Consider the following 53,513-nt stretch of genomic DNA (forward strand, 5'->3'; position numbering starts at 1 on the left):
GAGGTCGTTGACGTAGATCAGAAACAGCACTGGTCCCAGGACGGCGCCTTGAGGAACTCCAATGGAGACCGGCGCTGGAGAAGAGTAGGTCGAGCCTATTCTCACTCGGAATGATCTGTCTGATAGGAACGTCTTGATCCAGGGGAGGATTTTCCTTGAATCCCGTAAGACTGGAGTTTGTGGAGCAGCGGGACGTGTGGGACCCTATCAAATGCTTTTGAGAAGTCAAAAATATGCCATCCGATATGAGTCCTTCGTCCTTGACTTGTGTTAAGCTGTCCATGAACACGATCATGTTTATCAGGAGAGGGGATTGCGAGAGGGGAAATGGAAGAGGGGGTACGGCCGCAACACCCGGTATTCCCAGCCGGTCACCCATGCAAATACTAACGGGACCCAACGTTGCTTAACTTCGGTGATCAGGCGAGAACCGGTTGTTCCAAAATGGTATGGTCGCTTTTTCGACGAAGTTCGGAGTAATTTGTTACCTAGGAATGATAGAAGTTGACGAGCTTTGAGCACTGTCTCTTCAGGTCGCATCGTGGCACTAATGTTACGCAAGGAGAAACGAGGACAATTTTGTTAGCGTTTAGGACATTGCTGACAGGATTCATCATGTGCGCATTTCTTGCTAGCAGACAAGGGATCATAACGATCGGTGCTGACCACTAAAAGTAAAAGGAGCGCTCTTCATGCATTGCTGTTTCGTTCCGAAAGCACTTTCGAAATATTACTCTATAGGTTTGTTTAACGTAATGAACCTTCAGGGTCATTAATTACCACCGATTCGAATGCGAATTCACGGATCGTGTATCGATCCTCTGTGAGTAATAGTTGCTGACTATCTAACCTCATGGCATGCGTATTTTTGCCGAACGCCGGAGATAATTACCAAACGCGTCGTTCTTACGACAACACGCTGCATGGTCAAAAGATAACAACGTTGCTGCAAAAAAGTTTCTATATGTAGTTTTGAATTATTTAATGTATTTTCTGACGGGATCCCTGCTGCAACGAAAGGACTGTTTTGCCTAAGCAATTAGTGAATGGCTGCTCCATTTAGGGTTTCCGCGCCCAGAATGCCGTAATCCTTGTCCATATACTCATTTTCAATATTTGAAATTTCATTGTAGAAAAAACACGTGAGCAAACCAGATTATTAATAAAAGCGACCACGGCTTTCACGGGGCCATCATTCTGGACTAAGTACGACCTAATTCCAAAAGTCAACCGCGCCTAAATAAAGTGTGGATAAACTGTAACGTCTCGGGGAATTAGAAATTCCCGTGTATTAGTCGTCAGATGCTAAAACTTTATGTATACCTTTTCTTTGTTCAAACTGTTTCAAAGAAATTTTGGGTGCGCGTTTTAGGATCGGCACGAATAGTGGCCCACTGTCGGAAGAAGTCGACTCCCTGTGCGCCGTTTGCGAGCAAGCTGTGAGTTATTTATTATGAAGCTCAATCGTTTTAGAGGGTGCTATTTTCGACGTGCGACAACTAAAACCATGGCTGTGGTGCCGGTGATTGTTGCAACATTGAAGCTTAAACAAGAACGGGGATCATCTGTGCAACATTATACACATAACGGTTCCATGCAGTTAAGGAATGCAGTTCAGCATAACTTGGCTCAAGAGAGCCTGTATACATGACACGTCCTTCTTCAGACAGATCATACCCATTGACGAGCTTCTACTAGGCTCCCCGAGCCTCTTCCACCTTCTCACCTATTCAGTAGAATTCGCTCCTTATGGACAATTCAATGTTTTCAAAAGCCCTGGATTTTTGTCTCTGATGGTAAGGATAAGCATAACAGATCAAGTTCGCCCAAAAGACGTGAAACAAGTCGTATTCAAATACGGTAGTGTTCCACTTGGCTGAAACAGCTATCTGCAATTGCATATTTTAACCATTTCAAAGTTGGTTTACTCTGATGTTTTGTTTCAGAACAGTTTTAAAAAATGGTGCAATTACGCAATGGACCACATGAATAGTTGTCCCTAATTGAGAAGCCTCTTCTGGGGTGTGAAGCATGCTTTTATAGAATTTGCACTGATGCCTTCTGTTTGGATTTGCGCGTTTGTCACCAATATTGGAGGCGCCACCATTTACCCTTACGCGTAAATGCCTTCTTTTACTTCCTTGCATGACCCGGGGAAAAGGAACGGTTGTAAGTGATTGCAAGTACGGCTGTTTATTTGCCTAAAATCATATGTAAAAGCAACTGGGCAAAATACTGGACCAAGCAAGTTCAATTAGTAAGACACCTACGGATGACGCTGCTTCTCTCGGATGTTCCCATTTCACACTGGATATCTGGCACCTGAACCAATGAGCACAGATAAATCCGTTTGTCTTTGGCATTTTGCTTCGTCCAGTGAGTGTCAAATTGCATTTCCTCCCACTGATCTATAGAGGGATATCTATGCTTCAAGTCATTTAAAGCCAATAGCTGTTATAAGTCAAGTTATAACGTCTCGTATTGAGAAAATAGGTACATGGTTAATAGTATATTCGTCCAATCCATCATTTGTTAACGGAGGACTGAAGTTGATGGAATCATTTATGAGATCCATTTGCCAGTAGGACGGCGTTCCAGAAATGCAACATGCTTCTGACGTTGGTCACAGTATACTTTCGAAACTGCTTAGGCCAAAGTTGCGCACATGATAACTGTCCTCAAAAGCTTTTAAGAAAAAACGTCGCGCGTCATGCTCAGCTTGACTGTCATGTTGGAGTGTGGATTGACCCGATTTAGATGAGCTTCCAGATAAGCAGCAAACTTTTCATTAAAAAATCCTTTATTCTGCCATGCGACAGCTTTGTCAGTGAAATCAAGCATTCGAAAGGTTTGCACCACCCATGTATATTTCTGTTTGCCTTATATCACGCGCAAAAATCAGGTCACGCGGCTTGTTTTGAAAAACCCAGCTCTATTCTCTCGAAATTATTGAAAATTGTCTTCGGTATCACATTTAATCACTCCTATTATGAACTCACCCCGGGATCTCTTTGGTTCTATACCGAGGTCCTCCTCGATGTGTTTCATGGACTCTAGGTAACAACGGCAGGTATACCAGCAATTTTTCGGCATCCGGGCGATTCTCCTTTTTAGAGCGCGGGAAATTACGTTTCTAAAATTTATACACGTCTTTGGAAAGTTATTCTTACCGCACAACCAATTTTAGCTTGGGCGTCGGTTTGTTCACTGAGCATGACAGTCTGGTTGCAAACGTTTCACCGCCAAACGAGATAATATCAACAGCGTATTAAGAGTGGAAGCATACTTCCAACCTGACTGAAACCAAGTTTTTCAGCTCAGTGGTCATCACCTGATTGAAACCAAGTTTTTCAGCTCAGTGGTCATCGTTATAATCAGAGCTATCAATATTTTCTTCACTCGCAATTTTTCGCTTACTTTGCGGCCCGTTGGCCATTGAGAAGGATCCTAAGCGCGATTCGTACTATAACGAAGAGTTATTGAAGTGCAATGTCCTGGTTTTCAAGTGCTTTTCGTGCAAGCACAAGCACAGCACAGCACCCGATACTCGATTGGACAGCACCGCTTCCAAATCTGGCGGGCCTTTTGCTTTTTTACTTCCATTTCACGGGAAATATCCCTACCGGTTATCTTGAGGTGGGGCACTTCCGCCCAGTCGTTTCCTATAACAAGGTGGCGCGTATGGAAAAGATACGTCGCACCTACCTTGGAAAATTCATTTAAGCGAGAATACTTCAGAACGTAGTGATGATACCCTCTTATGTGAACCACGAACCATTTAGGAACACTCGGAGTGCGGTAAACTATTACTTGCGAATAAAGACTGCCAGACTACAAATCTGTGTATAGATAAAGTTCCTGATACGTGTAGCCTGTTGAAAAAACTTCTGTACCATTTATCAGCCAGAACATTATTTGTGCACTCTAATCCTAGTTGAAGTAAATGAAAAGAGTCCTGCCAAAAATTGCGCGACAGTGAATAGGAGTTACACGGCAACGTCAAAGAAAACCTGAAAACTCAATACGGATAGGTGACTCTGTGGACTAAACATCGCGACTCCACTTCAAGAGAACAGTGAACAGTTTTGCAAAAATGGTTTCTTGTATTCCTAAAAAACGGAAATAGTCAAATGGCAACGTAGCGCAATGTTCGCAGATCGAGAGCTTTTAGAGAAATACGTGACTTCACGGAAGTGTAGTACTCCAGGGAAAAATAAATTAAGATGTACGTAAGCAGTAAACCCACGGAGGGAAATAATGCCGCGACTATGAAGTGCAAACTGCACAGGACCGAGGGTCCATGCATGAAAGGTATGTGCATATATATATATAAATGCGTTCGCAATGAGCACATCTGTATCTTAGCTATGTCCTATGGGACACTGATAAGGAATGGCCCAGCGGAATGGTCCAATCCTGAGGGTCTTTATATTTGCCACACCAAAACGAGGCATTAGACCTTATGAAGGCAGTCTGGTTGATTACAGACCACTGGTCTGAAGTTGGAAATCACACTCAGCCAACAACACAGCAGTCACCGCGCGGTAATTGTTGAGACTAGGATAGTGTGTATTAGGCGATAGCTAAAATCCTAAGACCTCATTTGTGCATCAGATTCGTAGCCTGAAGTTCTCTCAGGGTATAAGATTGTAGTGGCCATGCATACCGAGTTTCAGACATTTCCTCCGATACGTCTGTAACACCCCTACCCGGGATGAGGGTGTTGTCAGGCTTCTCAGTAGCAACAAGCTGTTGGATAAGATTAATGACAAACAGCCTGGGGACAAGGCCATCTTAGTTCCCTGTAGTATTCCAGCATTGGGTGCGGTAAATACAACGCATCACTAGGTGGCCATGAACGCGTCGGAAAGTGTGAATTCTCAGTACATTGTCCATAATATCAGCACCATATAAACTCCTATTACAGGAGTAAACTGCTATTTCGAATAGTCCGGTTCCACCGAAAGGCAACAGTAACCTCACGTTAAAGAGCCCGAATGCGTCCAATCAATGGCGTGCCGTATTCCAGTCTCGGATGAACTCGAAAAAAATTCCAACACGGATGGAGACTGAGAGCGATGGTGGCACCGGCTAAGGTCGAAACCCGCGAACTGCAGAGTTTCCTGCCAGAAGAGAGGATACCAGACCGCATCAGTATCAGGCAAACTTTTCGAATGCCACATAATTCTGCCCTGAACGACTGTAAATGATGGTCACGAATCGTCCAAAGAACACACACGTAATGGCATACACATTAGATGCATACGTTCGTGCAGAGTACCTTTCTATTGCTTGACCAGCTGGATGAAATGTTGGCTCGTGTAGGGGCATCTTGTCATCGAAACTGTGCACAATAGGGCTACATTCTCGATCACTCTAACCTACTTCAAAGCACACTGGATTGTTCAAAGTTTGTCACACTATCCTCGCCTACGTTCGGCCTGACACCCGCGTTAGTCTTCATGTGACTAGCTACAGCTGTGATGGAAAACGAAAAAAAAATCTGCTGAGTGCGACCAAGACTTCAATGAAAAATTTCACCGATGGGCGCTTCGTTCAAGCCCATCATCTGAAGAGCTTGCATCAGTGCCGTAGTGTTCTGACACTGAAATTCAGCTAAAGTGATTTTCTGTACACGAGCTGCGCATAAGACATGAAGCCAAAGCAGCCCACCTGTGCTGAATTTTTTGAGACGACCCCTCGACCGCATGCATGCCAACTGCAGATACACAATATGAGGTCACGTCCTGCCGCTACCTGAACCTAGTATTACAAATTGATGGCTTCTTTTATAACAACGAGTGTCTAGTTACAAACATTCGTCTACCTTCGCTAGCTGCCAATATGTAATAGAATAACCTTTACACGTAGGGTATGTAGCAGGTACGGTGGTACCGCAAGGCGCAATTGTTCGGATTATAGTACGGGTACACTAAAACTCGGCCAACAATGCTATGGAAACGCAGCTCAAAATCATTAAAAATTGTGTAATAATGGCCAAAACGAAAAGTAACATTTCAAGAAAAAAACAGATTGTAAACGAATTTGGTCTATGGAGTGGCGTATATACCAGTCTCGTGCAATGTTCAACAGGAAATCGAACTAAACGCGTTCTGTCCGGCCCACACATGTACGGTTCCATCTTCACAGCCAACGGCCAAGAGATCATCGTGCACAGCAAGCTAAAACGGAGAGCAAACAGTTGAGTAGGGGGGGGGGGAGTGCAAAGACGTGAAAAGTTGCTAATTAGGATGAAACCGAAGTAAACTAGCCAAAATGATGGATGGCACTCAATTAATGCTGTTATGTCCAAACAAGGAGTCCACCACGGAGCCGACCGAAATGTGATTCGTAATCACAACAGTAAAAGCAACGTGCTTCCTGACATCGCTGCCGCAATTTTACGTGCCACCAGCTATTTTCACATGTCTACCGCTTTTATAAAATTGGGATCATCATAAAATTGCACGACTGCATGCAACCTCAAACGAGCACCGAAAGTATGTACGTTTCGAACTAACAGCTGAAGAAAAAACCATGCCTTGTTGAAAATGTACAGTGCCAGACAAGTTAAGCCTATACATATGTCCGAACGATTTCCGAACCAACAAGCCACTTCACAACAAAGTTATTCGTTCTGGGGAGACAGAAATTCGGATTGTTTCATATTGCTGATAAACTCCTCCGAGATGAGACCACTTTCAGCCCGGCTCTTCAGGTGGCACCAAGTATGGTATCGTTTGCCCTCAATTATTGAACGACTGGGTCTCTGTTGTTTACAGAACCAGACATTTAAAAAAGGCTAATACTGCCTTTAATTCTATTCTCTAACTGCTGTTTCCGTTTGGAGACATTATTCGAGTCCATTCATTTTATCTTTAGGAGGAAGCTTGCTATAAGGCAAAGTAAGCAAATAAGTCTCCCTTATTTTCTTCATTCCTAATAGAGACTTATTCACCTTCTTAGATGAGGCCCGTTAACTTACTCAAGACCACCGATCCCGAACCTACTTAACAACGGTTTATTGCTGTTAGTAATCATGATGTGAACGGCGATGACGAGAAAAGACAAATCGACACTGTTTTGAGGTAGATGGTGTACATGGAGGCAGTATCACTCTGAAAGAGAAATCACGTCCGAACTACACAACACAGGTTTGGCGGCTTCCCTTTAGACAAAGGGCCTCGTCAGAAGCACTGTTATGCATTTTTCACGAGCGGCCACTCGCCCGAAGGACCTTACCGGATATTATGCAAGGGGTCCAATTGTATAAACAAGGCAGTAACTCAGCTGATACCATTTCGATGCCTAGCTGCCATGGAACCTGAGGGAAGCACGAGGACTGAGATACCGCCGGGTTGGTCAAGCCTAGACAGGAGCGGTTGAGTTGACGGGATCGGGTTAACTATTTTGTTGAGCTGCATCTACCTGGCGTGTTCCCGTACATATCGTAACTTGATTTACGGTACGTGGCTTAGACGCCCGTCTGCTTTTGCATGCCCATCGTAGCCCAATTTATATTCATTCCACGTATATTTCTGGATCATGTACCAACGAAATGATCATCCACCAACAGATTAACAAACCACCCGAACACACAATGTTCTCTTCTAACCAGTCCAACCGTTAAACTAGCATCTAATAAACACACTGCGTTCCAAACTCGATTGACTGAGACGCGCCTAGTCTGGTGCTTGGCTTGTCTGGATGGCTTTTTAAGTCGCTTGAGTATTCCGTCTGTACCTACTGCAGGGGTCTATGAGCAAAACGTTGAGATTCAAATAGGGTTTGTGACGCACAATTTGGTTTTGAAGTCCTGCTTACGGAATGTCAAATGCTCAATTAATTGTTGCACTGCAGCGAGCTGTCAACGTTTGGGACGTACATAACCAGATAAGACAAAGAATTATGGATGTGCTTCATTAACGAAATTCTGATAGTCTTTATTAGAGCCGAATGAAAGCCACTCGTTATTTGGTTAAGCGACATATAGTAGATAATAATCGTTCAGCTGTAACAACCTTTCGGTGTCTAGCTGCCATGCCACCCGAACGCAGCACGAGGGCTGGGATACTGCCCGAGCCTAGACAGGAAAAGTCGAGATGCAGAAGTCGGGTTCGAATCACTGACCCTCCGGTCAAGTGGAAATCGAAAACCAGGATGGTCATACGTTTAAGCGAGGAAATTACTAGATTCTCCCTCCGTTCTGCGACTCCCGGAAAACTGTATAAGCTAATCAGGTTCAGTATCTTTTGGCTGAAGTGACGGAAACCACGCCTGTAAAACATGGTGTCAAGATCACTAGCCATGGACTTTATGTGGAAATGTTTATTCACGTCATCAGGATCCCCATCAAAATCAGTAATATTAGTCGTCGTGTTGACGCCTCACTGCCGTACAAGCACAGAGTGTATTCAACTATTTATGAAATGCTTTTTCTGGCACACCACTTTAGTTTTCACGTAAGACTCAACTGAATCCTAGCCGAATCTCTCGATTATGGTACTCTTCAGCCCAGTGTGTTGCACAAAGGCCACTTCATGTTTCAGTTGGTATGTTATTCGATATATCGCATATTTTCATGAAGGAAATACTCACATCATCAAAGACGGGACATCAGTCGACACTGATGATTCACTAACGTACAACCACACTACCATCATCATCGCCATCATCATCTGCAGCTGTGAAAACCGCCCACTTGACGTAGTGGCTATAGATAGCATAGTTTTGTTCACCGATGGTTTAGGGAAGTTGGGTAGATAGGTGCGCATTGTAGGCGGTAGCTGACATAATTGATGCATAAATACAGGGTTTTGATTAGACTTTTCATTGGGAAAATTGTGAGGGGAGATACGCATTGAAGGCAATAGCTTGAGGGCGCGACTGGCCCATATCAGACAACGCCTATAACCAGCGACGTGTCCCCATCCAGAGAGACGTCAATGACCAACGCAGCTGAGTAATTTCTTTAGTACATAGTTACCAAGTCATTGCTTGACCTCCCCTGGCTTGTTTCCGCACTTCACTTGGTTGCACGAAAAGGAAATCTGTCGACTAGCATACAGAGCATGTGACCCAGCCAGTGCAACCTATGGAGGATGATCAGTTCATCTACCGTGAACGAGTTAGTTCTCCCCATAACAATTCGACGTACTACAGCATAAATGATACGGTATTCCCACCAGACTCATGAAGATATCGACAGTGAAACACTGAAAATCTATTGACGTCCTAAGAGCACAGTGGCCAGGTTTCTGACCCGTATAATAAGATGAAGCACGTACAACCACAAATTCTACCAGATTATATTGGATGGAAAGAGAAAGGGTGACAGAGAGAACTTGGTGCTGACCTATTGCCAGCATCCGATGAAGCACGTACAACCACAAATTCTACCAAATTATATGGGATGGGAAGAGGAATGTGACAGAGAGAACTTGGTGCTGACCTATTGCCAGCATCCTGAGGCGCTTACGGTCTCAAGCACTCAGAAAATCTGGAAACTGACAGCAAGAAGGCCACTAACATCGATCAGTTGTCACGTCTTGCAGTGTTTCTAGCCAAGCGATGGGGGTCACCGAGACCCCATCCTGGAAGGCGGATCGCACCAATAATATCCAAACCCTTCATAATCTTTTCACGCCCTTCTGCCACACCCTCGTAATTTGCACCATTCTAAAGGAGGCACAGAAAAGGACACTACTCTCGGGTAACAATGTTTTGGTATGTGCTGCACATAGCTGAGCAGCTGCATTTGATACTACTGGGTGTTTTCTGGGTCTGAAGTAAGTGATGTCACTTTTTCTGATCACCTCGTTACGAATTTGTTGACACCATCGGACAACAGGAACGGCTTGGAGAACACAGTGCTCGAAAACCTGAAGCCGCTTCACATCACCTGTCCATAGAGGCCATGTCTCGCAATCATACAACAATACAACCCTTACTGTAGCCCGTCACAAACTACGCTTGAGACACAGTGATGCGCTTTTTCAACGCCACAATTGATGCAAATTGGAAAACGTGATTTGGGCCTTTGGGAGTCTTGTACAGACTTCATCAGATACACTTTTATCAGAGCTAGATTCTCCACAAACCAGTGCGGTGCTGTAAAAACTGACAGAATGTGAAGATGTTACCGATGCCGGGTCGAAGTCCTCCTTAATATTCACGTGTTAAGGGTTTGCATGCCGCCTTGCGGTGATGGAAAATCGGTCATAAATCTTGTCATAACGGGAGTCAAACAGACAACTCTGAGGTTACTATATTCACTGTAAGTAAATTTTTTGAGACGTAATATTATCAAGCAACCCGTTTAATGGGACGGTCTAATTCTTCTGGACTAACGTAAATAAGTTAGTCAGGCACTGACTGAATAATTCACCGCCATCTTTCAGCAGAAGAGGATGGAGATCATTGGCGCCAGCAGCACAATAAGGTTTTGGTAGAGATATACATTTGGATATTGCTGAAGAGTTTCATATTTACAGTTTGTGTTTCTGTCAAGGGCCGACAGTCTGGATGGAAACTAGAAGGAAATCGTTTGGATTCGCGACAGAACAGAGTTAAAAACCCACGTTATATTCGGAAATGTTCAACCGAAGATACGACGCGAACGTACGGTATTAGGGGCGTTTGATAAAGATTCGGCTAACGGTGCGCCACCCATGCTGGCTGGTGGACAGGTAGGATGCAAAACTTCCACGGTGCCGTGTAGACCCGATACGAAAATACCACCTCGTGTGGCCACAAGAGCACCAAAACCACGAGTCCATCCAGGAAGTTTTTGCGTCTGTTGGTACAGAAAGCAAATTAACGCATGAACGAAAAGGTCAAATAATTTGCGACAGCAATAATCCTGATGAACGTGCGTGTAACGAAGCAAAACATCCAGAAAATGGTTGTTGTACTCGCCACACATGAAAGCACTATTTACGAAGGAGCATAAGAGATAACTACCTAGTTCCCCAGTACCTTTGTACACAGCATCCGGTAGAAATGAATGTGCGATTCGCATTGACACAACAACCTGGAAATATTTCACAGGTTTTTAAATATGGATCACAATACGCTGCCAGAAGGAGTAGGTAGTTTAGTGGACAGAAGCTCCACAATGATAGAAGTCTGTAAATATTTCCATAGCTTCTCATGATGCGAAGATAGTCCATACCGATGGTCTTCGCTGAGAGGTATATTTTCGCAGAAATGCATTGATTGTGGCTCTTTTCTGATCAAAACTCAATGTCACATTGTAGGCAAAAGTCGGACCCGTTGAATTTTTCGAATGAATTTACACCAACAGTGTTGAGGGTGGTCAGCCAGCCCAATAAATAGGCTCCGAAAGAGGCGCTCAGCCTAGCCAAAGGAAACAAATAACTGAGCAGTATTCTAACCGCAGACACCTACAGAATGCTGAATCTGCATCGATTACCATTCCAGAAGTGGATGGGCTTGGGACGTCCGGTTTCCAGAAAGATCGGAGGAAAACCATCGAGAACGAGTTGGATGTCTTGTTCATTTGGTAAAAGAGCAATTTTCTCATCACTGAAATGCGTACTCACTAGCATATGGCTAACACTTGTCCAACAGTATGAGGCATGTGGCCTGAAAGAGATACCACTCTTGGCTAGAGTGTAATGCCGTACACTAAGTACAGTAAGGCAATGTTGAGCCGTCAATAAGAAGCTAGTTATACGTTTAAACCCAAAGTAAAGTGAATGCGACAGTCGACCGATGAACTCATAAGAGCAATATACATATAACTTAACACCACAACGTCCATGCGGTTGGAAATGACCAGCACATTACATTTTTCTAAGCCTCATGTTGTCATTCTATCGGTTTGCAGCCTAGAAGCTCTCCACACTTGTGATAAAAAATAAAGCGAATCAAATACACTGTCCTTACGCAGTATCCTTATGGAAATATGGGCGACCATGCGGCCAATTCTCATCCGGAAATGAATTAGTGGTACTTGCCGAGCTGGTGGTCGTTATCGGCGCTCGCCGAATCGGATCGCACTGTCAAGAGTATATGGGAGCCATGCAATTCTCGTGTCCCTTGGTCGTAACTGGAGCAGCAACGTTTGTACGGTTGGTCACAGGGGTTTCAAACACCCACGTTTCCGTGAAATAGTGTGATTGACACGCGTTTGTGTCAGTCTTTAGCCGATACTACCATTGAATTCGTACGTCACTAGTTAGAACAATGGCGGTCTATGCACCTAGGGTTACAGTAGCACTAATGCAATCTGGGAAGGCCAGTGAAACATTCACTTGATGAAGTGCTCGTTTTTCTGTGAATGACTGATGACAATTGGCTCTTGGTGAGAATAACATGGCCTCCGAGCAAATGTTGACGAGCAGCATATTTACAATCATCTGTCATAAGCCCACAGAGAAGACGGGAGAACCGTGGTAGCCGAAAGACGTCACACAAAGTGTCCTGAGTACCAGTTTACATGGAATGAAGTAAAGATAATCATCAGGCCACAATATATACGTGGATTCAACTGTAATCATTGCTTCGTGGGGTGTTAAGGAGAAGCCAATTGAAGCTCAAAATGAAGATAGATTATGAGAGTTCAAAGGGCAGCTAAGTTTCGATGACAAAGCAATCAGACACGAGGATAGAAGTTGGGACCACCAATCGACCAGGAACGAAGTAAGAGCAATGCAATCGACTGTCAACGACACTGCAAACAAAGGGATCCGGTTGGGAGCGGAGTTTGGCTGGCGGAATATGGGATGAAGAACCTGAAAAGTGCTTCCTACAGGGATATCAACTGCCAAGTAATACAGCCGCCGCGAGTAAGAGAGGTGAACAATCCAGATGAGCACAACTTTGTGTAAGTCTCTGAACTGGATTCAAAAATATGCTTTACCAGTGAGCCGGAAATGTTATGAAACCACGATAACTCTGGATCTGTTCGTTCTTCTCTTAGTGAGAGCACTTCGCCGCCAGTTAATAGCGCACAAACTTTGTTTTCCTGATTTCCGGAGAAAAGTTCACAATGTGATTCCAAGGTCGGGCCAGTAGCCACCAATGGGTGGCGTTAAGTACAGATTAGCCGAACACAGTAAGGTACAGCAGCAACGAAGAAGGATACTCACATGGACACAATTGAATAAGCCTTGTCGGATATCGAACACAAGCAGCAAGTTGGGTGGTTGGGCTACCCAAAGCTCGCTGTCATCCATAAGCGACATTCTCCTGGGATAACCGGACAACTGCGGTGGTATGCGGAGAGAGAATGTGTATGAAGCAGAACTCGCAGTATGAAGAAGGTGAGTTAACGTGAAGCGCATCGGAGACACAATATATCTGGACCTCAAGAATGAAATTTCAGGCTGGCCAAGTTAGGAAATATAGTCACATCCGAGATGTAAACCCTGTCGGGCTACCGATTAGTTGGACAGAAAACCCAACAGTTACCCCACCCTCTGGAGTGACCACTATAAGTACGTCAGGGTTAGTCTGTTGGGGCTTTGAGAAAAACTTAGGGCATAGAGAGAGCACTCTACAGCCCGGGCAGTGGAATTTTGGTTAACCACATTTTTAGAAGAGACAGATAACTCAACGTCTTTGAAATATGGAAGATATTACACGAATTATAGACAAGTGCGGAGTATCCAGCACTTTCCAATCCTAACCAGGAGTACGAAACGCTTTGTCGCATTTGAAATCTATTGGCCGAGGACTCATCAATGTGACCAACTCGCGTGAATCAGTGTAATATGAACACTGATCACAAGTGCTCAAAAGCATGCTTCATGCAGTTCGCGGTATCTGGCAGCATAGCAGGGCCACCCTTTTATCACTTCAGTGCTACAACTACTTGAAGGCTGAATTGTATGAGCACTGAGGTCTCATTCACACTAGAAACTTCTACACCAAGTTATACAATAAGCAGATGAGAGAAAAAAAGTATTTTTAACGATATTACGAAAAAGGTAGTGCATGGTTCAGGTACCACCAAAACGCACACGACAATGGAACACTGACGACCTAGTCATGCCCCCATTTTTTCGGGACTCCCATTGACGAGGGAAAAGCCCGAAACTCTAAGAGGTGGATTTTGTTGTAACGGGATACTGACTAGTCAGAATAACCCAACTATTGATGACTAGGCAGAGTGTTTAGTATGCAAGTCAGGGGTCCTGGAAATTATACAATAGCAGATGAGAGAAAAAAAAGTATTTTTAACGATATTACGAAAAAGGTAGTGCATGGTTCAGGTACCACCAAAACGCACACGACAATGGAACACTGACGACCTAGTCATGCCCCCATTTTTTCGGGACTCCCATTGACGAGGGAAAAGCCCGAAACTCTAAGAGGTGGATTTTGTTGTAACGGGATACTGACTAGTCAGAATAACCCAACTATTGATGACTAGGCAGAGTGTTTAGTATGCAAGTCAGGGGTCCTGGAAAACACCAAGAGATGGGCTTTGAATTTAATTGAGTGGTCACATTAAAAATGCGATGAAACTCTGACAGCTCCGACTGATTCCAACGAAGAGGAAAGGCCTCATCTGGTTGAGCTTTTTAGAGATCCGACCATCTGATTAATATGACGGTATAAAACACAACTAATCCGAAACGTTTGAGAGCTCGAAATACTTAAGTGGTTAAGGCGCGAACTTCCTGACCGGAAGGTCCGCGGTTCGAATCCAACCTATGCATCTTGACTGCTCTTGTCTAGGCTTGGACAACCTGGCAGTATGCCAGCCCCCGTGCTTGCTTGAGGTGGCATGGCAGCTATGCATCAAAAGGTTGTTACAGCAGAATGGTTATTAATCTGAAATGTCTAGTAGGCTGATTTGTTCTGAATAAACTTCATGGTACCCAGAACTGGAGGGAAAACAAGACCAGTTAGGAGGATTGAACGGTTTGATAATTACGGAAAATAACATCTAGAGATGCATTTCACAACAAAGTAAAACAGAAGTTACCTGCATAAACATACAGTCTGAATCTTTCAGCTAACGTACAGTAGACATTTCAAGTCGTTTGCGGGCGAACAGACAGCAGTGATTTTTAGCGAATATACACTCATTTGCAAACTAATTTGGTTTTTCGAGAGACTCACTGGAACCCAGCAGTGAATTTTGCCAAGATTTTCCTACGAAAAGCACTTTGTCTCGCGCAACCACCTACAACTAGTCAAAAAGTGTCCATGGTGTTTCAAGGGTACGTGGCGCTACCTGACTGGGAAGTGATGACAGATAGGTCCATCGATCGACACAACTAAAACAGTTACACCAGGAAGTCGTTCGGCGCATCGGGCAAACCTATTACATAGCTCATGCGTGAACACATTCGCCTAGTCGGACGTGAGAATTCAGGTGCGTGCACCGGTGGAGTAGTAGTACTACGCCCACCTCGCATGTCAGATGTCCGGGGTTAGAACGTTGGCACCGCCAGGGAAAATAAAAGCAAAACTTGAGTCTAGTGCTTCTGCTCGTTGATGTCGATTTACCAGAATAATTGCGCCGGAACAGGAAGAGGTCTGTTCAAACGAGAATGATGTGAACTCGACTTTTGCAAATTCTGCAACCAACTACAACTATTTCAGTTGAATTAATGATGTGCTGATCATCCATTGTCACAACGTTCGAAAGTATAGAAAATTCGTCTTCAACTCAGATGATTAATCACCTGAGTTGAAGTTATGCTTTGCACCCTCACATTCTCGTATGATTGCCAAAACAGATATAACCTTAGTCCGTGAAAAAAACACGGGGCCAATATTACAACTGCCATTCTAAGCGTCTACGTGTGATTGCTGCACATATTCCATATTCTACCATACTCATTCTTACAATGGAAACAGCATTCCTTGGAAAAGTAGGCAGTAAGGACTCGCAAAGTGGAAAATCGATAAATGGACGATAGAGGGTTAAAGGCCGAAAAATTCTAGTCTAAGGCTTAGATTACTTGCACGACAGCAGCTTTGGACAAGACAAAACTGTAAGCTCACAGTATCGACCAAGTGAGTGTGGTAAAGGCAACTGTCGGATACCTGTGCTCAACTGCAGTGAAACGAAACATTCGAGCTGGACTGGATCTCCTGCGATCCCGTGACTGTAGATGAATCATCCTCAGTATGGCACAGTGGAATCGCAGCAGATCTTTCTCATGTAAAAAAGACCACACATATTGCCAGAGTGCTCTTTAGCCCTTATACCTTTACGAGACCGACTCAGACTGTAATATTTCACAAAAGTCGATAGACAAAAAAGCAGAAAAAACATATGGAAGCAGTCTTAAATGTAATAAAGGTGACTTTCTAGAGGGGTTGCAGTAGATTGGATATGAAAAATGAAACGACCCTGTAAACAAAAAGTTCGTAAAAATTTATTACGCACACTGCTAATCAAATCCGTACGATAGAACCGGTTGAATTTTCAAGTAACCCACTTCAAACGTTTTAACAGGTTTGGATGGATATCTCATATCCCATCCATTAAGACTCCGATCATAGCTCCCAGTGACGAGGTTGAATGCATTGGATGACAGGTGACAACCCATTTCGGTCGGTTCGTCAGACGCTATTGAAGGGCCAATTGGCACGGACTGGTCAGTGCAAGCCTCATCCTTTCCTCGTTGTTCCTGTTCTTGCTCGTCGGGAGATAGTTGAGCAAAAGCTAGTAGGAATTCGTTTTCGGAAAATCCATTTATTAACGTCGGCAAATTTTCCTGACTAGCGGTAATGGAGGATAAGTCGGAAACTGACGTGGCAACAGATGAAAGCTGATCCCCTCCAGCCCCCCAGTCCATCCAGGACGGTTTAGCTGAGTCCGTCGATGAATGCCATTTACCAGGAGATTGCAAACACAAAACTGTGCCTTTGTGTTTAAGGCGCGGACCAGATTGATTAACTGAAGGAGCTCGAAGATCAACTGTGTATACAAATGCATTGGATGCTACTGAGACGGTAGAAGGGTCAAAGAAGGCGGTAGAGAAGACCGGACCTGGAAGGCTAAACAAAAGCAACATAAATACCCGCAAGGGTTTAGGTTTCAAAGGAACACGCACAGCAGTCAAAGTTATTCAAATTAAACCAGTAATTAAAAGTGACTACCTCCGTAGCGAAAATCCGGTACCTTACTGTGGCTGTTTTTGAACTTTAACAACCTACTGAACTATACCGAGGATGCCCACGTACTTGTTCGCAAAATCTCTTCTGTCAAGTTGATTGGTGGAAAGAGAACCGACAACCACGGTCTCCTGATCTTCCAGGTGAAGGTTTTCTAGCAACTACTAAGATTTCTTTCTCAAAAGTTGAATCGCATAGATAGACAGCGGGAGGAGACACCAGTGTACGAAGCGGTATACCTAAGCGGTTACTCAAAACCCCACTAGGAACGGCGCAATGAGGGTGGAAAAGTGACTACCATCAAGGTAGACCTCACAATCTGCGATGGTACTGGTAAGACACGTGCCATTAAAATTGAATAGCGGACAAAGATGAGGTTGATTTGGAAAACCTAAACCGACTGTGACTATGATTGATCTTTTAAGCTGAATGCTTCGTTAGGGAGCCTTAATTATCTTATATCGTATATCATATAAGGTGATCTTCAAGCATAAAAAATAACTCACACCACCAATGGCTATCCATTCTGCCAATCGATGCTTAGGAAAAAGTGACGACTACAGTCATTGTAGTAGTCTACAAATGTGAACACCAGGACTACTGAATTCGTCTACGTCCACATCTTCGGCAGATTCAAATACCCGGAAACTCGGGTTTCAGTAGAAGAAACCGCACATGAGCCCCGGTAGTTTATCATAGAAGTTCCCTTGTGTTTAATAGTAAAACGGATGGAGAAAACCGCGAACATGTCTTGCGGAAAATAATCACCTCACTTACTGGTATACGGAATGAGGAACAAGGCCAGTATCAGAAAGATTCCAGAGGCGCAGCGTCTTGTCCCACGACCCAGTGAGCACAGAGTAGCCGAAGGATTCGATAGACCAAATCCAGCCCTAAAGCAGGTTCAAATCCAAGAAAGGGAAACAAAGAGATACAAAGACTGAGTGTTCACCCTTTGATGAACAAATAAAAATAAAGTAAACTGAGAGAGCATACAAATCCCCTCAACAATAAGCCATTATTATCGTACAACATCCCAAAAGCGCGCCCTAAGGAACTAACTAGTCATGTTAGGTTAGATAAAGTCTTACGCAAAATGAGGTGAACTTCCGACACAGTTTGGAATAATATCAGAAAGTGATACAATAATTCCAAAACAGGAAACGTTTAAAATATTTACCAGCATGTGAGACGGGAGGTGATTGCGCAAACTGGTATATTCGACTATTAAAACTAACCAAGCAAAGCATCGCCGAATTACGGCAAGCGAAAGTACTGGTGGGTAACACTTGGTACCTAGAACGTGATGGACGTAGATAGGCGACAGATATCGGAAAGAATCCACTGAGTAAAGTTGGGACGAATGTCAAGGTACTTGTTTGTCAAGGAATTCTTCGACACTTCATTACATCCAGAGAAGTGTTCCAGTGACCAAAATGACAAGGCAGCAGTATGTCTTGGAGTACTAGGAGAGGTCCGTGTGATGACAAGTCAAGTGAGGACAAAAATAAGATTGAGAGGAACGGACAACGTTCTCCGTCGTACCGCACAAAAAACAAAAGAATTCCACCAAAGACAGCTTGGATATGAGAGGCAACTAAGGTTATCTGACAGGGTCACACCTAAGCACTTAACGATGACAGCAAAGGGAAGAAGGCACTAAGAACACTGAGAGATTAAACGTTTTGAGGAGGTCAGTCTAAAGCTAAAAGGTTAGAAAGAGGACAGACTAAGGAAGGAAAAGCACTAATCAGACTAACAGCCTGTAATTGCAGATGGACTCCAGACTCACGACCGTCACAGTCAATCAATGTGTTGACAACGAACCCGATGGAGAAATTACTGATGAACATATCTCTTACACACGAAAAAGAGGACAAATGGCGTAGTGGAGGACATTGCTATTTGTCGGCAAGGAAGAAGAGAATCCGTTCCTCAAACTATTGCATTGTGCACGGTTAGTGAGGCGACCTATTCACCAACATCTGTAGGAGCTCTGACCAATACTCAATATCGTACTTCATGTGATCTTCTTGCTAAAAACCTACTAGGACTATTTCGCGATGGATAACCTACACTTTTAAATTATTGCCTTTGAAACGTATCATAGCTAGCTTTATGCGTGCTTCAGTCAACCATTGCTAGGGGTTTTCACACCGTGTCACCTAACTGCACTTCTTCACATAACAACACAAGAAAAGAACGGACATTGCTTCAATGCTACTCCGAAAGCCCACCACCGATTTCGCGCTCATCAGGTCAGCTTAGCCCCCGAATTCCCATCAATCCGAATTCCCACATGCACATGAAACTATACATCGTATAAGCATTCATTCGCAAAGCAAGTCGGTGTTGACGGCAGAAAGTTGCTAGAGTCCCTCGTTTTTTCCCGCGAAAGACTATCATTTGCAAATTAATTTGGTCTTAACCGGAGATTAAATGAACCCCAGCTGAATCTTCCGTTCGCGATATTCTTTGGATATTGTTTTGCTAGTGATACCAGCACACTTCACTTCGCAAGGGCAGAAAAACACAGGGCCATATGCTTCACCTTACCTCACTTGCTGCATGTTCTGATACATTTTTCCAGATGCTATTCTATCTGTGACGAAAGACCCGTTTGTAATGATTAGTGCAGATGCTGGGCTTGCTAGATTTAAAAACTAACGGTTGAACACATCGGGACTAAGGTTAGATGGATGTAAATTTGATCACTTATTGGACAGAAGCTACAGGGCTCACCATGTTTCATTGGCAGATTTTGTTACCGAGGCGCCCATCGACAAATATTGGGGCAGAAGTCTTGAAAATTCTGTCTGCTTCCTCCTCTTGTAAGCACACTCTCCATCCATGGTTGCTTAAGGACCGGAGGATGGAATCTGTCAGCAATAATGTGGATGGTTTCATCAGGCAGCATCCGTGAAAGGAATGTTGAGATAACCGATGGCGAGTTGACAATAAATTGAAGAAATCAGGCAGTACCAATAGAAGAGTTCGTAATAAGGTCATATTCTTCAATATCGTGAATGACATCCTCTTTATGGCTTGTTGAAGATTTCCGTAAATTGGACTAGTGGTCTTCGTCGAAGTATATCTTTGACGGCAGGCTTAAAATGAAGTGATCAGGGTGAGGAAATGAAGTGAGCCTTCGCAACAGAAACGCTGATACTGTGTGCAAACACACAGATCAGTGGGACCCGCCGAGTGACGAAATTCACAGAGATATTGGAAGCCCAAATAGTCAGGAAGAAGTTAGGCTTGCCTAGGTCATCAGCAAAGACTCAGAATCTCATCTAAATAGGCGAATGTAAATAGCTTAAGTAGTGCCAGATTCCAAAGTTATGCAACTGATGCGTTCCGTAGAATGTTTCCAATTGATGTGTGCAATTGATGTGTGTCACACCACCACATCTTTATCAGGAGGAATTTTTCAAGTGTGTCACACCACCACATCTTTATCAGGAAAGCAGGCATCCCAGTTGTATTCCCAAATTTCTACCCGTTCAATTGGATGCCGATGTCTTGCTCACGTTAAGGAGCCTTTAAGTTAAATTAACCATTTCTGTCAAACCACTATGGTGCATTCACTAAACGTACTTGACCACATTAAGTAGCCAGACCTAAATTGTGACAAATCTTGTCACCGGGAAATCAAACCAACTCGCGTTTGACTTTCGCAACCCGAATGCTTACATACATTGCAAGAGTGGAAGTTCAACTAAGTTGGCGTTCACACGCAGCAGTCGTATTCGAGCTGTTGGGCAGAATTACTGTGCGGCCTTAGCAATGGGGAACTTAGTTAGACATTTTAGAGAGTTAGAATTTTCTAGTGCATCGGATAACAAGGCGATGTGACATTAGACCCCTTTGGCAGTGTTGCGGAATATAGGTAGCTCGGGCGGGCTGCTAAGTTGTTGGTCTGTTTGTCAAGCCTGGAAGTTGGATTATAAACATTTCATCATCGATTGAGGGGAAATCGTCAATGCGGGGTTGAGTGGGCGAATCCCACCACTTCTGCTTATGTTTATGGTTTCTAAACAGTCTCTAATAACTTCGAAGTGATTAGTTGGTTGTGAGGTGGTTCGCGCGTAATTTAGTTGGTCAGTCTGGAATCGGAGTTGCATTTTAATCTGATCTCCGTGTATCTGGTTGGTTCTTTGGGCGCCTTCGATTCGACGGTTCTGTTCCTTCGTTGCGAACGGGCCGTTTCCTACTTAATTTGTGGTCAGATTTCATTTCACTTGTTCGGTTGATTGGAAAACCTATTTCAGTAGCTTTCTTTCATTGATCCGATGGGTCCGTTGGTTATCGTTAGGTCGTTTGATTTCCCATGTGGTTCAGAGTCCCACAATAATAAACTTCTTTTATTCGGCCGATACACTGAATCGATACCGATCGAATCAAAGAAAGAGAACTACTAGAGATAGTTATTCGATCAACCAATCAAGCGGAATGAGATCAGGTCACACAAAAAAAGAAAACGGCCCAGACACAAAAAGGGAACAGAACCATCAAACTGAAGGCGCCCAACACACCAACCAGATACAAGATGAGGCCACAACGCAACCCAGATTGTAAGTTGACTGACCAAGTTACGCTAGAACCACCACGCAACCATTTGACCACTTCAGAGTTATAAGATGCTGATTAGAAACTAGATAAGCTCTGGAAGAAGAGGGGGAATTTACCCATTCAATCCCGCACCGACGGCGTCACTTCGATTGAGGGTAAAACGTCTGCACCCCACCTGCCAAGCTCGGCGAACAGACCAACAACCAATTAGGCTCGCTTCTCAGGGTTCCAAAACGAATGAAGACGCTAGTTCGTGTTTGGATAAGGTGACTCCCTCGTGTGTACACAACGAAGTCCCTAGTAAAAGTTTGTATTGCTGAGGTGAACCTTATAACACTCACAAGTATATCAGAAAAATACACACACGATTAAAAGGTTCATACATATTTAAATAAGTAACGTGGAGTACATAAACGATATGGAGAATTGAAAACTAAGAGGTTGGCAAGAATATGAAGATTTAGGTTGTGAGGAGTTCCGGGCCGAATGGCTCGGGTATTGTTAAACAGGCTGAGCGTCATATGGTGTATAATATAGACAATGTTAACACAAAATACAGTGTGCTGGAATAACGTGTTATAATCAGACGTTTCGTTTGACGTGGGTAACTTTTTTTAGGGATTTCTACAGGCAACTCCAACAAGTTGATCACAGGAATTCTTGAGAATCCAGCAACCGAAACGTCGGATTCTAACATCTAATTCCGCTACACTGTGTTTTGATTTTAGACTTTCCGTAGTCAGATTGTTAGTTAAAAATGCCAGAGCGAAAAGCTGTATTTTCACTGGAGAGCTTCTCAAAGGCAAAATGATAACTGTCAGGTGAAAATCAACATACTTTTACCACCACATCCACTATTTTGGTTCAGAAAATAAACATAAATCAGTCTGCTACGATTATTCTATCTACCCTCTGCATGTGTTGACCCAAATCCATGGCAGAAATGTGACCAAAACTATGAACAGTGGTTGATTTCTGCTTGATAGTAGCACTGTTACTCTTGACGACTTGCGACTATTATTGTACAGCTTGAGCTCAGTCGCACAGATAAAACGCACAAGTAAAACAATATTGGACGACAGAACGTAACGAGAACATTTGTCAAGACGTATTCGGATAGTGAATAAAAATGTCGTTTTATTTCATTAAACATGCCTAGCTAATGAGACGTAATTGGCAACTCGGGTAAGGAAAACTAAACAGATGAAACTTACACGCAGCTCAGTGGACGAATTCGAAACAGGAATCAACCAAAGAAAACATTCATTTTGTTTCCTCTCAGCCACAGAAATTCATCCCATACACTATGTTTGTTAGTCTGCCCGAATAATAAGTGAACCCTGCAATACACCTTCATGCCGCCCACATCACTCGCACGTGAACATATGGCCAACTGAGCTTCGTGCCAAATAGTCTCTGGACAAACGGTCACAGAAGCTATTGCTTCTGCGATACCGTCCCCTTATTTCATCAAACAAATGAGCTGCCGGTACACATACACACAAAAGGAATGCGGGCCGAGCCGTGCACTACGGTAAGAAACTCGCGAGAAACTTGCGACCGAGATACTCAGCGTAGAAGCTTGCAATAAACCCATCAAAATAGAAAAAGATGGTTTTTGAAGTTACGGAACATAATATCCCATACACAACTTCAGGAATTATTGCCGTGAGGTTTGCTTAATGGATGGTAAGGCGGACTAGCGTGATTCGGTGTTCACGCTTCAAAAGGACAGGCAAGCTCGGATGTATGTGTCAAGCGCTGGCAAATAGACCGGAATTGTCGGTCCTCCAAGTTTCCGACTCCGTTCGAAAACCGTTGGACCGTAACATTCGGATTGGTATTCCGGCAGCTTGTTTAGTGTTTACGTAACCGCACATCGCCGGACTATTCGACAATATATGTCGGTTTGGCGGAAACAGCCTTATGGCCCGGTCGTGGGTCCAGAAAAATTAAAACCTCATATGATAGCGCAACTAAAGGCGAACAGTCATATATTTGGACTAAATGCTTCTGAGCTGTATTGTATTCCACACTGGCGGTCATAGCGAATTAAATTAGCTACTGTTCTTGAAAACCACTGAGATCTGGACGCAAAGGTGTTAGACTGGTGGAACAAGAGAAAAACTCACTGTACCTATTCAGTACTGTACACACTCAGCTGCCAGAACATCTAGCAACAGCGTTATATGAATGCACACTGTCCAACATATTAGTTGTTGGTGTATAAACAAATGCGGTTGGTTTTTGAGTGGGTTTTCAACCTGTTCGACAGAACACGACTTGTCTCATCAAAAGACATCTGGATCAGAGGATATGAACGCATGTGGGGGCAGTGAGCATCTACACAGTGGCCAGTGTAGTAATTCAACACGATGGCCAGGGTGTTCGGTGGTGCTGTAACAACACTCGTGTCCTTTAACCGGCGAACCAACTGTGAACCATGCATCAGATGGGTTGAGCTAGCAGGTGACAGAGAACATAACTGGAAGCGCGAAAGACGAGAATATAACGGAGAAAGAGAGCTTAAGCGCGTTCGAAATTCGCTGAGAAATCCTCCGGTAACTAGCTCACGCATTTACCGGCCTGAGCCCACCCTTATGGAACCCACTGCCACTGGAGGGTCACCTGAATTAGACAATGGGCCCTACGTTTACCCATGCTGGAGCAAACAGACGGTAACCACAGTAAAAAGGAATTTCGACAGTTACAGTTTTTGTAAAACTAATTGATATAAAGAGTTCGAAATAATAAAAGGAATATGATGATGGTAGTTATTCTAGCTTACAGCTGGAAGAAACGGAGGCGGTAGGTTCACCAACTAGTGAGTCAGCATGTTTAAGGATAAATACAGTTACGCGAAACGCATACTGAAAACAATACAATTACTGAGTGACATGAATGCCAGCAACGCAGAATTTTTAAGAAGCAGTCGGCTTTTAGTACTTGAGAAATCGATAAATTTACATCTTCCTTGTGGCTGGTTGAGCTGAGAGAAACTAGTCGACTACCACTGAACATACTGAGTCATTTGAACAGAAACCCTGGAAGAAATAGCTCGCCCTTGGAGGAAACTGGGTTCCGCTGTGGGTCTCTAACTGAGGATCCTACTACGTATGATGTATGCATAATGGAATCGGCTTACCCCTCGGAAAGACCCAAGAACAACAAAGCAAAGTAAACAATCACTAAGAGTCAAATATCGCAAGTTAAACGGGCCGAGAACGTACCAGGTGGAGTCGAGATTCAACATATACAGCATTCCATGGGTCCTTATTCAGCGCCATTTCTTTCAGTGAAAATATCGAGATCACTCGTCCCCGATCTCCAACAAGCAGAAGGTCAGAGGCTACCTGAATTGAGCTGAATCCGGAAACCCGTCAATTTACCGGTGGAATGTGCAATACATCGATCGCTACTGAAGTTGCACAGGGTCGTACAAAGTGCTGTCTTGTGCCATTCTGGCCAAAAACAGAGAGATACATTTCTCGCGCAACCGTTTCATGAATCCAGTCCACCTTCTTATCTGGGTTGGAAATAAGAGGGGGTCCGGATGGCAAATGTATACACAAACCTTGCAGGCATGGATAGGCGCCCGCAGATAAAGCTAACAGGCGCTTCTGCCAAAACTTGATTCCGGTCCAGGAACGAAACTTTTTCGATACTAGTCTTAGCGCTATTACGTCACTGGCATGCAGAAAGAAGCAGATGCGATGGAAAACCTCTGGAGGCAGATTATCAAGGCTAACCATTGATGATCTGGAAAAGAATACAGCAAGTGCTGGAGACAAGAAGACAACAAATTGTTGGTACAAAGTGAAGCATGTGCTGTCTTTCAGCGGCATTTTTGTTATCTGAGTGGCGAAAATTAAAATAAGATTAAAAACACAGGGCCAAGGGTTGAGTGAAACTTATACTCGCAAGCGTAATAAACATTGATGCTTTCTCTTTTACACTGGGAGCGCTTTCCATAGACGGACAGTGTCCCTGTGATGTGGATTCAAGACCCAAGTACGGTTGTTGAATTGACCTACCCATCGTTTCATTATCGATTCTGGTTTCGTAACTCATGATCTAGAAGCCAACAGACAAAGCTGCTTCTGTGGAGGCTGGCATGGTTCCGAATCTCTAGCTGGAGGTTCTCGGATTAAATGGTTGTTTTTTAGTATTCGACTCTGCAGTTCACCTGCCCATGTCTGCGATATTGTCCCGTAAGGCTGTTTACTGCAGCGGAAGCTCACATATTGTGGTGGTTGCTGGCGATATTATTGATTAAATTGGGTGAATGGGCACTGCTGAAACCCAATTGATTAGTCATCTCGGTAAACACCTGCTACAGCTATGTGCTAACCACAGCCTGTCTCTACAGTCATAACTTATGGAGCAACCGAAACCACCTGACGGTCCTCCAAAGCAGAGACCAGATCACCATAGGCCGTGGCGCAGATCAAATACTGACTGCCTATCGTTCAGGAACATTAATGTGAATTCGGATAGCGCGCTTATCCTTTGCTGCCTCTCCATGAGCTTTCGAGGGGCGCGCAAGATGAGTGCACCTCGACTAGCCATTAGGAAGCACTCGTAGCCTAATGTGGATTAAGTTTACCAGAACCACCTAATAAAGCTCATTCCCTGTAAACCATCTTCGGACGTCAACTACCATCAGCAACCCCGCAAGATGCTTGGCGACCTGCTTGCGGAACGGAGCAATCGTCAAATTGTTAAGACTTACCACCAATTAGGTGCCTGACTGCCTTGCCACTCGAAGGAAGCACGAAGGTTAGGATACTGCCGGCTTGCCCAAGCCTAGACAGGGAAGTCGAGAACCAGAGGTTGGGTACGAACAACGGACATTCCGGTCAGCATATTGGCGCTCTGATCACTAAGCAATTAACTCGACCTAATCGATGGATCTCGAACAACACTATGAAACTAATCGAAGCTTAGAAAAGTGTGCCTCTTGGTCAACAGTACAATGCACACTTCGGAGGAAAAACGATATCCGTGCTCACCGAGGAGCTTGGTGAGTCCATAACGCTGGCGATGGAGGAAGCGAATACTCTGGAAATGTGCAGAAACCACTCCGAATGAAAGGCGCAACAGGCTCAAAAAGGTCCATGGTGGGCAGTCAGTGATAAAAATGGCTCATTTATCTCCCAGAAAAGAAGGCCAGAACCACTGGGCTGAACACTTAACGATTCAAATGGCCAACTACCATTGCTCCATTATTTCCCAGACCAAAACGGATCTATGAGCAGTGGACGCCGAACCTCCGACGATTTTGGAAACATTCGAGTGCCTTTCATTGAACAGTGCCAGGAAGCTGCAGATCCTGCCATAGGATGTGGCTAAAATCCCCTCAGTAGTTGACTAACTTATTTATCTATCATGGGGGATGCTTTTCCAGACAACAGGAATGAGTCGACAGTAGTGCCATTTTCAAATGTGCTCTCCCAGAATGAGACAAACAGCTTGATCCTCATCATAAGTGGGCTCTGAGCCGCTTATTTTGTACTGTCTTACGACAATGGGTGAAGACGTGATCAGAGGACAGCAAGCAGGATTCCCACCCAGATTGGGTCGGAAGAGGAATGAAAGCGTACAGGCGCCCTGCGATCTTTGAATTCAAGAGTCAGGTGGTCCGTTCACTTCAGTGCTCTTGTGCAACGGAGTATAACCCAAAACCTGACGAACAGCATAACCTGTGGACGTTCGATAATGTATGATAATCTCTAAAAAGGCTTCCTTACACAGAAGCGTGCCCGCAAGCGTCCATCTCCTTTAGTTTGGTTCAATTTCTGGAGGCCTCCGTCCGTCGAATTACGAGGTAAATTTCGTAATTATACGAATGTATTACGTATACTCATCTTAGTGCTTTCCATTCTATCGTAGTCCATCAGAAAATACACCAGGATCAGCCAGCTAAACAGTTATCAAGGAAAGGCTGACATATCGATAATCGTGCACCGTGTACGCATAACTGGGTGGTCTATTGTGAATAACTGCACCACCAACAGGTAGCATCGATCGCGTAGTTCGGAAAATTGTGCAGTCAAGTGCTAACGTTGGATGAGGTAGCACCTAATCAATTTGTTGCACCATCGTCTCACCGTCTCCACATGTGACAAGAACGTTCCTGTACAGCAAAGTGTAGCTAGGCCATTATTTAGTCGCGGTAATACATCCGACGACTTTTACGGTTAGCCATGAAGTAACGAGGATATATTGTTAGTTATTTGGCGGCTATTCAGTCGTTAAACGATCAGTGATTAACTGGGTTAGTTAGTTGACCGTAAAATGTGGATAACGATGGGTGAAATAACCGCCACACAATCATGTCATGAAGCACCCAGTTGTGACGCCATTATCTAACGAGAGGGCGTCCTATGGACAGTTTTGTAAGAAAAGGGGGCGAGTTGGCTCAGTGGTTAGAGCGCGAATTTACTGATCGGAAGGTCTGAGGTTCGAACCCGACGTCTGCCTCTTGACTTCTCTGTCCAGGCTTGGACAACCTGGCTCTCGTGTTTCCTTCGGGTGGCATGGCAGTTAGGCACCGAAACGGTGCTACAGCTGAACGACTTTCATGCAAAAAAACGTTCGGCTGTAGAACACGGGGACTGGAATACTGCCAGCTTGCCCGAGCCTAGGAAGGGGAGAGGCAGAGGTCGGGTTCGAACGTATCAATAATCGCTATCAATTTACCCAATAGTACATGACCAGCGCAGTCCTGGAAACAGCAACCTCTGTACATGCTCACCAGCTTCACGTGCAACACCAAAAGCACCGGACGGTTCACGCAGGTCATGGTACACCGGGGACGGTTGATTTATATGTGTCTTCGGTTGATGATACATCACCAATACTCATACATACATACTGGTGATACACCGCCTTGTTTAGTGGGCTTCGGTTCATGAACCTTCCCGCTATTTTCCATCCACAAAAGTTGTTGTGAACCCCTACCCTCAAAGAATCACTGTCCTCTGGTGCTTCCATCCCATACTACGACACTACGTCGCCTCATCGCTCGCAACTAGACGCCGTAAAAGAAAATGGGCCTAACTCACACATCAATGGTCGGAAGATGGGTAGCTTGACTGCTCAGCCTAAGGCCAAGTTCCAATTGGTCGAAACTGTTGACACGACGGCCAATCGTGACGTCGAATCCTATAATGCGCCGCGCCGTGGATACACACTGCTTTTTTCTGCAAAACCTCTGCGAGTAAAGTGAAACTTGTCGGGCCAAAAAGTTGCATTTTGTTGCAAGTGTGCTCAGACTATAAATCACTTTAATTTGCCGTTATTTTTGCACTATGTTTCAACCATCTCTCTTCGAAGGTTTGGTACACATTCGACTCTGAACTTGCTGTGCTATGGCTTTTGAAGTAGCTTCACATGCGTTTGTCGGGAAACTTGGGGCTGTATCCTTTTCATCCTTCACGCCATCTGATGTCTTAAATATGTAGTGTCTGTAATCCGTTGTCACATTTACCATTCTTCCCGAAATTAAACCACACTTTGTAACTGTCGTTCACATTGTATCATGACGTTTGTTTTAGTGTTACGAATACACAATTTTCCGGTGCGACCTGCTGACTTCTTGCTGAACGAGTGTATTTACGCTCCGTTGAACCGTTTTTTGACTGCTGAAACAGTGAGACTAAATCTCTGTGTTTGTGTCAACTGTTGAACGTCACAATAACCCCCTGTGACATTTTTTAGCCGAGGATAATTTTCCTACCGTGGAATATATCACTCACGCTGAACCATCTCCAGTTACCGCATTTGGGTCGGTGTAGTGGACTAGTGGATCTACACATTCGTGACTCCCCATCTGACTACTCATTCTTTTCCTATTGTGATTTTGTGATTTTGTATTGGTTACTTTGCTTGTTAGTTTATCTGGACGCGCTGATGAGGTCCTATTCCGCTACAAATCAGTGCATGAAGGAGAACTATGTGGTATTTGTGCGTTCATCCAGTAGTCGAATCACCATTGATATTTTTGTTACGCACGGGTGTATGCAACCCTTAAGACAACGGACTGTCGAGGAATCCGAAGATACTGGTAAGCTGAGCGTGTTTCCTAACAAAAACACTATGCGAAGCACCGTGTCCAATGGGGTTTTTTCTAAAGAGGCAAACGAACCACCTCGCAGTCAACTCTTATCATATGGAGCACAAAAATAAGTTGTCTAAGTTTTTATACGACCGGCTTCCTTTTAGCCGACGGCAGGGACCTCTCAAAGAATGGAAAGCCGTCGTGTGAAATGCGACAGTTTGTGGCCGGTGAGTGCAGCAATGTCCCTACCACTCAGAACATATACAAATATCGCCGGAGTTGTCAACCAGCTCAGTTGAGTGGGTGATGCATAGTTGGGTTTTTTGGCAGGCAATGGGACTTTGGTTTTTACGAAACTTCGAGAGGCCGGATGCTTGCTTCGGCTGCCGTCAGTGGAAGGTTACTATAGCCGCACATGCTTCTCTGTATGGCAACAGGTACCGTTATTTTGGCCCTTCCCAGGTGTTGAAAATGTCAACGGAATGCATGCGACAAACCGCCTTGGGTAAGTTTTTAAAGCGACTAATAACTCTCCTGTAGATACAAGCTCTACACCTTACTGACCACGGATGACATGGGTGCCGGGCGTCCGGTTATGTATGCCTTCGTTAGAAGCGAACAGACTGCTTCCATGCGCAAACTCTGGCTTTTTCGAGGAAATGATGGGCAAGCGGTATCCAGTGATGACTTTTGTCTCCGACAAGTTGGCGGTACAAATACGGGCAGCAAGACCAGTTTTGGTAGCGACGTCACGTTGTGCTACCTTCATATTAGAAAAGCCATCTGGAGGCACATACGTATCATATATCGCCCATGAATTTTTGGTCAAGGACACACTTTGCGACCATCCGGCACATGTCCCACCCCATGGCTTGCTTGAACGATGCCTTATGTTAGGGAGTTGTTTACAATAATACGAGCATCCATATTACGTCAAGATCTATAACCAATTCACCGCACGGACCAGCGATTCGTTCCTAATCTTGCGGCCCACGGGTCGTGCATAACCCGCAACCTACGCACAAGTACCGATGTTCCACTTTGATAATGTGATCAACAACCGTCTGCGGAATGCAAACGTCAGCCTGAATAACCGGGCGTACCACTTAAACACCATAGAGTATGACGTGCTCGGCGCGCCGTGTCCCGTGCGAGAATATAAGAAGCATACATCACAACAGTGCGACCGACAGGGAATCATGGAGGGCCTTGGCTATGTTCTGAACATTGTCTGTCGAACTACTACGTATACATGCCCACTAAGGGTCGCGATCCACAAGACTGCACTGTCATATTAATGGAACGAAAAAGTTGAGGTCAATCCACCTCATCTAATCTACAGTTCCTGGTACAAACACCCATGTGCTTCCAGACGATTGACAGCGTCTGCAACTGGCGGCCTGCTGCCGGTGGTCCGGGATACACTTTAAACAAGGTGGCGGTCGAGGGACGCCGATTAAAGTTTTGTGTGCCCTGTGAACGCCGAGCACTGCTAGTGACCACCGGTGTGCAACGGTTTGCGTATCATATCGCGTCGACCGTCATAATGGCAGGCCTTACAAGCTGTGTGATGATGCTCTTCAGGCTCGTCTCAAGTTGTTTTTGTTGCCTAACCCCTAGCCCGTTCAGAGGACGCTAAGAGTAGCTTGCTGGTAAGTCCGCGAAAATGCATCATTCCCTGCTGACCTGAACCGAAGCACAGAATCCCAGCATAATTCGTGTCAGAAGTCTGTACGCATCCGCAATTTTGGCTCCAGTGATGAGCTAATCGACACTTGTGAGTCACTGTATTATTACTTATACTGACGCCGTACAGCGCCAGTTAGATAGAAGGGGCAACAACAATTCCATGTGGCTCGTTGGATGACCATCAGTAACGTCTGTTATTGAGATCTCGTACCTTATGCAGGCCTCGTGTTTACTGTGGCATTATAGTCAGTAGGCGCCAAGTTACAGGAGGTCACGCATTGCGAACCTGCCGTTGTAGATGGCGTCTAACAAACAAGCCTACACAGGGTTGTCATCAGTGAAGTTCTCACTTTCTATGGTTAGTACTACTTGGAATAACAATTATCGAGGTTCGAGGTACTCGAAAATGTCACGTAGCAAAAGTATTTCCAGAAAAGGCGCACGGACATGTTTTGCATCCACAAGGACGAGTTAGTTTTTGGAAAGCTACAGAAGTATCTGCAAAGTCAATCATTGTGAGCGACTTGCGCTTAACCGCAATTCATGATAAAGTGTCACATTGGACACAAAGGCGGTCGATGACCTTGAAGATCCGCTTACTAAAACAAACCACCCATGTAGATAAGTTTCAGAACAAATCGTCATGAATAGGCATTCTTCAATAGGGAGTGTTAACAATAGGAAAATCTTACCCGTCGAAATTTCGATCCCATTGTGCGAATCCTGAGCGGTAATGAGCAGTAATCTGCACTTTAAAGATTCGGGTAGCTGGCATTCAGAGCTGCTCAGTATTCGTACACCGGAATTGCCCTCTCAAAAGCTGTGACATTTTCAGTGTTGCCACTTCCTAGTGTAGAATGTCCGCGTGTAATGAGTAGGTGCGTGTATTATTATGTTTACGTGAGCGAATCTTCAAGGTCAATGAACACCGCAGACTGTGTATAAGCTTCCTAATGCAGTTCGAAATCGCTAATTGCGGAAAAAGGTAACTCACAATGGATGAATCTTTAAGTCGTTTTAACAACTGAGAGAATTCCCTGAACATCCTATAGGCTACAAGGTCTTTTGGCAATAAAATACGCCGAGATGCCGTTGCTGTAAACAATTTTTGTCCGGCAGTCGCGGTTACCAGTAAAATTCAGTAAGCCGCGTTTATTGGCGAAAAATGGTGCAAGTTTTTTTAAACAGAAGTGTATCATTGTGACCTGCGTAGTATGCCAGGAAAACCATGACGCTGATCAACTAGCCACAGGGACCCTACGTCGATCATGGCGGATAGCTGAACGAACCTAGCTGGCGCACACGACGAACATGTGCCTCGACGTCTGCGATCCTCAATCAGCGGGGCCGGAGCGCGCCCGTTCATCGCTACCGTAGAAGAGGTCCTGAATAGCGACATAACACGTTGAGTTGTATTGGTCGTTCTGATGAGTACATATGTTCTTCAGAGTGGCGCATGAACTTCTTCGTTCAGAGTGTTTATTTGGTCCTTGGTCCTGAAATGAGAGGGGATATATGATAAATTATCTAGGTATCACCATGAGGTAGGTGGCTGACCAACTGGGAGCAGTCACTCTAAAACGGGAGCCTTTCAGCGGATGGCCTTCTTACACAAGGCCATTTCACATTCCTGATTACTGTGTCTCTTAAGAAATACGAGACTTACATGACGTACATTAGGTCTCATCAACAGACAGACTGTTTGGAGCTGATGGATCGCATGAGCCATGGAAAGCTGTATATACCAGCTGTTTGGAGAGTGTGTTTGGCCAAGACATATGGATGTTATATGATGCATACGTGATTCATGATAGATTTCTAATATAAGAGTAGCTTAATATGACGTCACAGTCAAATACGACTCCTGCAGCGAACATTTGTGCGGCCTAATTGTTCATGACAAATGTTCCACTTGATACTGCTCCTCAATCATTTGCCTCAATAAGCCGAACATTTGGCGCATGGGGGCGCACCGTTTACTTTCCACGAAGGGCCACGCAAACAGACGCACGGTGCCCATATCGCCCGATACCAAAAGATATGCACATTGTATCCGCAGGCCGGATTTTAGGTGCTTAAAAACTTGTTCAGACCTGTTTGTCGGATGCGTTCCATCTACATTTGCTACATTCTGAACGCTGAACAAACGATATCTGCTGCCGTCAGGAGAAGCGTATGTGGATAGAGTGACCTTCCTCTGGCTGGCACACAATCACGCGTCCCGTCTCCTCACTGCCGCTGGCATGTTTGTAGGGTTGTTCAGTTTGGTGACTCAGCCTTCACAAAAGACACTCCGTTGATCAGGTGATAATTAAAGCTCAACTGGAGCAGGGTGACTACTGCGTGCTGACTCTCGATTTCATCTGCTACTAGGCCAGAGATTTCAAACCTGAATCGTGGATCTGAAACTTCTGCCATTCAAACTGCTCCGGAATGCGCATCATGCTAGATCAATGTAAAGTAAGACCAGGCTCAGTAGACCACTGTCCAGCAAGTTGAGGAAGCTCGCGGCTGGATGGACCGCAAGATACTTAAAAGGGTTCGGCGTCGTCTGGGAAAGAGGTCCCAATTATTTTCCAGAAAGTTGACTACAGGAGACAGAAGGTGAACTGGTATTTCGTGAAATGCGGAACCGTCGAAATTCAGAAATCCACCAACGGAACATATGAACACAGACCAAAATATTAGACCTTTACCAGAAAAGCATAAATATGCTTTTTAAATACGTGAGACACCGTCACCGAAATAAGCCAACCGCGTTCTCCTTGATAAACAAAAATGAATAACACACTGGTGACCCAGAAGTGGTATCTGAAATCAAAAGGGAACAGTGTGCATCTCCGTAATTCTTCCATAGCGGTCTCGCCACACCCAATCGTGACAAAACGTAACTGTTAGCTGCGTTTAACCAAGGTGGTCTTCACCGAGGGGCACGTTTGTTTACTCCTGCACAGGACAATGTTTGCATCGCGTCGGGCCTAGACGAGAGCCGTCTAAGGGTCCTAAAGAAAGCGTCGCCTTTACTGGAGAAGCATTTCTTCCGGATGTTTCGTAAGCCACTCGGAGAAGGCAACCTATCCTCGGCCAGAAATTAAGCGAATGTCACGTTAATCTGCAAAACTAGAAACTATCGTTTGATAGTTACAAGTTTATTCGCCCCACCAGCGTGCTGGCGTCGTCCTAAATCACCTCAGCACAAATACCTTAATATCCTTAAAACACCACGCATCCCCAAACCCGTTCTTGCGTAACGAACATACTCATATGTATGGCTGATTAACCCAAGCTTAAGAGGAAAGGCTAATAACAACTGGGGTATTTTCCGACAGCTCGAATGCATTCAATCCTGCCCCACATGCCCCGCTGACCCACAAACTTGAGTCGTACAGGATTCAAAGGAAAATTCCATGGTAGATAAGGTCGTTCCTACTCGGCGGAACACTGCATATGAAAGCAGGCTTGATCCACCCATATTTGACGCCGAACTATATTAGCGTTCACCGGGGCTTTATTTTGAAACAGCCTTCGTCACTGATCTACGGATGTTCTTTCAAGTCCATTCTGACTTTTTCAAGACGAATTAAAACCCTGAGGTTCAATTTCCGGTGACCTTCAATTGGATGTAGACGCTGTACGCAGACTGACATTATCCCCATATTGATGAGATATACGTCCGTCATTTGAATAGGCTCAGCGAACATATTTGGTGCACAGTGAGAATGGACCGATTCAGACGATGAGGATAGATACTAAAACGTATCGAGGTATCTGACTCACTTCAAACATGTCTTTCTTCCTGCACCGTGAAAACTTAGGCTCAAAAGGCATTCGCCGGATGAGTTGGCGAACTTTTCCCCATATTACTCATACGGACTCCCAGATATTCTAAGTGGCCTAGGTCAAACCGCCTCTCTTGGATGCACCAACCAAGTTGTTTATTCATAACGCGGGGAAGACGTAACCCCAGTAGGCGCGTCCAACGACCTGATACAAAAATGGTTGCCAGCCCTAAATCCGTGTACTGCAAAACGGGTCTCGGCGCGATTGATATCTTTCCTGCAAAGTATCGCTGATTTGGAGAGGCCACCAAGTTTTTCACTGTTGACCTAACCACCACTCGACGGGGACACGGTTGTAAGATTTCTAAGCTCAGAGTGCACACCCTTATTGGGTAACCGTCTTGATAATTTTAGGTGGCTGGTGTGCAGAATAACCTTCCTGCGTTGACTGGTCACGATGCAGCAAGTACCCAGTTCAAGGAACTTTCAGGCGCCTCTTTATGCCAGAACTTGCGCTTGGGGTATTCCTGCCCCGCGGCACATTCCTTTTGCTCGTGCCTTCTGGGATGGAGGTCGTCGAAAGACGAAAAGAAGCATGAACCAAGAAGCTTGGGCAAAGGTCTTGATCCTCGAATCAACCGTTAATCCGCAAAAATGCAACAGAATCCCATCGAATCAATGAATCGGATGCTGTGATACAAGACAAGGTAATTTATAATAACGAACCCTCTGTTTCTTAAGGGTTTGTGTTTTTGCGCAAAATATTTCCCCCAAAAATCTCTACAGGAATCAGTTCACCTTGATTACCAATCATGATTGACCAACTAGTATATTCGACCAAAAAACCAAATTTTGGCGTGTAACATCAACTGTCAAGAAATGGAATACTGTGTAGATTGGATAATATGTCAGGATTCATTATGCTGAACCACAGGGCATGCCTACAAACTACCTCACCTAACCGACCAAAGATGTCCAGAAGCAGAGGATAGTCCGGAGCACAATGGCCATGGATCCTTAGCCGAAAGGCATAGTTTTTTGCCGCTCTTCATTCCCTCACACTGACTTCTTACAGGATCCTTTAGGATAGTGATCAAAATCCTGTGCTGCAGCAGGTCACCAAGTACCACAAAGATTGATGAACGCGTACGTGCCAAGATAGACCGGGATGCCTCTTTCACCGACATAACGGGTAACTCCTGGCCTTTGCTTCTAGAACACATCACCGTACCAAAGAAATTACGACCAGCCAGAGTAAGATGGTTTCACAAAGAGCACTAAGAAGGCATACCAAGCTGAGTTCTTTTCTTAACACTGACTATGCACTATCAGTCGGCGCTCAACACTTTTGAACCTGAGTTTGAAGAATGCAGGTAAAAGTTTTTGGGTGACGGTCTTCCAAATGCTGACACAATCCGGAAACTCAGACGATTATTCCAAATTCGGAGACTCCAAAATCAATTGTGCACGACAACGGCAGTCAGGCGTTTGCAGGAATTGGTCTGGAGTATGATGTAACCACTGCATGGCGACAGCCTGTGCACTCTTGGTTGTTACCCTGAATTTCAGAAGTCCACGGTTGGCGAACCGACAAACTATTTGCGAAGGCCTCTGCTGGTATGCTGAGTGGTGCCAAAGCCTAAATGACCTGATGGGGCATCGTCATCGGAAACGACTCTCCATTATAGGCCTCAAGCGCCAACTGACGCTATGCGGCAAAAGTGATGTGGCTGTGTCAGGGCTCTGCGCGGGTAAGGGAACAACTTAATTGTCGCCACTGCGGGGAAGTCATCGGCTACTGCGTCAGAGACCCAGCCTGAGCATGTATCACAAATGCGACGCTGGGTAGACAAAATCTGCAATACATCAAGATCAATCCGCATAAGCTCACGAACCTAAAGATGAATCAACAATCTCCAAGGTAGAGGTGAGCAAAATACGACACTAATTCTGTCCTAATGCCCACGTTCGGGCTTTTTAACGGCAAAACAAGCTACCTTACACGTGTCTGGTCATAAGGTGTGGCTTGTTGTTGCTTCAGAAGCAAGATGACCGTTGACTCTTTGAAATCATGGGCTAACCGGCCAATAGTAACACAGTATCTGCTGAATACTGACTGCAAAGTCATGTATGGAAGCCCTACAAGTACTAAATTGTCATCGAACACACGAAAATGCGTCGTTCAGCGTACCTTTCAAACTTGTTTTGAAAGTTGAATGTACTACGGACTCTAGCTAGTTTTTCCAATAAGAAGGCTGAATTGTTTTGAGCAAACTGGGTTCTGGGCTGAGACATTCACATTTTTGTACCTCCACTCCGTTCTCACTTGCGAAATTCAGTGAGCCAGTACTACCGAAAAAGTCAAAGGCATCTTCAGGTAATAATATATGAAGTCGGCCATCTGCAGTATCATGTGGTGACGGATGTTGCTGCAAAATGACCTTCCGTGTTCATCCTCTTGCGCGTCCAGACGGACCATTTGTTTACGACCATTTGTTTTCACTCAGTTTACGATATAGAGCCAAGTGAATACCGATAAGTTATCGTCCCGTTTTAATACCTTTTGGGGGGTGGTGTCAAGCTTCGTTTCTTCTATACCACCCTGCGATCGAGCTTTTTGGTACCAACCGCCTTAGTGTGTTACTGGACCCCGGACAAAAACGGACGCCACTTGATGCCTCTTTGAGGCTGCACCAAAAACTGACGCCTAAAAGAACCACCCATTGTGTGCATACAACTTCAGCGCGTTTTCTACCTTTTCACTGCGATGAGCGACTTCACGCAGCCTAATTCGGGCCGATAAATTTCAGCTACTTCACTCCAATTCTTGGTCATCAAATCTCTGGTGTAAGTTTGTATAAGCATACTAAGCAGGGTGAACGATAATTTCCGGAGCTTGGGACGAATGCTGTGAAGCATCAGCAAGATGATAAGTAATAAACGATGTTGAAGCCAACTGATAACTTTGAGGGCGTAAAAGAAGCTCAAAGCTGAAAACGCTCATCAGAATATGATAAAATAGAGTAGACTGCACTGGTTGACTGTGTGCAGATTTTAAGCTTCTGTTTCAGAGGTTGCTGGCTCATGAATTTCGGGTAAGCATATGTTGTAGGTATCGTTATTTTCACCTGTAGTGAGTGTCGAATGACCGCTAGGGTTGTGTCTCAAGCCTGCTTTCCAACAGGTAACATTCGCTGACCACGAGAGGGTCCAGCATCTCGGAATCTCCGTACTTTGAGCAGGCTAAATTAACCAGTAGGCTTGTAATTGTGAGACCACCAGGAGAAGAGAGGAACTACTTCCCGGATGTTCATATCGCATGCACGCCTGACCACGGAGGGTCCAGCATCTCGGAATCTCCGTACTTTGAGCAGGCTAAATTAACCAGTAGGCTTGTAATTGTGAGACCACCAGGAGAAGAGAGGAACTACTTCCCGGATGTTCATATCGCATGCACGCATTTCATGTAAGAGAGTCGCAGGACACTTAAATTACGTTGTCGAAACTCGGCATAATAACGTTGCACTGACTAGGGCGAAGGTTTAGTTTGGTAATTCTACCCACTGTCCCGACAAGAGAAAGTCTGACCTCCCAGGGCAATTAAACAAGAACAGTGGAGTGCGTAATCCGCTTGAAATGGATTGCAAACTTGGTTCTTACCTCCCCTGACGACCAAGGGGTCCGGATCATCCAACTACGCTGTCTGCTCAGTCAGGAAGATTGATATGTTTTCCGGACCCTTGCAGTGTGAAACGAAATGTATTCCTTACGTGTCGGAAATGGCGTCATTCATGGAGCAGACGCTACGCCTGGGAACTCGAACAAGTTCTGTAACCGTGAAATTCAGAGTGAGCGATGCGCGAAACCTCGGAGACGAAGACGGTAAAATGAAATTGTCGGAAAAATTAGCGAATGGCGCCGGATGCCCATATCAACCGGGTCACCTAAGCAATCGAGCACAGTGTAAAATATGCTAGTGCGAACCCCAGAGATCATCGTCAGTTAAAGTTTTGCGTGAGTTTCATGCAGCATGGTCCTGTCTAAAGATGAGTGTGCTGGTCCAACCTACATGGCGGAAAAATAGTTTGTGTGAGGCAAGGCCGCTGAATATTTTGACGCTCAAAAATATGTTTCATCAACGAAATCGACAGGAAGCGCCACAACTGTGGCCAGGAAGTGAGTGGAAGATAAAACCTTGCCTGCCATCAAGCGGGTGATGGCCAGACAAACAACCAACCCACAGCGCTGTATATCTAATGGTAAAGAACTCGTACGCACCCTAAATAATATTCATTCTCAGCTAGTGGGTAGCATACCGTCAGGCATGATCATAATATTACAGTCAGAATAAGAGCATGGCTGATGGAGACTGCGATTAATGGGAATTTCCTGGAAAGGAGACGGTGACGTAAATAGTGGTCATTAATGAAGTAGACATCATCACACCTTAGGTGGCATGGGTAGGGATCCAAAATTACAAGGGCTCTTCATCTCCTATGGAGAAAATATCAGATGACACAACATCTGATCGTTAGGATTTAAAAGTGGCGAGGAAATATCGTCTGGAGTTCCTCATTTTTAGGCACCAACGAAGTCTTTAGGGCTTCACCGAACGGTATGACAAAAAACTTAAAGCTTGGTTGGATAGCATCGATTGGGCGTCCAGCTCGCCGCCAAGCAACTGCACGCCTTGGGGTAGCTGGCTCAGGTTTTCCCGGATTCGAGATCGTAACTTCTTGGAGGGTCTAGCCTCGTGACTTCCGGTACGTATCAGGATTGAAAGTACTAACTCCAAATGAGAGCCTTGAGTGCAGATTCTTCGGAAGTGTAATCGACATTCGACCTAAGGGGCCCGGCGTGAAAGAACTCTTGCAATTCAGCGTTGTAATGCGCCTTGCTTGCCTTGCACATTGAGTTTATGCAGTAGAAAGACATGAGTTTGCGCAGTTAAAGGTTGACACGTCCAGTGAGTTACTCAGCCCTTCCCTGGCGACAAGCTTTCCGCAGAAATAAGTACGTTCGGTAAATATGGAATGTTTCAGATGAATCCGTCTTACGTGAGGGGTTACACTTTAAGGTCACAGTGCTTCAAGGGACGTTCCATGTATGTGCGCGGTATGGTGATGAGACTTATTGACCCGGAACTAGCCGGTGGCAGGTGGTCACCGAACCCGGAACCCGGTGTAACAAAAGCATGTAACCAGAGCGATCATATAGAACGCGTCTACAAGAATTTTCTCAATAACTCAAAACGTTCCCGACCTCCTGAGGCGACGTCTGTTTCAACATTCTCTGACTGCCACACCGCGGTCCTGGGTGCAAAACGAATTTACTCTCAAACGTAGGTCTGCCTGACTTGAACATCCGGTGAATCGTAAGCATACTGAAGTGGTGCGGAAAAGGAGCGCGTTGATACCAGGTCATTGGTTTATGAAATAATAGCGCATTCTGAAAATTTCCGCCATGCACCCGAAGAACGACCCGCGATCTGCCTAACTTATGATGTAACTTATCGCGGGTGGTTTGCCTTTCCGGCAATATCGCGTATATTTCTGGAATATATTCTCACTGGGTTTGATGAGAATTGAGCTTTGGTACCATTTCTGGTTAGGGAATTTGCAACTTTCGACTCCGTATCAGATCCGCATTTGCCGATATACTGTTTTGCTTCTAGAGCACAAGGAACAATTTATTCGAAAAAGCTGATGCCCCATCCGGGAGGCACTGGTAAAGTTTCTTGAAATTGCGCTCGAAAGCGCGACAATTTTTCCAACGAAAAAAGCTCTTGAGCCTGGAGCGATGCCTGAACCAGTGTGTTGTATTTGATTGCCGCGTACGGCGAGTTTGGAGCGCGTTTAGACAGAAACCCTGCTAATTAAACGATATTTCGTACATGTAAAGTTTGGATGAAGATCTTGAAAAGGATCCGTCGTCCAAAAATGCATGCAACTGAAGTGAAAACCACCGTCCGTAACTAACCTGGTGCAATTCTCGTTAGTTTTGATTAAGCTGCGCAGCGGCGGTGGCTGCCGCAAAACGCGGGGGGTGCTTAACAGTTAAGTGCTGAAACATCTTTCCACACGTAAAACCATCATGATTTTCCCAGTGGTTCCGTTCAGCTCAGTGGGTCCAGAAGGCTCTGCGATCTCCCAGTAGAAATAATTGTTTGTAACTGCCGGTCGGGTTTACCTGGTTCGATTCAAACATAAGATACAAATTACGTTCGAGCGAACTGTAAGAGTAAAGTTAGACCACTTAGAAGAATAGTTCCCTACAGGGAAAATCAACGAAATGAAATTGTTTAAGCCATGTGTGACTGTATACTACAGGGCTATGGGGAGAATGTTAGTTTTCCGAATTACAGGGGCAAATCCACCCGCATTCTTCCATCCTGTCATTCCAGACAGGTAAAGACAAGAGCTTGGCAACTCTAATTTGAAAGCATTGAGGATGGCTGGTTTTCGATGGAGAGATGATGTAAAATTGCAGAGAGACCATAATGTTCCAGGTGAATTCGATGCTGATACAAATAAAATCTTCCCCTATTTGTGTAAGGAACCCTGTCCCGTTAAAAGAGTGTAGGCACACCAATGCAAGAGGAGCATGGGCGGTTCACAGAGCTTTCAAAAATCTAAAAAATAACGGAAATTCTATTTGCTGAATCGATGTACATGCTGCTAACAATGAAAGCTTCATAAAGAGCATACAACATGGAACCTGACAGGGACGCCCCCGCGTAACCGCTCTGCAGAATATAGGCAACGACTGACCTGACACCGTCGTTAAGTCCGCTTCCACCCGAGGCCATGTAATTCGATTTCCCAAAAGCGGCTGTTGCGGCGCACATTAAATGACGTTTAAACGATCTCAAGCTAAATACGGCCTCATGTTTTTCTTTGGAATGTTTTCACAGTTGTGTGGCAAGTAGAACATACTTGGTCAGTGTGGATGTTGCACCGAAGACTACTTAGTCGGCATTTTGTAAAGTCTCGCAGGATCCAATCCCGGTCCCAGCCGTTTGCAATCCACATTAACCAAACCCTGTCTCTAAAACGATCACTGAATAATTAAGATCTATCGATTGTTTCTCTGCCATGAAAACAGAACAAAACAAAAGTCTGGCCCGAGCTTCTTCAGTGGTTAAGCGCCCGAAATATTTAGACTTTCATGATGATTACATACGATAGAAAAAACACATCTAATCCAGCGGAAGGTTAATGGGGACACTCCGGCGATGGGAGCAAGCTCAAAGAATTCTCATTTAGCACCCATAAATCGAAAAACAAAATTGTGCCAATCACCAAAAGTATGAATGTGCATGGTGTTTCTGGAGATGAACGCTGTTCAATTCTAAATAAAACCCGGTATTACTTAACCGATACCAAAAATCAACACCCAAAAAGGTTCTCACCACTTCAAGAATGATGCTGGTGCAAACTGAAGACTAGTGATAATATTACTATTAGGTGATCAGAGAGCTCAATCTTTTATATCGGAAGACCCACGGAAACTTAACCTCACGTTTAGCTTCATGTCCAACCCTTATCCCCATTCAGACAACTAATCTAACTCTAAGGGGACCCGATCATCATCCCGATCACCGGCACAAGCACCTACCAAGCAGCGAAGCTTCCATATTGGTAAGAATTCTGCTGATCTTAAACCAGGCTCTGACTGAAGCAGCAATACTTTCATCCGTTCACTTTAGTCTTATAACCCCACCCATGTATGTTGGGAAGGTTTGAAGAAGTACAGTGGGTAGTTAAGAATTTAAAAAAGATGAAAGGCGCAGTGAAAGAGCGTTGTAACTGCTGTGGTTTTACTATATCATCCCCTTACACCTTCGTGTACACCTATTCACTGTGAGAACCCGACCGATCACCTACGTCAGTCATTTGTTCCAGCGGGACGCCGAAGAAAGCCTCGATTAATGACCTCAATTTGTCCATCTCGGAACGAGTCGTCAGCACATGGACACTTTACAAGATCAAGGCAGATCTCTTGGTGGAATGGGAACTAAAATGCTTTTAATCTATAACATTATATTAACTTTAGATGCTGCAGTTACTATAACACCATATCACACTTGAAATTCCGATGAAAATCAAGGTCGCAACCACCTTCAGTTTCCGTACCGATAGCAAAGATGGTCAAAATGACGAGCGATTCATCAGTTCCGCCCTAATGTTCGAAACCAACGAAGGGTGCACGGTAGAGGGAGGGGTTAGTCAGAGTGTCACTTTAATTACCTGAATTTAGCAGTGCCAATGCGGCACGGATCAGGAAGAAGACGATAATCAGTGCCCAGTGCGAGATGCATGTATTGGTCTTGTTCCAGATGACCAGATCTCGGAGCCGAAGAAAACAAGTGTTCCAAGGTTCATGGTCATTGGGAAACCATGTACAGGGAAAACAACTCTAGCAAAGCAACTTTGTGATCAGTTCGGTTGCGAATTGGTTAACGGTAGGGTACTTTTTAAAATTTGAGCCTCAGATTTCCAGCCAGCGAACTGGTTCAGTATCACTTATCAAGACCCACAGAACAGGGAATTTTGATCGATGAGACTTTGCGTGGAGGCAATGATCTGTCAGACGAAATAGTGCTCGACATTATTAAGACTAAGCTGGAGTCCGAACAATGCAAACAGAATGGATATGTGATTGACGGGATACCAACGCACAGCGAACGATCAATGACGATTGGTGAGCAATTGGACTACATTTTCTCCCTGGAAAATGGGCCCACTCATCTCATTGAAATTCAGGTGAGTTTGGTTGTTTGTTTGTAATATGTCACTCAAAATCAGTCAAAAAGCCTTTTGTTCTGTTTTCAACGCAGCATAATTATATATGGAGGAACCAATATTTATTCGTTTTCTCCTCAACATGCCATAAGTGCACGGCACCACTCATTCAGATAAACAACTAATTTCTGAGCTGTATTAACTTGAAGTTTGGTGAGGCCATCGGAGGGCATACCAACCCCAGTATTGTCAGAATAATTCCCATCACCCTAGCCGAAGACGACTGTCCCGCAACCAGACTTCTTCCCAACTATTTTTCACGACATCCATCACCCTGTGGGTAAGAAACAGAGGGTCAAACTGGTAATAAACTGCAACGTTATTGGTGTTTTCCAAAAAGTTAAATGTGCTTTAGTCTGCAATTTACTTGCACCTACAGGAAAACATAAAGTTCATTGATTTTCTTGTGGCACAATGTGCTCATTTGTTCAATACTGCATTACTAGCCTTCATAGCCTCCATTTACATTAACCCGCAATAATACAATAAAATTTTTAAAAAATATTGGTCGTTGGTTTACTGAAAAATATTTTTAAGGCGGATTAAAAAAGTGCATTTTCAAGGATTTGTCGATGAACAACACGTCGTAAAACTGCATAAAAGTTTTATTGGAAAGAAAGTGGAAAAGACGGGCTTCTGGACAACCGGCAACATTGATGATCAGGCATGACCTTTTTAGTGCCAAAGATGCTGTGCGTTATATGTTGAAAATTATCCCATCTAAATTAAGGGGTGCCTGGTTTAAATCGCGTTTAAAACACTTCATTGGTTATCCTATAAATAGTGTGTATTCGGTCAAGAACCGAAAAATGCAAATGTTGCGAGATTAACCAAAGAAAATCTTTAATAAGTTAAGTGTGAAGTAGAACCAAAAAGCTATTTCAGAATCAAAATATAGGTCCACAAAACTGAGCATAGATCTAAAAATAATCCGGATGACTAATTTCTCTACTTATTTCTGGTATCAGCGTGCTGCCCAGAGAAATCTTCACTGGGCTCTTTACTAGAAAAATTCACGTTGTTGTCTAAAGTAAAAACATGTATCGCGCAGTTTTTATGGTATCTCAGGTCGAACTCGCATTAATACTCATCATGAATCCAAAAATGAATAGTGTATTTTGATAAGCGACTAAAAGTATCTACGGGCATTGTAAATAATGCCCCTCTAGAGACATTATGCATTGACATAGGTATAATAAGGCCGTTATCTTTGGGCGCCTCTGGGTTTGAAGCAGCACCAAATTTGTATTTTTGTGACGTCATCTTATGTTTCGATATTTTTCAGCTCTTGATTGATGGATTATACCGCCAATTTTTACACCTGAAGTGCATTCATTAGCATACTGGCCGAGCAAACCGCCCTTGTAGGTAACACGGGACTTACAAATTGGTTTTCTAGTTTGAAACAAGTATTAGAACTCGTTGAAAATCCTATTAGTAGCCTTTTCTTATTTATTAAGAGTCTATTAAACGCTGTGCCATGGGCGTAGAGTTTGAATCTAGACTTCTAGCAAACGAATCCCGCTACTTGTTGAATCATGAAACGGACAAAATCAACAGTGGTTTGTTCTGTGTCTCAGAATTAACCTCATTCTCTGTTGATACTACTTATTCTGGTAGCTAATTTTGGATTTAGCAAAAACATTTTCTAGTCCAGCTATAATTCATAGAGTAAAAATAAGAAGTCAAAGTGTAAATTTATCACGCATTTTGCTTCTAACGAAGAATATGGCTGCTAAATTGTCTTAAATGTATAAAACTAAAGTGGTTCTTTGAAGCCGGTGCTGNCATCTTTTTGTGCAGCTAGGGCAGTTCATTTATCATCATAATGACGTTCTCAACGGTTTGACTTCTTTTTCACTCCGTTACTCTTCATCACAGGGTCTTGTACATTTGTTTCAGAAACTTTAACACTTCTGCCTTCAATATCTTTCGGTATCACACTTTCAGTTTCCTCAAATCTCATCAGGTCGGGTTAGCTCTTGTTGCCTTCTCCTCTACCCTCATTACATCTCAGCATACACAGGTACTTATGAATTTGTGTAGTGGAACGGTTATAAATATGATTTGTCCAGACAAACATAAATCATCCTTATTATAAAAATATAGATGGAATTAGATAAAAAGCTCGGTATTTTTCCCGATGAATCAAGTCTTCAACAAAATATGTTTTTTTGTGGTTATTATGACTTTTCACATAATTCTGATGGGTTTGTTTCCACAATACCTTGCTGCTCAATAGTCAGCATCGTCCGTTTGGTGCGTATACGGATTAATTCAACGTAGGTTCCCATGATGATCAATACCTAATTTGATTGGTCACTCTGCGTGAAAGACACCAGTGTATTGAGAATATATCGAAACAGCCGAGATTTAGTCGGTAAATAATGCAAAAGAAAAGTTCTTAAATCCCGTCTGCTAATCTGTAGCTTGAGACGTAGATGACTTGGCGGTTAGGGCGGATGTTCATTACGTTCGTACGGTTACAAAAGCAACCATCTTGGATGTGGTCAGAAAAGCGAGTGGTGACATTATAAGGATGAGTTATTGTAATCCGAATATTTAAGTGTAACACAGAAAATAGAGCAACAAAATCCGGCGGCAAATCACACTTTATAGTTCTGAAATAACTAAGTTATACAGTCTAATATTTTGGCAAATTAGCGGATGGATTACAATAAAAAGCAAAAAAGATAGCTATCTGCGCTAGTCTGCATGTACGTTTGATTTCAAACATAGCTATGTTTGAGTTCTATAGAACTCAGTAACATCTGAGTACAATGTCAAACATAGTATGTTTGAGTTCTATAGAACTCAGTAACATCTGAGTACAATGGATGACAATAACGAAACTAACGTTCATGGTAACGGCGCACACCTTGACACGCGGAAGAAAGCGAAACACCCATCTTGCTTTAACAACTAATAAAAAGTGGCACTGATTCAAGGTGTTCATCTCAACTGCAAATTTCCTTGTACAGAAAATGATGGATGATTTTTTGGAACTTGAAAACGCATACATACACTGAAGAGGTGAACCGTCACTTTCCATTCGCTGATGACGAAAATTTGCTTCATATTTGTTCATAATGTTCACAAATAACTACAGAGCAAACGGCACTTACTCACATGCAGCATTGTCCGTCCACGAAGTGCAAAAACGCCAACTAAGGATCCTAGAACAGTTCGATGTCCATCTCTTGAAAACCAACCGCGTGCTCCTAAAGTAACTGGTGACATATGAAAGTCTTCCTGTTACTAATACAGTAGATGGATGTTCCAAATACCTTGTTTTATTACTTGGATAGGATCCTTCAAACTAACCAAATAACATAATGAAACAATCTACTAGAACGATATCCTCCAACAGACCCTTGTATATGCTATATCGAGACGTGCTGGGTTAAATCTTTCAAGATGCGTTTACTGCAACGTTGCTTGGTGTACTCTTTAAATGCATTCTTCAGAGGAATATTATTGTGTTGGAACGTTCTACAGACCGTGGCTAACTATAAGTAACTATGCATAAACAAGTGGCTAATTTTTTTAATACGTTCGATCATTGTTATTCATATGTCCTTGATGTCACTAAACCATTATAAGGATGCATTTCTATCGTAGACTTTATCAGCTAACCACGTCTTCCCCACCTACAAATGAAGTTAATTGCTATTTGAAACAATCCAGCTGACGTTCGTGAGATTGCACCATTGCGTTACGCTTTTTCTACAAATTTAGCGTTCGCATTTGACCATCGAACGCATTCCGTGATATTTCGCAACTGTTTAAAACAAAAATGTAAGGTCGAGTTGCTCATGTGACGCAACAGTTTCAGGAAAGTGACAGATGATATGAGAAATCAGTGTGAAAAACACGGGCTTTGTTACCTGAAGGGGAATGTTGCAGGAAATTTGTTACCCCTGTGAGCCCATGTTGCCTTCTGAGTGTAAATTTAGTGTGAAGCGAAGCTATTGTTACGCCTGGTTGTTTTTACACACATAAACATCACAGGCAGTGAGGTATCCATGTAGCCAATGCCTTTGTACAAAGAATACATTAACAGCAAAAACCCTTGAACAAAACTTGCTGCATTAAGTGGTCTGTTTACTTGCATATTTCAATCATTTGAAAATACCGATAGTTTATTGCTTGGATGTGACATTGCCATACAGTATGAGTTCGTCTCTCTTCAAAGTTGTTAGGGTGTCCTCTCATTAAGGGGCACTCTACGGTGAAGATTTTTGATCATCTCATTTTTCTCTTGATCCATGTAAACCAAACACAGATATCCAACGAAGATTTGCGCACCCGTTGGGAGGACATACGAATTGACCATCTTGATGGAAAACTATATCCTAAGCCAAGTTATGATACTTCTACCCCAACTCCCCAATCTCCAATTCCCTCGCCAGATGGACATCCAGATTTTCCAAAAATTAGTGATGCAACAAAAAGCCGTTTGCTAACACGTCATGAAGAGCTACCGGAGAATTTAGACAAACACTTTCAATTTTACGATGAAAACGTAGAAGGAAAAGTGGAGGGATTTTTAGCAAAGCACGATCAGAAGTCAATCATTACGATTGATGGCCGACTGACTCCAAGTGAACGCTTTTACGTAAGTGGTATTTTATTTTCGGCTGCCTTGTACTTCTCGTGCTGTTTTACTGAACGTTTTTACAGAGCATATTAAATTCGGCTTGGTTTTAACGATAAAAAACCAATTTCTATCGTTTCTGTCGCATCGGGAATCAACGTACACATGGTACACAGTTTGTAGCCGATACATTGGACTTAATTGAACATTTTTACCTAAATTTGCACTCAGCCCTAACTTTGCTGTTACCTTTTGATGCGTATCAATTATATGGATGCCATGTGACCATACTCGTAGATGGACATTTCGAAACTCACGAACAAAAATCCTTTCCTCACTATTGTGGTAACTGCGCGTGTATTCTGTAAAGAGGGCCGAATAAAGCAGACCTTTTGAGTTATGATAAGTTGGGAGAGGCTTGAACTGTTCCGCGGAAACTGGCGACCAATTAGACTGACTCAACCTACTAAAGTGCATTGCAGTACCTATGCTGTACTTGTTTTTTGTATTCAGCCAATAGAAGCGGACACTGCGATTACCATGTAGATGAAATTATAGACTTCCATCCGAACAACAAGCGTCTCATCTATATGGATGTTCTAAATCGGTGGCTGTTCCTTGTCTTGTCTTTTTCCTCGTTTCAAAAAACAAGAAGTGAAATCACCTTCAGAAATTTTTCTTACCAAGAGGTAAGAACCATCTGCAGCTAAGCAAAACAGTTAAATTTAGCAAGTTTACTTCTTGAAGGTCCTATTGATTCGTGCGATCTTGAATTTGTTTTGTTTTGCGTACGATGTTGACAAAAACATATGTGCTAAAAATGCACATAGACTACCTAACACTGTTGGGCACCTAAAAGCTGACAGCACGTTCATAATGTGACTTGAAAGAGACCTTATCAGATATGTTAATTAATCTATCCACTTAAGAAACAGCGTGTATTCTGGAGATGCCAAATTGTGCTCTCCGAACACTTTGTCGACTAATCCAACGCAGGCTGCCACCTGGCCCCTTAGCTTCATTTTTTGGCCGCGTGTATCCACATCTCTGTTCACAGTGTGATTGAACGGCGTTATCGCATTCGGTGGACAGACGCGACGACTAATGTTGCTTTTTCACACGGCTATTGAATAAAAATGTTTTTTTATTCGTCATTGCCTTGAACAGCGGTCAAACTTAACTTTTGGAGCATGGTCAAAGCTTTCTGAAGATATATTCGAGCAGCGCTGACAAGTTGAATCTGCATTCTTCAGAAAGTACCGTAAGTGCATAGGACATGAACTCAAGGCATCGAGTGTTGAACATAACGGGACTGCTTTGGCGTGCCATATCGATCGTTAGTTTGAATTAGAGTGACGTACATTGCTAGGGTAAAACGGGTTTTCAGCAAGAGGCCAAGCAAGTTAAGAGGCCAAAACCTGATCAGAATCTCGTCAAAACACGTAACCCACCATCATACATAAACCATCCAAAGATAGTGAAACAGTTAGTGTTTTTGGAATTGTTATTCTTTGATAACCGCTCTCATACGTGCCAAGACGTGCCAAAACGTCAACTTACGGGTGTTAAATGAGCTATGCCTATTAGTAGTTTCGGCATCCGAATTCCATTCTATTTGTCTTACATGGCAAAGCAACATGGACAGTTTTACGCAAATTGCACGCTGTGCTGTGAAGTCCGTCAAGATAGCTGGGTGGGATAGCCACATCCGAAAGAGCACATCAGCTTCATTTGATGAAAGCACAGTTCAAATCTTTTAACCCCCTATAGGCCAGTCTAGCTGACCATTATAGTTAGACTGCGCAATAAGCACCTCACGTAGCAACTCGCAAAACTGATTTTTGAAATTGGCAACGAAGTTGATAGACGGAAAAGTTGCAGAATATAACAAGACATTAGTTTTGAGTGTAAGTTTGTATTGTTTGTTCAACAGCGATCAGTGAATACTCCTAGCTTTCCAAAAGGCAATAATTAGAATGATGGATCCGGTCACTTTACGACGGGTGGATTTGGGATGAAGAGTACTATTTGTGAAAGCTGTCATATTACGTGACAATTATTAGTATTCATTATAGTAACCATAGTAACCATAGTGACAGTGGTTAATGCCGTTCCAAACGACATTGGTCCTTGCAAATATGGACTGTTGTCAAATTCAGGCCAGTTGGGCTATCTCCGTGAGTCTCAGTTGCTTTGAGGATCAATGAATATTTTCATGACACTCAAAACCAAAATCCAAAGCGACGATGTGCAGAGTTGCAGTATGCATGATTGTCGGCATCAGAGACATTCATCTATTTAATAGAACTCTGTTCCAGCATGAAATTTCTATAAAAAAGCTCATGTTATGGTAAATCATCCCCCGACATGCAGATCGTGAGAGACAGAAAGAAGCTTCCTTAGTTTATAAGAATGCTTTTTTAAACTTTTCTAAATGTTTTTCAGTCTACTTTGCAGCAAAAGTGGTTTTATTGTTTGATTCGGGTGATATATAAATGTAGTTTTATTATTCTTTATAAGGAACATGATATGACTGATGCAAGTTCTTTGACAGCGTCCTTCAAGTACTAATGGTTGGTCTTCCGTGAAAGTTGAGGCTTCAGTTGAAGCCCCCTCTGTACCTCATGTTAACAGTAAATAAAGGCGCATCTTATTATTGATGGGGAAGCTTAACATTAAGGTACCAAAAAGCTCCAGTTGAAATAAGGAAATGCGCCTGCAGGATTGGTCTTTAAACAAGTCAAAAACGGCAGTGGACTGTCAATAAACTTTCATAAAATTTCCCATTCATTTTGTGAGTTATCCCCACTTTACCTTTCCAGGAAACAATGACAAAGTTGGGAGAGTTACCCAAACAAATGAATCAAGATGATTTGGTCATCCAGTCTGATCCTGCAATCCTTGAATCTTTTGTAAGTATTCCTGCGTGCATATATTTATTATAACTGAAATCATTTATTTAGTTTGAAGGAAGAGCCGCTTTTGGTGAAAACCCACCGCGAATCATAATGGTTGGAAAGCCGAGTACGGGCAAGACTACATTAGCAAAAATGTTGTCCCAAGCTTGGGGATGCCTTTATCTAAACGGTAGGTAATTATGCTTTCATTCAGTGGCTCCTTTCTAACACGGAAATCTTCGGACTTTATCGACACGTGTGTGGATGTTGATCTGATTACAAATCTAGGGTAAACTCAAGCACGGGACTTTACTGCAAGAGCTGCTGCAAGTAAAGTGCCATTTGATAAAAATCGAATAAGCAAGAACACCGTGAAGCAGAGATTTCCGCACCAACACCAAGGACGAGTTGAAATAACCCAAAAGTTATGGTCAAATATCAGAATCCAGGAAGTACCATTATCTTCAAAAAAGAGAATAGACATCTCAGCATTGAGTACAAATTATCTTACCTTGGGTAATTCTAGCAACTGGGTATCAAATCACAGTGCAACCTGTATTGGTGTACGGCTGTGAGACGGATAATGTGAAAAATCTACGGAGTTTTTGCCAATAACCTTTCAGATTTGAACCAGCGAATATGCACTGAAGTGGTCAGAAAACGGGTCTGTTGTGTGGCAAAATCCACACAACTAAAAGATTGCATCCAGCAATTCAAGCTACGATGGATTTGCCATGTGTTACGCATTTAAAGTTCCCGCCTGATGAGAACAGTGTTTTCTGTGCCTAATTCGCAATGGCGCAAATCTGGAGGTGGATAGAATATGAAAGTGAAGAAGAAAATGAAAGGTGAGGAGAAAAGTCAGCGTTGTTCATCTTTCGGGATTGGGTCTGTGTAACCTTTCCGATGCCTGGCTGAAGACACGACGAAATGGCGGCTAATCGATATCAGTGTCACTCATGTTGTCATTTTCTATCCGGATTTGCTGACTAAATGTTGGAGATATAGGCACTTCAGTCGGTTGCGGTAAGCTACCTTTAAATCACCTCCCTGTTTAACCTTTCTTCTATCCGTTATAAAGCTTTGCTCAGTTAAAATGATACGGGTGTAAAACAGTAAAACACCAGTATTCTCCACTGATGTTGCTGTCAGTGATGATGATGATGGTGGTGATTATGGTGATAATAATAATAATGACGTTGATGATAAGGATGAATTTGGTGTGTGGGTTGTAGCCCATATATCGAGGATTACGTGCATATCAGAGGGTTCAAAGCCTTCGCCTGTTTAGTCCACAATGCCTTCGCAAGCATCTATATAAGATGAATCGCACTTTCTCAGCATTTTATTGCGACGAACTCGGTCCTTCACAGGATATGTAGCATCCGAGTTTGGATCCGACCACCGGTTTACCAAATCATCCACGGATCAACACAATTTTCCAAGATGACCGTAACATTCCTACCCTGGTGACTGAAATAGTACCTGTATCTTGTGTTGAGTTCTATCATGTTCGCGGGTTGCAGTCGCACGGTGAATGAAATTTGAACAAATTTTCAACAAATGCTGCCTAATTTCTTTCACAAAATCTAGCTTATTCCTTGATCGTGCGTGAATCTGCCCCGAGAAATGCTGAGGTGGATGAGTATACCTATGACAACAGAAAGTGCGATTCATAATTCCAGTGAAGGGCGCGCCATTTTCAAAAGTGTACACAGTTTCGAAGTCCAAGAAACTAATGTTAAAAAAGCATGAACACACATTAGAAGAACTTCATAAAGACAGTCTCTTTAAAAGACGGCAATTAAAATGAGATTTGAAGTTCATCGTCGAGAACTAAGGTTAACCATTATGTTTAAAGTGATTGGTTACCGCAAGATTTATCGGCCTCTTTACCTACTTTAAGTATAATATCCCTTCATGGATGACCAAACAGCAACCTATGAAATATGACATTCATTTCAGGGAAACCAGTCAAAGTTTCCAATAAACAGTCAGATTTGATCG

General features: G+C 43.7%; 2 protein-coding genes across 2 annotated transcripts in view; one reads left to right on the forward strand and one right to left on the reverse strand.

The window, feature by feature from the left end:
* Positions 1-5,940: 5,940 nt before the first annotated feature.
* On the reverse strand, positions 5,941-28,843 carry T265_12882 (hypothetical protein; the record flags this gene model as incomplete). Its single annotated transcript, XM_009165984.1, has 9 exons — positions 5,941-6,182; positions 10,625-10,795; positions 13,116-13,232; positions 16,428-16,989; positions 17,884-17,999; positions 24,909-25,031; positions 25,068-25,204; positions 25,253-25,437; positions 28,746-28,843. Coding segments are annotated over 9 exons (1,605 nt in total), but the record flags the coding sequence as incomplete, so codon positions are not given.
* A 14,462-nt stretch (positions 28,844-43,305) lies between these two features.
* The window catches only part of T265_01856 (hypothetical protein), a gene marked incomplete at both ends in the record, with an annotated part of 42,540 nt that continues 32,332 nt past the window's right edge, over positions 43,306-53,513 (forward strand). Inside the window, 6 exons of the mRNA XM_009165966.1 lie at positions 43,306-43,431; positions 43,471-43,672; positions 43,711-43,973; positions 48,298-48,630; positions 51,432-51,521; positions 51,573-51,696. Coding sequence (XP_009164230.1) covers positions 43,306-43,431; positions 43,471-43,672; positions 43,711-43,973; positions 48,298-48,630; positions 51,432-51,521; positions 51,573-51,696 — 1,138 coding nt within the window. The remainder of the gene's footprint in view (positions 43,432-43,470; positions 43,673-43,710; positions 43,974-48,297; positions 48,631-51,431; positions 51,522-51,572; positions 51,697-53,513) is intronic.

Source organism: Opisthorchis viverrini (assembly GCF_000715545.1).
Source record: "Opisthorchis viverrini unplaced genomic scaffold opera_v5_20, whole genome shotgun sequence".
Taxonomy (NCBI): Eukaryota; Metazoa; Platyhelminthes; class Trematoda; order Opisthorchiida; family Opisthorchiidae; genus Opisthorchis; species Opisthorchis viverrini.